The 72,089-nt window shown below is 41.9% G+C and overlaps 2 protein-coding genes across 3 annotated transcripts; both read left to right on the top strand.

Moving 5' to 3' along the window:
* The first annotated feature begins 16,883 nt into the window (after nucleotides 1–16,883).
* LOC308098915 (uncharacterized protein) lies at nucleotides 16,884–69,245 on the top strand. Of its 2 annotated transcripts, none has more exons than XM_080447386.1 (6): nucleotides 16,884–16,968; nucleotides 17,131–17,466; nucleotides 17,615–17,797; nucleotides 20,171–20,254; nucleotides 20,512–20,555; nucleotides 68,773–69,245. In XM_080447386.1, the coding sequence occupies exons 1-6, from the start codon at nucleotides 16,935–16,937 to the stop codon at nucleotides 69,118–69,120; spliced, it is 1,029 nt and encodes a 342-aa protein (XP_080303512.1). In that variant the 5' UTR covers nucleotides 16,884–16,934; the 3' UTR covers nucleotides 69,121–69,245. The 2 variants fall into 2 exon arrangements, with proteins under 2 accessions (XP_080303512.1, XP_080303511.1); XM_080447385.1 differs by lacking the exon at nucleotides 68,773–69,245 and adding an exon at nucleotides 21,931–22,442.
* Nucleotides 49,447–53,401, top strand: LOC308099012 (uncharacterized protein). Its single transcript, XM_080447518.1, has 8 exons — nucleotides 49,447–49,641; nucleotides 50,007–50,180; nucleotides 50,534–50,620; nucleotides 50,928–50,971; nucleotides 51,499–51,589; nucleotides 51,756–51,799; nucleotides 52,535–52,641; nucleotides 52,765–53,401. The coding sequence occupies exons 1-7, from the start codon at nucleotides 49,602–49,604 to the stop codon at nucleotides 52,637–52,639; spliced, it is 585 nt and encodes a 194-aa protein (XP_080303644.1). The 5' UTR covers nucleotides 49,447–49,601; the 3' UTR covers nucleotides 52,640–52,641; nucleotides 52,765–53,401.
* Nucleotides 69,246–72,089: the final 2,844 nt, after the last annotated feature.

Below are 72,089 nucleotides of genomic sequence, written 5' to 3'. Positions count from 1 at the left end.
AGAAATTTTCAATCGGCGATCGTCCATTTTGCAGTAGTCGCAGTTTCTATTAAACAGCGTTCAGCGCGGAGAAAAACAACAGCGAGATAATGGCGGATTAGCAGAAGCTTTAGAGCGGCGGCGGATGGGAACGAAAATCTTCGATTGACATTCATTTCCGTTTCCGGTGTGCTACAATGAAATGCGGCCTACAATGAAATGTGTCACTGCGAGAGAGGCCTACAATGAAATGTGTCACTGCGAGAGAGGCCTACAATGAAATGTGTCACTGCGAGAGAGGCCTACAATGAAATGTGTCACTGCGAGGGAGGCCTACAATGAAATGTGTCACTGCGAGGGAGGCCTACAATGAAATGTGTCACTGCGAGAGAGGCCTACAATGAAATGTGTCACTGCGAGAGAGGCCTAGAATGAAATGTGTCACTGCGAGGGAGGCCTACAATGAAATGTGTCACTGCGAGAGACGCTTACAATGAAATGTGTCACTGCGAGAGAGGCCTACAATGAAATGTGTCACTGCGAGGGAGGCCTACAATGAAATGTGTCACTGCGAGAGACGCTTACAATGAAATGTGTCACTGCGAGAGAGGCCTACAATGAAATGTGTCACTGCGAGGGAGGCCTACAATGAAATGTGTCACTGCGGAAAAAAAAGAAAAAAAAAAGACCACTTCGCATAGAACTACGCGACGGGCACGCTGCGCAATTATTTAGGTTCGCGTAGAACTACGCGATTGGCACGCAATGTGTTAATACAAAAAATAATAAATAATAATTAAACAGTGGTTAAACTTATTTTGATTCTATATTAACTCTTTCACTGCCAAGAGTATTTTCATAAAGTACTCCCCTAGTGCCAGGAATTTGCGTTTTTTTTTATTTTGTAATTTTTCATTCAAATAAATTATCTGATTACACTTTTAAACCCATACGACAGTTCTACCAGTAGAGAGCAGCAAATCGACACATTGATCACCTCGTTGACTCGCTCGCCCCCTACCAAACAGGCCTACGTCATATCCGGTCATTAACCGGATGTAACATTTTCGACAATCACTGATCGGGCTAAATTACGATGTGATACACGACTACGATGACTGATCGTCACCCAGACCAAAGAGAATAGAAGTAGACCTCTCCGTTCGTTTTTTATACCGTGTGAAAAACCGTGACTTTCCCTATTCTGGCCAAAAATGACCGCGGTAAAAAAATGAGAACCGGAAACGGAATCTGCGTCATGAAACCGGAACCCAATGAGTCTGAAGGAGTCAGGAAGCGAAAGTGATCATGAAAAATAAACAGAATAGCACGACTACAGTCAAAAGTAAAAACTCGGGATTTCTCGTTCTGGCACTGAGGGTATTCAGGAAAAACTCGGGATAACTCGGGCGTGGCACTGAGAGAGTTAAGTCATTTAGCTGGAACCCCCTCAAGGACCCCTTGGAGGTCCCCGGACCCTGAGTTGAAAACCACTGGCCTATAGAGCAACAACCAGCAGTCTCCTACTGTTGACTGCAATAGATTATCAACTTGCAACCCGGCATCTCTATTTCAGATTATTTTTATAGGCAAAAAAATTCCAACAATAGTGAAAATAGCAGCTCTATAAGCTTAAAGGGATATTTCACTTTCAAACATGCTTGGGGTCATTTTAACGTCTACTCAGGCTTTGTGAGCACCCCGAACAGTTCTTAAGTTGCTTGGTTCAGTATTTAGATATTTGATTTACATTTTATCAGACACATTTTATCAGACAATGTTTTGGGGGGAAATGAAAAAAAAAACAAAAAAAAACAAGGACTGTGTTTTCAATGACTCTATCATGGCTAAAATGGAGTTTGAAGTTACAATGGGTTTGTATAGGAAGGGTAAATAAAATGAATATCAAATCAAATCTAAATACTGAACCAAGCAACTTAGAAACTGTCTGGGGGGTGCACACAAAAGTCTGAGTAGACGTTAAAATGACCCCAAACATGTTTGAAAAGTGAAATATCCCTTTAATGCAAACACGCGGTGAGCTAGATCAGCTTTTTCACTGTTCGTCGTATGAGGAAGTGCTGCATGCAGGGCTTAGGTGGTTAAGGGTCTTGTTCCAGATCACCTCGAGGAGTTATTGAAGGAGGAGAAGGTTTTCTCAATCCCTTTTTTCCCACCAACTTTCATCTGATCCCGGCCCTTTGTGGGGATTTGGAGCCGACGACCTTGAGATCAAACCCACTTCTCGATATGGGGCCTTCCTCTCTATGTATGCTACCCTCAGGGACTAACAAATCCTTTGTAGTAATCCCTTAATACTGCAGACACTAGTGCGCTGCAATGATTCACTGCCTGATATCTCACTGTAGTCTGGGCAGATTTCTGTTTTGTCATATTAATTCTTTGAACTGTTTTTACTTTATTATTTTTCATATTTGCTGCATGCCAAAAATCTTTCTTTTGGAGTGATACATTTGCTACATTTGTTTCAACTCAATGCAATCAATTGATTGCAGAAGATTAAGCCGACCTGACCTGAGATGGAATAAAAGGGAACGCTGGAAATGCATCGTCTTATTGGCTGTTGGAGCGAGACGTTTGAAGGTGGAAGCACTCCAAGGATCCTGGGTTGACAGACAGGGGCCCTCAGAGGTGCCACAGTGTAATGGATCTTATCATTCTTTCTCTTCATGTGTAAAACAGTGGTTCTCAAAGTGGAGTCTGGGGATCCCTAAGGGTCCTTGAGGGGGTTCCAAGGGGTCCCCAGCTAAATTAATTAATAGAGCATTAAAGTGTAACAGCTTTAACCTTACAGGTCACAATGCAACGAGCAAAAAAAACACAAATCTTCTACTGGTATCCAAGGCAAAAAAAAAATCAGATCTTGGTCCGTCTCTTATAGTAGGGGGCACTAAGTGAAAAATCGTTACGCGGCGGATAAAAGCATGAAATTTGATACAGATGTCCCTTGGGTTATCCTAAAACATCCTAGAAGGGGTGCCCAAAAAAATCTTAAACAGGAAGTGAGTTATGGACAAAATCCAAAATGGCCACCTAAACTGTTGACCGTTGACTCAAAAGACACCAAAATAATCTCAAAAAAGCATAAAATGTGGCACACATGTCCCTTGGGTCATCCTAAGACATCCTAGAAGGGGTGCCCGAAAAAATCGGAAACAGGAAGTGAGTTATTGACCAAATTGAAAATGGCCGCCTAGTGTTGTCGATTGACTCAAAAGTCAACTAAAGAATCTCCAAAAAGTATAAAATGTGTCACACATGTCCCTTGGGTCATCCTAAGACATCCTAGAAGGGGTGCCCAAAAAAGTCTTCAACAGGAAGTTAGTTATTGACTAAATTGAAAATGGCCGCCTACAGTGTTGGCGATTGACTCAAAAAGCCTATAGAATCTCCAAAAAGCATAACATTTGGCACATATGTCCCTTGGGTCATCCTAACACATCCTAGAAGGGGTGCCCAAAATAATCTGAAACAGGAAGTGAGTTATTGACTAAATTGAAAATGGCCGCCTACAGTGTTGAAAGATGATGCAAGATACCTAAAGAATCTCATAAAAGCATGAAATGTGGTACAAATGTCCCATGGGTGATCTGAACGCATCCTACAAGGGGTGTCCAAAAAGGTTTTAAACAGGAAGTGACCTTTTGTGTCAACTAAAGCCGTTGACACAAAAGAAAACGGGACGTCATAAAAGTGTATAATTTGGTACGTACATTGAGTGCTTCTTAATATATCCTAGAAGGGGTTATTTATTTGTTTGTTTGCTTGTTTATTAAACTTTTTAGGAAGGGACCATGTTGAAGAAATTCTAAATGGCTGTTTAAACAGTTGACCATGGCAGTCTGAATATTATGCAGACTCAATACGATAGGTTATGCAGCGCATAACCTGCCGTATTTTGTAGTCTACCTTCTGTTTCCATTTCTACATCACTTATTTATTTTACTTTCTGCATTATTTTTTATTGTACTCTTTGAATCTTCTTTATTTATCTAACTCTCTGCATATTCTTATTTATTTTACTCTGCATCTTATCTTACTCTGCATATTCTTATTTTACTCTCTGCATCTTATTTATTTTGCACTCTACATCTTCTTGCTTGTTTTACACTCTATCTTCTCATGTATTTTCTTCTTGATCATTACAGTTTTTTTGTGATTAGTGTTTAGTAACTACATGTATTCATGTGTGCCATTTCGCAATTACCAGCACATTGGCATAATGCTCTGCAAGGTAACCCAGCATCCCGGCATCTACACTTTCTCGAACAGAAGGGCTCAGCTTTGCTGCCACACTTGAGTTCTCTACAAACTTAAGCAGCCCCTGGCAAGAGTGTCTATAAAGGTGTCCACGAATCAGCGACTTTAATCCATCCATATTTGTCAGGAGATGGTAGAGATTGCATAGCTTTCAGGCATCTGGACCACATGCCAGATTGGCTGCTCGATTTGAATATTGTAGCAGTGCAGCCCGTGTGGGAGGAGTGCTTTCCATTGAGAGATTTTTTTGGGCACCCCTTCTGGGATGTCTTGGGATGACCCAAGGGACATGTATGCCAAATTGTATGCTTTTATGAGATTCTTTAGTTGTCTTTTGAGTCAATAGATAACACTGTAGGCGGCCATTTTCAATTTTGTCAATAACTCAGTTCCTGCTTAAGATTTTTTTGGGAACCCCTTCTAGGATGTCTTAGGATGACCAAAAGGACATGTGTGCCAAATTGTATGCTTTTATGAGATTCTTTAGTTGTCTTTTGAGTCAATCGACAACACTAGGCAGCCATTTTCAATTTAGTCAATAACTCACTTCCTGTTTCAGATTCCTTTGGGCACCCCTTCTAGGATGTCTTAGGATGATTCTTTTGGTGTCTTTTGAGTCAACGGTCAACAGTTTAGGTGGCCATTTTGAATTTTGTCCATAACTCACTTCCTGTTTAAGATTTTTTTGGGCACCCCTTCTAGGATGTTTTAGGATAACCCAAGGGACATCTGTATCAAATTTCATGCTTTTATCCGCCGCGTAACGATTTGGCCATTTTTGGTGGTTAGTACCCCCTACTATTAAACACATTTGGGGGTCCTTGACATGAAAAAGATTGGGAACCACTGTTGTAAAGAATGCAAAGCATTATAATGTGCTTTTTTTCTTTAATGCAGTGTTGCCAGATTTTGCAAGAGAAACAAGCGACCAGGTCTGTGAAAACAATCCCAAAAGAAGCGACCAGTTTTACAGCTATTTGAAAATCTACAAGCTCACACTCGTTGTGAGCTTGTAGAAAAAAAATCTTGTAAGAAATTAAAAGAATGTGAATGTTTTAAAACATTTTTAACAACATCAATCTTGTATGGGGATCCCTGGCACAAAATATTTTTCAGATGGGGGTCCGTGACATGAAAATGTTTGAGAACCATTGGTTTAAACAACATTAGGAAGCAAGCCCAAATAAGCAGCATTTTCTAAGCAAGCCCAAATAAGCAGCATTTTCTAAACAAGCCCAAATGTCGCTTATAATAAGCAGACTTGGCAACACTGACTGAATGGCATGAGCGTCTCCCCTGCTCAGCACCACGCAGCTGCTGCTGTTACATTGTCATAGTGACGGAGGTGTGATGTTCTTTTCGGCTGCGGCTGCGGTTTCCTGGACCCAACCGTGAGAAGAAAAGCAACATGCACCCCACCTCTCTTTCCTGTGAATTGTCAACTCTCTCTATATGTCTTCCCCTGATCGTGTGAGAAACGTTCCACATATTGTAATGTTGCTGTCGGGCAGAAACCTAGTATCTTCATTTAAGCTTTTTATGTATGAATGTATGCACTACTTCGTCATACAATAGTGTCATACAATAGTGTCATACAATAGTGTCATACAAAAGTGTCATACAAAAGTGTCATACAAAAGTGTCATACAGAAGTAGTGAAAATAGCCAATTTACAAGCTAGGTAATGGTACATACAAGGTTTCCACCCGACAGCGACAAAAAAAGGAAATGCAGAGGCCGCACTAAACTAGCAGTTTCCTGTCATGTAAGGCAGTGGTTCTCAACCTGAGGGTCGGGACCCCCAGGGGGGTCCCCACATGATTTTCGGGGGGTCCCCAGATGACAGTGAAATGACAATTTAAGGACTTTTAAGACCTTTTTAATACCTAAAAAAAGGAAAAAAAGAATCAACACACTATACTACAGTATAAAAACTGGTCAAACATTGGCCAAATTGACAAATAATATAAGAAAGAGGCAAAAACTAAATAAATTGCGGAGCTACAAGCTCACAACGGAAATGTATCTGTCTGTTCTAAACACGTTGCCATGATGTTTTTTGTGAAAGGCGTGTGCTTTACTTGAGCAGTGTGGTTTTAAACACCATTGTGTACTTAGACCCTGACAATGTGGACACTTTACTTAGAAAAGCAGAGAAAACACGTCCCAACTGTTGACCTTTCTTTTCTCCTCCCTTGATAATAAATGACACTGTAGTGTAAAATATGTTAAATGAAGGGCACTATAAGGACTATTTCAACTTCTAGTCCTTATCCTGTAAAGTAATATTGTGAAGCGAACGTACAATAAATCTTATTTGGCCTAGACACAGCTCATTAAATTACTGCATGCCTACATGATGTTACACCTTTCCTTTCAGATGGGGGTCAGTGACATGAAAATGTTTGAGAACCACTGGTTTAAACAACATTAGGAAGCAAGCCCAAATAAGCAACATTTTTGAAACAAGCCCAAACGTTGCTTATAATAAGCAGACTTGGCAACACTGCCTAAATGGCATGAGCGTCTCCCCTGCTCAGCACCACCCAGCTGCTGCTGTTACATTGTCATAGTGACGGAGGTGTGATGTTCTTTTCTGCTGCGGTTGCCTGGACCCAACAGAGAGAAGAAAAGCAACATGCACCCCACCGCTCTTTCCTGTGAATTGTCAACTCTCTCTTTATGTCTTCCCCTGATCGTGTGAGAAACGTTTCACATAATGTTGCTGTCGGGCAGAAACCTAGTATCTTCATTTAAGCTTTTTAGGTTTTTCATTAATGTATGCACTACTTCGTCATACAATAGTGTCATACAAAAGTGTCATACAACAGTGTCATACAATAGTGTCATACAAAAGTGTCATACAATAGTGTCATACAGAAGTTGTGAAAATAGCCAATCTACAAGCTAAGTAATGGTACATACAAGGTTTCCACCCGACAGCGACAAAAAAAGGAAATGCAGAGGCCGCACTAAACTAGCAGTTTCCTGTCATGTAAGGCAGTGTTTGTCAATCTGTGGGTTGGGACCCCCAGGGGGGTCCCCAAATGATATTGGGGGGTCCACAGATGACAGTGAAATAACAATTTAAGGACTTTTAAGACCTTTTTAATACCTAAAAAAAAGAAAAAAAAGAATCAACACACTATACTACAGTATAAAAACTGGTAAAAATGGCCAAATTGACAAATAATATAAGAAAGAGGCAAAAAATGTTTTAATTGCTGATCTACAAGCTCACAACGGAAATGTATCTGTCTGTTCTAAACATGTTGCCATGATGTTTTTTTGTGAAAAGCGTGTGCTTTACTTGAACAGTGTGGTTTTAGCACCTTTGTGTACTTATAGACCCTGACAATGTGTGCAGCTTAGTTTCCACATGCTCGCATCACTTTACTTAGAAAAGCAGAGGAAACACGTACCCAGCAACCAACTATTGACCTTTCTTTTCTCCTCCCTTGATAATAAATGATACTGTAGTGTAAAATATGTTAAATAAAGGGCACTTTAAGGACTTTGAAAGCTCTAATTCAACTTCTAGTCCGTATCCTGTAAAGTAATATTGTGAAGCATGAACGTACAATAAATCTTATTTGGCCTTGACATAGCTCATTAAATTACTGCATGCCTACATGTTGTTACACCTTCTAAGAGACACATCTCTCATAGCGGTCGGGTACGTGGCGTTTTCTCTGTAAGCATGTGTTTTGGTCCCGTTTCTCCACGCACGCACTCATCATGGTGTGTGCTGAAAACTAATTCACAGTCAGTCATAATAATTCCGGTCTAATAACGACATGGCTCCCATGTGGATCTTGGACTTTGTGTGGTCAGTCTGTGATGTCAGTCATGATGTATTTGCTGAACGATTTCTCTGGCGACCAGGCTGGCCGGTACCAAGCAACGTAAAAGTGCCATGAGATGATGCTTTCTCACAAGGGCACATGCATGGGCGTCCCTTCAAAGGTCCTGGCTATATTAGAGATGATAATATTGTTGCTGTCAGGCAGAAACCTCTTATATCCATATTCTAACTTTTTTTTATTTTGTAAATGAACGCCCTACATGATCATACTACAGCGTCACACAAAAGCATCAAAAGTAGCAGATCTACAAGCTCCAAACCGCGACGCGTTTTGAACTGTTTAGCTATTTTTGAATTTGAATCCTGAAAAGTAGCAGTTTTTGGTTTCCAACCAATAGAGACGATATAGAAAACAACTCAAGGCTTACCAAAGATACAGTACAGTCGGATGCAAGAGACAAGTGAAGCCACTCAGGGGTAGAGCGGCCGGATGGGAGCAGCGAGGTTCCCAGTTCGATCCTGTGCTCCCCCGTAGTTAGTGTCGAAGTGTCCTTGTGCAAGACGCTGAACCCCTAATTGCTTCCGATGAGCAGGTTGGTGCCTTGCATGGTTTCCTCCGCCATCGGTGTATGAATGAATTGGTGAATGTAATGCACAATCTATGTAAAGCGCTTTGGATAAAAGTGCTATATAAATGCACCATTTACCAATTCATTTATTGTACCAATGGAAGGAGCTGATCGTTTCGGAACCTCCACTCTTATTTTCACAGTGTCACATTAGCCTTTTTTTTTCTTTTTTTTTTGCAATTTACTCGCTATGCCAATTAATTTCAGAAACACAAAGATGCAAATGTGTTTTAACCCATAAAGACCGGGAACGCATCTGTGTCATTTTTACATTTCTTTGGCTATTCAAAAATAGCAGATATACAAGCTCATAGTGCGGCACTCGGTGCCGCGCTATGAGCTTGTAGATCTGCTATTTTTTTAAATCTAAAACTCCAATCATTCATTCAACTCAAATATTTGCTTCTGGGGGTCCCTGGCACAACATATTTTGAGATGGGGGTCCGCAGCCAAATGCATATCATTTTGGGGGTCCTTAAAGTTTGAGAACCACTGATATTATAGCGACATATTTTTTTTTATTAAACTATTAGGATTTAAAAGACATTAGAATCCCCCAGAAGCAAAGATTTGAGTTTTTCAAAAAATAGCAGATCTACCAGCTCGAGCTTGTAGATCTGCTATTTTTGAATAGCCCAAAGAAATCTAAAAATGACAGAGATTCGTTCCCGGTGCAGTGTTGCCAGATTTAGCAAGAGAAACAAGCGACCAGGTCTGTGAAAACAATCCCAAAAGAAGCGACCCGTTTTACAGCTATTTGAAAATAGCCAATCTACAAGCTCACACTTGTTGTGAGCTTGTAGATCTGCTATTTTCAAAAAATAATCTTGTAAGAAATTTAAAAAAAAATTGAATGTTTTGAAACATTTTTAACAACACCAATCTTGTATGGGGATCCCTGGCACAAAATATTTTTCAGATGGGGGTCTGTGACATGAAAATGTTTGAGAACCACTGGTTTAAACACATTAGGAAGCAAGCCCAAATAAGCAACATTTTCGAAACAAGCCCAAACGTCGCTTATAATAAGCAGACTTGGCAACACTGCCTGAATGGCATGAGAGTCTCCCCTGCTCAGCGCCACGCAGCTGCTGTTACATTGTCATAGTGACGGAGGTGTGATGTTCTTTTCGGCTGCGGTTGCCTGGACCCAACCGTGAGAAGAAAAGCAACATGCACCCTCTCTTTCCTGTGAATTGTCAACTCTTTCTTTTGTCTTCCCCCTCGTGTGAGAAATGTTTCACATTCTGTCGGGCAGAAACCTAGTATCTTCATTTAAGCTTTTTATGTTTTTCGTAATTGTATTCACTACTTCGTCATACAATAGTGTCATACAAAAGTGTCATACAATAGTGTCATACAAAAGTGTCATACAATAGTGTCATACAAAAGTGTCATACAATAGTGTCATACAATAGTGTCATACAGAAGTAGTGAAAATAGTCAATCTACAAGCTAAGTAATGGTACATACAAGGTTAAGGTTTCCACCGGACAGCGACAAAAAAAGGAAATGCAGAGGCCGCACTAAACTAGCAGTTTCCTGTCATGTAAGGCAGTGGTTCTCAACCTGTGGGTCAGGGGGGTCCCCAGATGACAGTGTGACAATTTAGGACTTTTAAGACCTTTTTAATACCTAAAAAAAAAAGAAAAAAGAATCAACACACTATATTACAGTATAAAAACTGGTCAAACCTTGGCCAAATTGACAAATAATATAAGAAAGAGGCAACATTTTTTTAAATTGCGGATCTACAAGCTCACAACGGAAATGTATCTGTCTGTTCTAAACACGTTGCCATGAGGTTTTTTTGTGAAAGGCGTGTGCTTTACTTGAACAGTGTAGTTTTAACACCTTTGTACGTAGACCCTGACAATGTGGACAGCTTAGTTTCCACATGCTCGCATCACTTTACTTATAAAAGCAGAGAAAACACGTACCCAGCGACCAACTGTTCTTTTCTCCTCCCTTGATAATAAATGATACTGTAGTGTAAAATATGTTGAATAAAGGGCACTTTAAGGACTTTGAAAGCTCTAATTCAACTTCTAGTCCGTATCCTGTAAAGTAATATTGTGAAGCATGAACTTACAATAAATCTTATTTGGCCTTGACACAGCTCATTAAAATACTGCATGACAACATGATGTTACACCTTCTAAGAGACACATCTCTCATAGCGGTCGGGTACGTGGTGTTTTCTCTGTAAGCATGTGTTTTGGTCCCGTGTCTCCATGCACGCACTCATCATGGTGTGTGCTGAAAACTAATTCACAGTCAGTCCATAATAATTCCGGTCTAATAACGACATGGCTCCCATGTGGATCTTGGACTTTGTGTGGTCAGTCTGTGATGTCAGTCATGATGTATTTGCTGAAGTGCAAACAATTTCTCTGGCGAGAAATGTCCGGTACCAAGCAATGGTAAAGTGCCATGATATGATGCTTTCTCACAGGTGCACATGCATGGGTGTCCCTTCAAAGGTCCTATATTAGAGATGATAATAGAGTTGCTGTCAGACAAAAACCTCTTATCTCCATATTCTAACTTTTTGTGTGTTTTTTTTAAAATGAATGCCTTACTTGATCATACTACAGCGTCACACAAAAGCATCAAAAGTAGCAGATCTACAAGCTCTCACGTTGTGTTTTGAACTTGTAGATCTGCTATTTTTGCTATGTTTGAATTGAATCATGAAAAGTAGCAGTTTTGGACATATGAGGTTTCCACCAGACAGGGACGATATAGAAAACAACTCAAGGCTTACCAAAGATACAGTCGGATGCAAGAGAGGCTAGAGTGGCCGGTAGAGCGGCCGTATGGGAACAGCGAGGTTCCCAGTTCGATCCCGATCTCCCCCAGAGTCAGTGTTGAAGTGTCCTTGAGCAAGACGCTGAACCCCTAATTGCTCCCGATGAGTAGGTTGGTGCCTTGCATGGTTTCCTCTGCCATCGGTGTATGAATATATGTGTGAATGGGTGAATGTAATGTACAATCTATGTAAAGCACTTTGTATAAAAGATATACAAATGCACCATTTACCATTTATTTTACCAAACGAAGGAGCTGATCGTTTCGGAACCTCCACTCCTATTTTCACAGTGTCATTAGCCATTTGTTTTTATTTAATTTTTTGCAATGCCAATTCATTTCTCTCCACATGTTCCTGTGTTGCCACTGCGCTTGCACAGTTGCAGATGAGTCACCCTTCAAAGAGGTGACCCACACACGCTTGAACAGATCATAAACATTATCAATAGACTTTTTAGAAACACAAAGATGCAAATGTGTTTTAACCCATTAAGACCGGGAACGAATCTGTGTCATTTTTACATTTCTTTGGCTATTAAAAAATAGCGGATATACAAGCTCATAGCGCGGCACTCGGCTTGTAAATCTGCAAAAAAAAAAATATCGTGAAAATGTGTGCAAATCTTTGAATAAAATATATTTTAAAGTGAACATTTTTAACTCAAATCTTTGCTTCTGGGGGTCATAGTTTGAGATGGGGGTCCGCAGCCAAATACGTATAATTTTGGGGGTCCTTGACATGAAAAGGATTGAGAACCACTGATATTATAGCAACATAATCTTTTTCAAAAAACTGTAGGGATTTAGCAGGCATTTGTAGAATCCCCAGAAGCAAAGATTTGAGTTTTTCAAAAAATAGCAGATCTACCAACTCGAGCTTGTAGATCTGCTATTTTTGAATAGCCCAAAGAAATCTAAAAATGACAGAGATGCGTTCCCGGTCTTAATGGGTAAATGTTTGAAGATGAATTGAGCCGTGCTCGCAAAGAAGCATCAACATCTTTTGACACATGCACTTGACACCTCCATGGAGCTACATCCGTCGAGCATCTGACACTTTCAGTTCGTCAAGGCCTTTCTTTAGAGCAGTGGTGGAAAAAAGTACCAATACCACAATGTAGAAATACTCTGTTACAAGTAAAAGTCCGGTATTAAAAATGTACTTGAGTAAAAGTACAAAAGTATTTGCATTAAAATATACTTAAGTACTGAAAGTAAAAGTACTCATTTTGTAGAAGGTCCCATTTCACAAGTTTCCAAATGTATACAAATCCTTTGAAAATAGCAGATCTACACGCTCACAACTTGAGCATGTAGATCGGCTATTTTCAAATAGCCTAAGTATGCGTGTTTTGCATGTTTTGTGATAATAATCCAAATCTACTAAATAACTATTAACTAAAGTTTTCAAATAATTGTAGTGGAGTAAAAGTACAATATTTGCCGCTGAGATGTAGTGGAGTAGAAGTAAAAGTATTGAAAATTGGAAACACTCCAGTAAAGTAAAAATACCTCAAAAGTGTACTTAAAGGGGAAGACCACCCATTTTCAATATTTAACTATGTCATTAATATAGCATAAAGGAGTTGTGTGGAAATAAGAAAAAAGTTCCCCCCTTTCTGTGTTGCGTTGAACTGGAGGATTGATTTTGGGTTTAACATTGCAAATTACACCGTGATGACTCATCATGGTGTAATTTGCAATGTTAAACCCAAAATCAATTTGGGTTTAACATTTAAAATTTTTAACATTTAAAAATTTTCTTATTTCCACACAACTCCTTTATGCTATATTAATGACATAGTTAAATATTGAAAATGGGTGGTCTTCCCCTTTAAGTACAGTACTTGAGTAAATGTCCTTAGTTACTTTACACCACTGCTTTCTATGAAAGGCAGAAAGTGAAGCTAATCACATGTGGGATGTGTGTTTATGTGTGAATGTAATGTGGTAAAGGTCAGAGTAAGAAGGTGGAGAATAATAAAGAGACATTGTCCGGCTGCTTATTGTAATGACATCTAGACCTTTATTCAAAGCATGAAGTCATTTGCAAGTCATCTGCAGCTCGTTGTCATCATGAGAAATGTCTACAATTAACTGTTTGCTTTCTGGTGAGTGACCTCTGCTTGTTTTCATGTGTCTCTCTGCCTGTGTGGTTGTCTCTGTCTCTGAGTGTCTGTATGATGCTCTCAATGGGCCTCATTCACTAAGCTGTTCCTACATTGTGTGTAAATGTTGTGTAAAGTGGTGTGTTTACTCTCATGATCAGATCAGATTGTGCTTAGAAAGGACGTGTATAGCCTTGATGTGTGTGTATCGCAGGTGTATGGCATGAGGAATCTCAGCACTTCGTATTTGACAAACGTGTTCACAAGTAGAACATTTGCATTGTTCAACGCTCCATTTAATACCATAAAAGGCAACGGGAAATATCCAACTTCAATCTGACATCACCCAACGTGAAACCAACTTCACCGTGCTGACACCTGATTCGGATGCTATCAATGCATTGAATGGGACATTATCACCTTTTATTAGACCATTGAATAGGCGAAATAGGCGACATACTAGACTGAGAGAACGAGCCCAATCGATGGTCTTTAAGGGCGGATCCAAACTCAGCCGCACGGATTCGTGCGGGGCTTCCTATTGCTTCACCAATCTATGTCCCCGCCTCCCCTCCCCCCCCCCCCGGCCTGTGCACGGAGCACGCTGACGTCACCAAATTTAGAGCGACGCCCCTCTGCACTGTGATTGGTTAGGAGATAACAAGGTCCTAAGACCATCGTTCCTGCATGGCTCCCCCAGGCTTTTTTTCTTTTGTAACAAAAAAAAAAAGCATGGGTTTCCGAGGCTAGCGACATACTGACCTACCCGCGATTTATCAGACCATTCATTGGGTGTTATCAAGACATACTGACCTACCAACGGAGATGACTTAAATAGTTCAGTTTCGGTTTTGGTTTTGGTTTCGGACCATGACGGAGGCGCGCAGTCTCAGGCGAACTGTCACCCCGTGAAGGACCACCGAGGGAGCTAAAGCGACCGAGTAGCCGTCCTGAACGGTGTGACGTTTGCCTGTGCCTACTCAGCGCCGTTCGAGTTATGGACCGATAGGCACAGAATCGTAAATATTGTCGTGGGGACTGCTCCGCCTCCAAGTAGGTCAGTAGCTCCTGATTACGCCCAATGAATGGTCTGACAAATGGACAAAAGGTCATTATATCGCCTACTCGTCGCCTACTCGCCTATTCAATGGTCTGATAAAACGTGATAATCTCCCATTCAATGCATTGATAGCATTCGAAGCCGGTGGTGCTGAAGAAGTTCAACTTTGTTCCCGCCCAACACTCCCTGCTGACAGGTGCCGCCCCAGCCCGTAGGAAAAATGCATATTATGTAAGTCATAATATTTTACTCACCAAAATTACTGTTTGTATCCCCTTACCCAGACTGATCTCAAAGCAGCACTATGTAAAAAATAATGATGAAAAAAAAATGTTTTTGTCCAATCTGTTTGGTAGAGTATGTAAATACAATATAACTTAATTGGGGTGGTTGTAATTTGTCTCCCTGCTCCTCTATTGAGACCATGGATCATATCAAAGGTCATCTCTCACCTAGGATACAGGATCTGACACAGATTTTTACCTGATTGTCAAGATAACATGTGTCCCCTGAGCAAACAGGCAGGCTAGTAGATCAGTGGTAAAAATGTCAGCACTTAATTGCACAGGAAACCTGGGTTCAAATCTGGGGTGGAAGAGGAAAGTTACAAACTTACCAACAATCAGACGTGTAGGTTGAGAAATTCCTTTTATTGGAGGTATGTACTGTAGATCTGTTAGTGTCCACAAGGATTATTAAGCACGGATGTCTTTAGTTTCAATAATATAGGGACAGAGGATTTGTGAGTGCAAGTTCAACCCTCAACACATCATTTGAAATGGTCTGATTATTACTTCACTGACAACTGTTCACAATCCAGCCATGAACTTGTATCAACTGCATTTTCCTGGGGATTAGCAAATCTCTCTTGGTACTTTGACAAAGTTGACTCCTGACTCATGAAACACGCGTACTCTAAGTTGGCCAACGTCTTGTCCAATTTTGTTAGTTACAAATACACACACATACGTTTTTACACAGTGCTAGTATGATAACCTTCCTGAAATGGTTGTTACAAATGTATCTATGACAACCTCCCTCAAATGACAGGAAACTGTGCTGCTTACTCATTTCCCTTTTTTTTTTTTTGTGCTTCTTATTTGAAACTGACATTTCTCACACTGTATGCGTGTGTGCACGGACATGAACAGGCATTGTTTGAAATGACCAAACCTGCCTATCGATGATGTCACTGTTAGGCAGGTTTCTGCTATCCACAGCCCTCCTCTGAGACACAGACATGGTACCATAATATAATGAGCATTAGTGAGGACCATTTATTTGAAGATAGGTTGAAAATAAAGTGCTCCTTTAAAGAAGAAACAATGTTATGGCTGATGATTCTTCTTAGGACAGATTGTAAAGACACCTAGACCTTTATTCAAAGCATGGGTACACAGGCCTATTTGGCATATTACTATTCGGTGGGGCCCTTGAATTGTCCACTCCCCCACCCTACAATAGCATGCTTTGTAAAAGAAAATAAACATCAATTGATTTGATAAGTACTCATTCAATTAATGTACTGAAGCCGATGACTTTATTAAAAGAATGACAACAGAAGTATGAGAATCGTTTCTTCAGGTGGAAGTTGTGGTTAGGTTGAGTTCCTGTTTCAGACAGTGAGGTTTCTGTGCCCTGAGAGACCATAATACATGACTATGAGCCACAATGACACAAATATAACTGACTCAACGATGCTGCTGTAAGTCACGAGCACAAAAACTAACTTTATTAGGAAATTGTGGCATTTGATGACAGAAATATCAGAAACAGGATATTTCAACTGATTCATCTCTAAGAAGAAATCGTACAGGGGACAGACAGAATTATGAAGTTAGTTTGGAGTTTAGTTGTAAAGTGTTGCACCGGGTTTTGAATGGGTTGGTTTAGTTAAGACAAAGTATAAAGGCGTTTATGATTGAATAGGGTGCTTTTTAGGCTGTATAATAGTACAACATACAAAAAAATGCAATTACGACTTTGTTAACATGTCACAAGTATGTTTATTTATTTGTTTTAAATGGAGAATTTGAGGAACAAAAATCCAACTATACATGGATACAGTCTATTATTAAAGTTTGTTGTGGGCTGCATGAACAATCCCAGGGTCGGTGCAGGGGCGATGGGGTTGGGTTTGGTTGACTGTAACATACAGTGTTCCTCCCATTGTAGAAGTGAAACCAATGCCAATGTATGAGGAAGTCCCTTTCCTCGGCAGACAGAATTTGATATCAAGTCATTTGCAGCTCGTTGTCATCATGAGAAATATCTACATTTACTGTTTGCTTTCTGGTGAGTGACCTCTGCTTGTGTCTTTGTCTCATCCTTTGTCTGTCCACTGTTGTGTAGAGCATCTAGAAACCTTCTGCATAAATACACTCCTCACATCATGTCAGTTAATAAGTTGTGTGTCATACTGATGAGTTGTTTCCTTGCTTACCTCTTGTACTGTAGTGTGGAGTATTGTGGAGCCAACACCTCTCAGCGCAACTGGCCAAGTTGGGGGTGACGTGTCTTTCACCTGCTCATGGGATAAATGGACCTGGTGGAATAAGGATTATACATTATACCTCTGTAAAAATGAATGCAAAAAAAACCAAGACACAATTGCCATGGCAGAATCTGGAAAAAGTACAAAAAGAGATAGAATAAGTATAAGAAACTATAAAGCAGAATTATTTGTATCCATCACTAAACTCCAGAAGTCTGACTCTGGAACATACGTATGTGGACTGGAGAGAGAATACGGGATGGATGAATACAGACGAGTTAATCTTAATGTTAAAGATGGTAAGTATATAACTACTGTGCCTCAATGATGAATGTGTACCATGTCTCATTCTCCATATGTTGAAAGGATTCATTATTGTGTCAAAATAATAGAAACATTTAAACATAAACTTGATCAAATATCTTCATTCATTCAACATGCTTCCAGCTCCTGTTACAACAGTTAAGACGACCACTCCTGTTACAACAGTTAAGAAGACCACAGTTATAACAGCAAAGATGACCACTCCCGTGTCTACATTTCAACATCCTGATGTTTCTACATTGATCTCCATCGTATCCACAACAGCCATGTTTCATGAATCCTCTTCCTCCTCATCTTCAGGGACTGGTATGCAGTCTGTTTACTCACATCCTTTGTGTGCAGTGCATCATTCAATATAGTGTGTATACAATTCACAATGCATAATAAGAAGGTTATTGTGTATACACAGTCTATTTAGGTCTGTAGTGTTTTCACGGCATGGCTAGCTAGCTATAAAATGGTGTGCGTGTGTGCATGCGTGCATGTTGAGAAGTGCTGAACCACACAAACAACCGAGTCTGAAATTTCAGATGAAACAGCAGTTTAAGGGTAGAATTAACAATGCTGGGTTGGTAAAGGGTTTCAAAGGAGGCAAAACAGAAGTTTGTCCCAAATTAGCAGCTTCAACGGTGTGCTTTCCAGTAGTAGGCTCTCCTATACATTGCCTATGAGAGACACAAAGACGAGAGTCATTAATGAACAATTACACATAAGTTATTCAATCTCAGAAAGTTGGAGTGAGTAGCTGACTTCCACCGTGGAGAGTGAGCACCTTTTGAGGAGACACTGTCAATTGTTACATAGCTTCAGTCATGTGATACAGATGTATCATACAGATTTTTCGGTAGCACTTGCTATGCATCCCATGTGTATAACGCATTATATACATACTTATAAGGCATTATAATCTGCTCATAACCCTGTATAATCAGATTTATAAGAGCTCATAAATACTCATAATGCTTTATAAGCATAACCATAACACATAATAAAGCTTATTATAATGACTTATAAGTTCAAGTATAAATGCATTGTATTATGCTTATAACACGTGATGATTACAGTTATAAATATTCATAACAACGTATAATGCAATCATAACATTTAATATGCAACCCAAAATGTATTTTCATAGTTATAATCCATTATAATCAATCCTTTATACTCACTGATATAATGCATTATAATGACAGTTATAATCCATTATAAGTTATAATAAGGCATTATAACAGTGATTAAAATGCGTTATAACAGTGAGTATAAGGCATTTTATATGTTATAATACAGCATTATTAAATGATCTCAAAGTAACAAATGGCCACTTATAATAACTTATGATCATAGTGTAATGCATTATAACAGTAATTATAATGCAGTATAACAGTGATTTAAAGGCGATAAAAATGTAATAATAATACCTTATAAAATGATCATAAAGTCACAAATGTTCACTTTATAATAACTTATAATCACTGTATAACGCCTTATAAGTGATAATAAGGCATTATAAATGTGATAATAAAGCCTTATAAAATGATCATAAAGTAACAAATGACCACGTATAATAACTTATGATCGTAGTATAATGCATTACAATAATGCATTATAATGGTTATGACACATTATAACGGTGATAATAAAGCATTATCAATTGATTATAATGAATTATAACTATAAGAATTAATTTGGGATGCATAGCAACTGTTACCAATTTGGCAGCAATTATGAAGTATTATTGATTGATTGATTGATTGATTGAATATTTTATTAGGCAAAAAAATGTAAAACAGCACAGTTACATTTAAAATACTTTGTCTAACAGGTCCGTTCATAAAAGTCCTTGCGGACTTGTTTCCAATGAGGGCCTTGGTATTCAATTCATAGGCATATATATATTATAACACTTGATACTTATAAGTCATTATAAAAGGCCTTATAATGTGTTATGGTTATGGTTATAAAGCATTATGAGTATTTATGAGCTCTTATAAATCTGATTATACAGGGTTATGAGCAGATTATAATGCCTTATAAGTATGTTCATGATGCGTTATACACATAGGATGCATAGCAAGTGCTACCGATTTTTCATACATGTATGCCATATTGATTGGCTGTTGTTGGCTTCCAAAAAGTTATTTCAGAAACTTTTTAGATTTATTCACCAAATTATGTACATACGATCTCGGGAGTTGTCTGACAAATCGCATCAAAACCTTCCTTGAGGGGGTCCCAGAAACATTTGTTAATAGAGCATTAAAATCAGTTGAAGGGGCATGCTGCTCATTTTCAACATTACACTTTGTCATGACTATACCTTAGAGCTGTTATGTGGGAATAAGAAAAAGGTCCCCCTTCTCTGTAGCCTAGAACCGGACACTGCCTTGTTATGTGGTTAGACCACGTTTTCAGAGCATGTTTATTTTAATGAACAATCAATCAATTGTGTTCCAGCTTGGATCAATGGATTTAAAAGAAACTTTCAACAAATATATTTATGTTATATTATCATTTTAATCTGAGTGTTTTCCCAATTATTTGGCGGCCCACTTGCAATAGCCTTGTGGCCAGTGGGCCCTGGCACACAGGTTGAGAATCACTGATGTACAGTATGTATTTATGTTGTGTCTGAAATTGTGTCTACCAGAGCTGATGTAACTCAATTATGCACATTTCTAGGTTGGCTTGTAGGTTTAGCTGTTGTGTTAGCAGTGACAGTGGTGGCAGCGCTGTTCTACTTAAAGAGAACCAGAAAACCACAAGGTGAGACACACACACACACACACACACACACACACACACACACACACACACACACACACACACACACACACACACACACACACACACACACACACACACACACACACACACACACACGCACGTAGCAGAGTAGCTCTGCCTGTAGCCCAGAAGCCTAATATCTTCCTTGGAGAGCAGGGATTACCTCTGTGACTCTCACACATAAACAAAACTACCAGTTCATACTATCAGATGAATGTGTTGCATATATTTTCCAGTGGTCATCCTCAGTACCATCAACCCCATTGAAGATGGTGGAGAGGTGAGTATTACGACCATTTTCATATAATTCTTCATTGTTCTATGTTCTGGTGTATGTGGATTGTTTATTTTGTCCGCCAGGCTGAAAGGCATGGCCGAGACTATGTTTTGCACCCTGTCCGTCCGTCCGTCCGTCCGTCCGTCCGTCCGTCCGTCCGTCCGTCCGTCCGTCCGTCCGTCCGTCCGTCCGTCCGTCCGTCCGTCCGTCCGTCCGTCCGTCAGTCCGTCCGTCCGTCCGTCCGTCCGTCCGTCCGTCCATGTGTCTCCGCCACTGTTGGCCCAGTCGCTGTGAAACTGTGCAAACTCCCTGGACTCCCTGGATGCCAAAGCCGAACCTCTGCCCCGAACTTTTCAGATTGGCCTGTTATAGCGCCACCAGGAGGCCGATTTTTGCAAAACAAATTTCTTGACATTACTCCGTACAGGTTTTGTCCGAACAACACGCAAATCGGTACACAGTATTTATATAGTCATGTGATCAATCAACGGAACTGTCCGATTTTCCATATTCCATCCTTATTGGCTTCCGAAGTTTGCAGGATTGGTTCGTTTTGAACATAATGCCTCAAATCGTGAACGTAGCATGCGATTTCCGTGAAATTCTTCAGGCGCATTCCCACTAGGCCGAGGAAGAAATGCCACCGGAACATTTTGAAATCAGCCTCATGGTGGCGCTATAACAGGCCAATTCACATTTTTACCTATAACTGCCCTGATCTGCCTGAAATTTTGCACACACACTCCCTAGAGGCCAATGAAACACCTTTGCCCTGCATTTTTCACATCTGCCTTTTAGAGCGCCACCAGGAGGCTGACTTTTGTAAAACACATTTTACTCCTTCTGCCTTGACAATAGACCAATTATTTGTTTACCAACATTGAGACTGGACGCACTGGTGATTGTTTCATGCAATCAATTCCCAACATATTGTTTCGGGGTGTGCTGGTTTCAGTTAATTCAAACTCCTCTTGTGTGTTGGCTAGTGAGGCGCATCCTAGAGACATGACAGAATGGGTTTCATTTGGTGCCGGCCTGAGCGCGCATACTGGTTCTTGTCAGTGTGACGTCGTCTGTTAAGGGGTCTATAGGCAGAGGAAGAAATGCCACCCTTTTCACATTGACCTGTTATAGCGCCACCAGCAGGTCTAATTTAGCAAAACACATTTTGGAACAAAATGTCTCAAATCATGAATGCAGTGTCCAATTGCTGTGAAAGGCCTAAGAAGAAATGGCCTATTATAGCTCCACCAGGAAGCGACAATAACCTACCTGACCTGAAGGAGACCTGCGCACCGAGGAGCACTTTTTCTAGTTTATTGCTTTCTTTCAACTTCATAAAAAACTTGATATACTCCCTCTCCATCCTATTTTCTAGACACGTACAAATGAAGAAACGAGAGGTGAAGACGAATCAGCAGAGAACCCCTCTCTCACCATGTCTCCTGTCTACGCAACTGTCAACAAGACCAACAAGGCCCGCCCAACCTCCATCTATGCTAATGTTAACGATTACACCCACCAGGATCCTACAGATTTGACTTACGATACTGTACACTTCTCTGAGGAAAGCAGAGTCACTTTCTGTGTTGATTTGCATCCAAACCAAGATACTAAAATGTCTCAAAGCTCTTCACTGGTGCCATCAGTCAATGTGATTCCTGATGATGATTTTTATTCAATGGCACAGCTGCCTAAAGATGTGAAGGAAAATTATGGACACTAAAATAAAAAATCTTCAGTATAGCCATTGCCACAGAACAATAGTATTGGCACCACTCACTCCCATTATTAATTGTATTGGGCTACAGCTGTCTTGCTTACATCACAGTGTACCAAGCTTTTTTTTTTCCATTTAGTTATTTTCTAGCCTTTATTGATAGACCCTAGTATAGAGAGACAGGAAACAGGGAAAGAGATTCGAGGAGTGACGCGTAACAAAGGTCAGCCAGGCTTCAAACCCGGGACATTTTTAGATGGCATTAATCTCACAACACTTTCCTGTATTCCCCCTTTAACCTGAACCAAGGAGAAGGGACTGTGGTGTTTATGTCATCAGAAATAAAAGTCCAAGGATACTATCATCCAAAATAAATATTATACAAATGTCATAAAAAATAAAAGTCATACCTTAGAAATACCGGTACTATAATTGTGTAGTACACTTGCATTATACTATCCGAACACAGTTTGTGACAACACAGATGCTTTCTTTAGCTTAGCTGGTTTAGGATCTTTAGCTGGTTTAGGAGACAAGGAGTGTGCTGTCATTTATTTTTAGTAATTGTTTACTCTCCTGTGATATTTAGATAGAGCAATGCAGTACATGTATTTTGTTTCGTAATGTTTATTTATTTTTGGTAAGTTTCCACTGCCAAAGTTAGTTTGAGCTTTGTTGTTTTGTGTTTTTTCCTGGGTTCATCCCAGAGTCTGGTTTGAAATAAACAACTCATCCTTTTCGACTTAAGGACTTGTGGACGGCTTTTCTTGGTGACTAAGAGGGAGGAGGCCAAAGAACAGACAGAACTCTCTGGACAATCTGAACTAAACTGTATCCATAACATTTGACATGACTATTTCAGTTCCCTTGCCCAGACTAACCTTACCTTACCTACAATGTGATAATTATAGAGGGGGTAAGTGTACAGGTATAGGACATTTATACGGTATCTACTGTGTGACAACCTCCCTGACATGACAGGAAATTGCTTGTTTGGCTGTGCTTACTAATTCCGTTCCCTTTTTTATTTATTTTTATCCCACGATTTTGTAACCCTATTTTTTACACCCAGTGCCAATTGTCTATGTAATCCTGGGCACTACCTTCCCTCTGCCAACCTAGGGAGGCCAGGGCCGAGCTCATGCCTCCTTCAATGCATGAGAGCCAACTGACCTTCTTGTTACCTGACAGGGGAGAGTTTCCCTGGTTGGACGTAGCGCGTGGAAGGTACACGTTATTCCTTTTTTTTTTAAATATTTTTTATTCGGGAATTCAATTTAGGTTTCACAGACATGATATATGCATGTACAGTTATATTTATATCCCCTTTTTTTTACATTTTTACCCGGCATTGTCTCTGTATATAAAACAAACAGCCACAAAAAAGAAAAAAGAGAAAATTATATATATATATATATATATATATATATATATATATATATATATATATATATATATATATATATATAATCATACAGGTACTCACAGACTTGAAATATAATAAGAAAAATTACTGGGGAGTGTGTACACTGTTGATAGAAATAAGTTAAATTTAACAAAAAGATTAAAACAAAAAAAAAAAAGAGAGAAAAAAAAAAAAAGAGGATAAAGGAGAGAGAAAGGGGGGAAGGGCGGGGGGAGGGGAAGATAGGTAGGGTGGGGGGGGACTCAGTCAGGGGGTAGAGTTTGTAGTGAGTTGAAATAAGTGATAAATGGATCCCATTTATGGGAAAACATAGCAGAATTGCCCTGTACGGAATATTTAATCTTTTCCAGCTTGATATAATACATTACATCCCTGAGCCATCTGGACGTGGATGGGGCTTTAGACGATTTCCATAGAAGTAAAATACAGCGTCTCGCCAATAAAGATGTGAAAGCTAGTACATCTGATTGTATGGAATTGGTCCGAGTAACACAACCACTTGTGACCCCAAATATGGCTAATAGGGGGTTCCTGTGTATTTCAAGACCCAAAACCTTGGACAAAGTATCGAAGTAATCAGTCCAAAATGTGTTAAGTTTGGAGCAGAAATAAAACATATGACTCAGGTTACATGGTGAGGAGTGACATCTTTCACATTGGTCTACTATGGATGGGAACATTTTTGATAGTCTAGTTTTGGAAAAGTGAACTCTGTGTAATACCTTAAACTGTATAAGTTCTAGCCTTGCGCACGGTATGCTTGATCCGATTTTGTGTATTGCTTTGTCCCACCATTGGTCTCCAAAATCAGTTAGGTGTACTCCCAGTTCCTCTTCCCAAGCTAACCGTGCCTTAACTATGGGGTGGTCGTCAAAGGTCATAAGTTTGTTGTATATTTTAGAAATGAGTGAATCCTGGTGGGGTTTGAATTCGAGAAAGTCATCCCAACACTGTTTAGGCGGTAGAGAAGGGTAGGAAGGAAAAAGAGCAGTGGTACTGTGTCTAACTTGAAAATAACGAAACAGATGTGATGTTGGTAGGTTATAATCTGAAGCTAGATCTGAGAAACTATAGAAGGATCCGTTTTTATAAAGGTCTCTAAAAAACGTAATGCCTTTGTTCTGCCAAAATGTATAAGATGTATCAACTAGTGATGGGGGGAACTGGTGGTTGCGCGTTAAGGGCATCAATGTGGAGGCTGACTTGAATTGAAAGTGGCGCCTGAATTGAAGCCAGATTTTAAGAGTGGATCGTACCACTGGGTTGGTTGTAAAGGTGGAGTGATTAAGTGGTAATGAGGAGGTGAGTAGGGCCCTAAGGGAGGATGATGGACATGACTGTGCTTCCAGCCTGCACCATGGTAACTCGGGTGAGTGAAGCCAATATGTTAATTTGTGAATGTGAGATGACCAGTAGTAGAAGAGGAGATTTGGTAACGCGAGACCTCCATTGAGTTTGAATTGTTGGAGTAGTGATTTTCTCACCCTGGGTGCTTTCCCATCCCACAATAAGTTACTAATAGTTTGGTCCATTGTTTTGAAAAAATGTTTAGGTAAGAACAGAGGGATGCATTGAAAAAGAAAAAGAAATTTGGGCAAAATGTTCATTTTTGCAACATTGATTTTAACACGTTATTCCAACCAGTTCCCTTCCCCTCCATCAGGCGCCCCGGCTGGCCAGGATTACTGCATGTTTTTGTGAGGGTACCTACCCTAGCAGACACGGGGAGAACATGCAAACTCCACACAGAAAGGCTCTTTCGCCAACCCCAGCTAGGGTATGGGCACTGATGACGCGAAGGAGAGAACACGCCCCCAGCGCCCACGTCCGTTCCCTTTTTAAATAATTCCTAATTGAAACTGGCATACGTGTGCATGCGTGTGTGCGTCTATGCACGCATGGCATGCGTGTGTTAATGTAAATGTGTGTGCGTTGCCTTCACATCGTGTCCATGGCTGTGCTTGTCTCTGTGGTATTCAGTACTGTGGTTACAGTAGGGGAGATTAGGGACAAATGTAACAGGGGACAAAAGTAACACACTCAATAATTCTAATTAGAAATAAGCTAGAGGGGTGAGACTTATTGTGAACATGCTCAGTAGGGTCCTCTCTCTGCCTATGGAAGGATAGAATGATCATTTCATCTCAGCAGAAGTTTTCAACAAAAAAATGATTTTGAGGTGTAAACGTACATTTTTGAGTGTACGTTATTTTCCTTCTGCTGTCTAAAGATAAGATGTCAGCTAATTTAAACTTAGATGAATTGTATCTCTATGGTATTGGTCACAAATTAACGTCAGCAGCCTATGCTAGTATACAGTACGTGTTTCTAGCTAGAATATGGGATTTTATCACGGGGGCAATTGTAACACAGTGACAACTAGAAGTAACAACAACTAGAAGTAACAACTAGAAGTTCGGGCCGCTGCGCGGCCCGAACATCTAGCGTGACACGTCGTACACTTCGCATCGCAGATCCACCTTACAGCCACCTCACAGTGTGAGCGAGAGTATTGTGTGAAAGTAGGGCAAAGTCGCTTATAATTTTGGGACATGGCAACACTGGTGATAAGTAAGGCAAATTCGCTTATAATCAGAGGACATGGCAACGCTGAGTGTCCTGTGCGCCCCTCTTTCTCTGTGTGTGTGTCTGTCCCCCTGTCTGTCGAACAAGGTTCGGTCCCACATAGAATTGCCTAGTTGGGTTCCACGTAGGGCCCAGGTAGGAGCCACCTAAAGCCCACATGGGCATCCCAGTTGGGACCCACCTCGGTCCCACATAGATTTACCTAGTTGGGGCCCACCTAGGGCCCAGATAGAACCCAGCTAAAGGCCACATGGGCAACCCAGTTGGGACCCACCTCGGTCCCACATGGAATTGCCTAGGTGGGGCCCACCTAAAGCCCAGGTAGAACCCACGTAGCCCACACGGGCAAGCCCAAGTGGGCCCATATAGTTCAGCCCACCTTGAAACCATATGGGACCCACGTCAGCCCCACATAAATTGCCAAATTGGGGCCCACCTAGGGCCCAGGTAGAACCCACTTAAAGCCCACATGGGCAAACCCAGTTAGGACCCACCTCAGTCCCAAATAGACTTGCCTAGTTGGGGCCCACCTAGGGCCCAGGTAGGACCCACGTATAGCCCACATGGGCAACCCAGTTAGGACCCACCTCGGTCCCACATAGAATTGCCTAGGTGGGAGCCACCTAAGGCCCAGATAGAACCCACTTATATCCCACATGGGCATCCCAGTTGGGACCCAAGTGGATCCCGCTGACATTGCCGACATGGGGCCCATATGGTTTAGGCCACCTTGAAACCATATGGGACGCAGTGGGCGTGCTGGCTGTGTAGGCTGGCGTGAAAGTGTATAATATTTAGAGAAATTGAAGGTTTCAAATAATAGTAGTAGTAGTTGTGAATTAGCAAACTGGACATTTAGTGATTTAGACTGAATGTTTCCTTTAGCCTCATTGTGCGCTAATGCATGCAACTGTTAAGGCAGGTTTTTTTGTTGTTGTTTCAAGTGTGCATCCTTTGTCCGTAAACAACATAGCCGACCCGTCTGTGCCTTGACTTCACCCGGCCCCCCGCCCCCTTGCCTGCAGTGTGTGTCTCTCACACACACTCTCTCTCACACACACACACACACACACACACACACACACACACACACACACACACACACACACACACACACACAGAAGTTGTAAAGAGTTCTAATGAATTAATAATATATTATAGCAGAGGTGTCGCACACAAACACACACGCTTGTTGTGGGCTAGTTGACATAGCGTCCACCTCGCAGTGCGAGTACGGCATGTTTGCCTCTCTCTCCGTGTGTGTGTGTGTGTGTGTGTGTGTGTGTGTCTGTGTTAGGGCTGTCAGAACGAATTTCACTATTGGAAAATAATTCGAATGTGAAAAAATGTATATGATAATTACTGTGATACTGTTGTGAACTTTCAGGTGACGTTTATGGGGGGAACATGATGAAAGCATTTGTTTTCGCATTGGTAAGTCAGGGAGAGAAATATTAGGCAACAACTTCTTACCGCACGTAAATTAGGGTGACCATATTCTGAATTCCCAAAAAGAGGACACCCAACGAATGCACGCGCGCGCAGCGTTCCATGCGATTTTTTTTGCGGTTTTCCCCCGGATTTGTAACTTTTTTTTCTTTTTTGGGTACCTTAATTCGGTTAATTCGGTTAATTCTGGGCCTCTTTGAAGTACTGAAAAATATCGCTTTATAAATAATATATTTATTTATTTAAAGTTGTACAATGCAGAATCACAAATAACGATTTTTAGCAACCTCTGCTGGTCACTACCGTCACTGCATACAATTTCCGTAGTCCTCGATTACCCAGAATTCCATTTGTTTTCACCGGAAGCCGGAAGTGTTTCAAAAAGCGATCTTTTAATTGTTTTATACTATCTACGGATCGTTTCTCTTAGCCAGTGGAGCATTAGTTACCATGAGCTGTGCTTTCTTTTTCTGTTCTTTTTCGATCTTCCAATCCTACATTCTCTTAAAATCAGCGTGAGGTTCCTTTTTGTTATTAGCGCGGTAGTTCCTGGCCAAACAGGAAACCGTTGCGGTAGTTCCTGGCCAACGTCATGACGTCGGCCAGGACGTCGGCCACGACGTCATGACGTTGGCCAGGAACGTCATTTTTCCGGGAAAGTCCCCCCCGTCCACGTTCAATAGAATATATATAAATAAAAGGCTTCCGGGGGTGAAATTCATGGAGTGGGTGTTGTGAAACTTTTGCCACTCACAAAAGATATACAATTTAACTTTAGTTTTGTTGAAAACGTTACCTAGTATGCCTTTAAAGCATGTCTCCTCTGTTTGTTTCAGATAACAAAATAATCACAGCTTAAATGAATAATTCAGCTTTTTAACAAAATAAAACAACATCTCTCTCTCAACAAGTCTTATCTTAGAACAAGTGAGGTACCCCATTATTCAAAATAACCTCTCATGTTTATAATGTAATTTTTTTTTAAATGCCTCAAAACCTGTTAATTATAAACAAAAGAAAATAGAGAAGTAGCCTGTTCTTCAATGTTATAGCTCATTCTTCAAAATAATGTCTCCTATGGCTAATGTAAAAAATATGAATAATGCCTCAACATTTAAACAAAAAGAAAAGAGAGGTAGATAACAAAATAATCACTCTCACACAAATATTCTCTATAATATTTCATGTTAAGTTCTGTACAAGTAAGACGCGCGAACGCGGTAAGCGAACGCAAAAAAAGAAAAAAAAGAATGAAAAAAAATATTTAAAAAAAAGTAACCAATAAAAAAAAAAATTAAAAAAAAATCTGCGTTAAAAGGAGCATCTTAGAAAAATACAAATTCCCCCAAAAAAAACTTGGAATGTTTTTGAACAATTCAACAAAGTGTTTGAAGTGCCTGTTTCACCCACTTCCGGGGGGCGGAGCCAAAATCCGAGCCCGAAGTATTTGTTCGTAGACCCCCACTTAGGGGGGGTAGAAAAAGTTTGGGAGCGATTCGGGCACTTTTCATTTAACATGGGGTTTCAATGGGGAGTTTTTAGGAGCCTTCTCCGGGGCGTGGCTTCCGGGGGAAGGGGCGGGCTTAAACGCAACCTTGACAGGTGTGTTCAGTTTTCAAAGACCTTTCATTTGATGTATGGTACGTCTAAATTGGACATTTACTTATCTCAGAGGAGCTGCACACAGGCAGTGCACACAGAGACACAGAGACACAGAGAGAGAGAGACACAGAGAGAGAGAGACACAACCCAAGCAGGGTTACATAGTAAGCTCCACTTGGTCGGAGGCGCCTCCTCCCGCGTTCGCAATGAACATTCAGCTTTTTAACAAAATAAAATAACCTCTCTCTCAAGTCTTAGACTTATCTTTACAAGTAAGGTACCCCATTATTATACATTATTATAGTCGGTCAATTTGGCAGAAGAAGTCTCGCCTTGCACAGCTTTCTTGTGCTTTGAAGTGGCAATATGGGCTTGCAGGTCTGACGAACCTTTATTTGCCACGGAGACATATGTTCCTGCTTTGCAAACAGTACACTCTGCTTCACATTTGTCACGACCCAGACGAAAACACGGGTACTTTTTGCGCATTTCATCTGTGAAGTTGCATTTGCGTTTCGGCATTTTCTCCGCCTCTGTCTGTGTAACTTTTCTCAGTCGGGGAGCAATGAATGACAGGCAGCGCTGAGCGCGATGTATGCTGTTCAGTGTGTCTGTGTGAGTGTGTGTGACTGTGTGTGTGTGTGTGTGTGTTTGGTCACGTGTGCCTCCAGCCTATCAGCAGCTTGTGTTGCCAAGTCTCGTGAGAGAAATAAGAAAACATTCCTCCAAAACAAGCCAGAAAAAGCAAATTTTTGTTTTTGAAGTTGCGGTAAATATTCGGACATGGCAACACTAACAATGTGAACAACTCGTTCGCAATTTACAAAACCGGGGTTACGGAAGTACCATAGTTAGCGCTTTCATTGTAAAAAAAATAAAAAAATCCCAAAACACCGGACATTTGAAGGATTTTATAAACCCCCCCCGGACAGGCCGGACAGCACCCCAAAAGAGTCCGGGTAAAAGAGGACGTATGGTCACCCTACGTAAATAATGTCTGCATGTGTTCCTGCCTACAAGTGCCTGTTGTTGTTTGCGCAGAGAACACAGCTGACCAGCTGACCTGCATCAGCCAAGCTTGTGGTCTTCCAGATCTGTGGGGGCGGAGCTACACTACGCTCCTGCATGTTGATGAAGGAACGACACACAACTCAGCGAATCGAGTGCACAGACAGGGACGAGAAGCAGAGCTGATTTTCAGCTTTCGCTGTTGTGATACTTACTGTGATACTGTTGTGAACTCTCAAGTGACGTTTATGGGGGAAACATGATGAAAGCATTCATTTTCGCATTGGTAGGTCAGGAAATAAAAATTTAAATTTAAATTTAAATTTAAATTAAATTAAAATATATACATATATATATATATATATATATATATATATATATATATATATATATATATATATATATATATTAGAACTACATTCGAATGGCAATTTTAGCATTCCAGCGAAAGCTGAAAATCAGCTCTGCTTCTCCTCCCTGTCTGTGCACTCAATTCGCACAGCTGTGTGTTGTTCCTTCAGCAACATGCAGGAGCGTAGTGTAGCTCCGCCCACACAGATCTGCAAGACCACAAGCTTGGCTGATGCAACGCTGTGTGGGCTTGTAGGTCAGCTGTGTTCTCTGCGCACACAAAAACAGGCACTTGTAGGCAGGGGCGGATTAAGGCCACATCCACACGGATACGATTTTAGGTGAAACCGCATAATTTTTAATCGTTTGCACATTTTGGCCACACGGAGCCGGCGTTTTAGGTCTGCAATACGCTTATTTTTGAAAACGGGTCCCAGAGTGAATTAATCTGAAAACGCCACCCTTGCGTCTCCGTGTGTACAACCAAATACGGCAATACGCATCTTTCCTGAACCGATGACGCTATAGCTCCACCTCTCGCTTAAACCCGCCCCCCCCCCCGTCCCCCCACCCCCGTCCCCCCGTTCCCCCACCCCCCGAAGACGCCACCCTTGCGTCTCCGTGTGTACAACCAAATACGCTTCTTTCCTGAAACGATGACGCTATAGCTCCACCTCTCGCTTAACCCGCATGCGCCGAGCACCCCCCCCCCCCCCTGCATGCGTGCCCCCCGAACCCCCCCCCCGACCCTGCATGCGCCGCCGCCCGCCCCCCCCCCCAACAACAAACACCCCGACCCCGTCAGCGTTGCGTTTGTACTACTTAACGCAATAGGGCTTTTACAGCCACAAGTGGACATGGAGTAAATGTATTTAGTTACTTTCCGCTTAGTTACTTTTTAATGTACAGTATATTCACGTGCATACAAATGAGCCATGCGGTCTTATAAGAATGAAAACAAACGCCTTTCTGTTGACCATGGATCACATGACGGTCGTCTGTTACGACGATCATGGATGAACTTCAACCTGGTGTTTGCACTTTCTCCATTTATAACCCGTTCATCTACATAAACGTTCATATTTCTAATATAAAGTGCTGACCCCATGGCCACGGATGTTACACTTATGTATGGGCCCGCATAAGTACACCTATCTTCCGTATTGTTCAATAAAAATCATTTTAATCCGATTGGTGGCCATTGACTTCGAATTTTCTCCATTGACTTTCATTTACGCGACCCTACCGGTTGGGAGGAGTATTGCACTCTAAAACATTATAACTCTATGAGAAAATGGCTGCCGATCGGATTAAAATGCTTTTTATTGAACAATACGGAAGATACGGGTACTTATACCCACACAAAGTGAATTTTAACATCCATGGCCATGAGTTAAGCACTTTATATTTGAAATCTGAACGTTTATGTAGATGTACGGGTTAACTTGTAAATAGAGAAAGTACAAACACCAGGTTGAATTCAGCCAGGACGCTAGTGGCTAAGCTAGCAGTTTGAATGGGACGTTTACGGCCGTATTAGCTAAATCTGGCATTTAAAAAAAAAGAATTGTTATCGAATATCTTAAATACAATGAAACAAACACATTTAGGCTCTCTACCTGTGCTCAAACAAGCATGACAGCACACAATAAAAATATAAACATGTTGTGTTGATTGATGAGACCGAGTCTGGATGAGAATCAGCGTTGCCATGTCGGCTTATTATAAGCGACTTTGGGCAGAACTTTTTCTGGCTTTTTCTGTAAAGTTGCTTGTAAAATTGGTAGTTGCGGGTTGCGTTTTTTGTGTGGCTTATTTATAAAGTGTTCTTGCTTATTTAGGCTTGCTTCCAATTTTTTATTTTTTTTTTAAACCAGTGGTTTTCAAATATTTTCATGAAAATGTTCTGTGCCAGAGCATTAGTGTTGTTAGAATGTTTTAAAAAAAAAATCAAGTATTCTTCATTTTATTGCAAGAGTTTTTTTTAAATAGCCTATGTACAAGCTCACGTGAGCTTGTAGATCGGCTATTTTCATTCAAGTAGCTTGTTTTCATAGACCTGGTTGCTTATTTTTCTCGCAAAATCTGGCAACACAGGTTCCGTTCCGTTCACTTACTAGCTCAATGATTAATGAATGAACAGTATAATAATAATAATAATAATAATAATAATAATAATAATAATAATTCGCTAATAATATTAATAATAATATATAAATAATCAGTACTCAAGATGACTATATTTTATTTTCGGTTCAGGTGAACCAGTCTATGAAATGAATGATTGTGACTCTGACAGGGCACACTGTCATTACATGATCTGGGGCACAGATGTAATGACATTTTTTCCAGGTAGCGTGCCTTTGCATCCGCGTTCAGCTTCTCTCTGTATGGTATGTCTCTGTCACGCATTGTGTGTGTATGTGTTGTAGACTTTACACAGACTGTGCGTTCAGGAGACGTTGTGAGTAGCTGTCAATGTTAGTAAAGTAAAAGTAAAAGCAAGTAAAAGTAGCAATACCACAATATAAAAATACTCTGTTACAAGTAAAAGGCCTGTGCTCAAAATGTTACTTGAGTTCAATCAAAGTAAAAGTACAAAAGTATTGGCATCAAAATATACTTAAAGTACTGAAAATAGCTGATCTACAAGCTCACAATGCGTCGCGATGCGCGTCGTGAGCTTGTAGATCGGCTATTTTTAAATAGTCTATGTAAAATAGGGCAAATAAATAAATATAAATGTTTTATAATGTCATGATTATATCTGCAAAGTCACTAGTATTAACTAAAGTGTTCAAATAATTGTAGTGGAGTAAAAGTACAATATTTTCCTCTGAGATGTAGTGGAGTAGAAGTAGAAGTAAAAGTATTGGAATTTGGAAATACTCGAGTAAAGTGAAAAATACCTCAATTGTACTTAAGTACAGTACTTGAGTAAATGTACTTAGTAACTTTCCTCCACAGCACCACCCACAGGCCAGGCATATATACTACAGCGTTTTCAGTTTGTGGTTTCGTGTGGACACACACATTTATTGAGACGATTCCGTGTGTACGGTAAACTTTTTGAAAACGACTATGTGACATTTTTTAAAACGTCTCCGTGTGGATACGGCCTAAGCCTCCGTGGTGCCCGGTGCTTGGACCCGGTTTGTGCCCCCGGGAGCGTTTTGTCAACGGGGGGGGGGTGCCCAAGGTTGGTGCCCTGTGCTTCAGCACCTCAAGCCCGTTGGATAAGCCACCACTGCTTGTAGGCAGGAGCACATGCAGACATTATTTACGTGCGGTAAGAACTTGTTGCCTAATATTTCTCTCCTCTCTCTCTCTCTCTCTCCCCCTCCCTCCCTCCCTCCTCTCTCTCTCTCTCTCTCTCTAAACCATATGGACCCCATGTCGGCAATGTCAGCGGGATCCACTTGAGTCCCAACTGGGATGCCCTTGTGGGATATACGTGTGTTCTACCTGGGCCTTATAGGTGGGCCCCACCTAGGCAATTCTATGTGGGGCCGAGGTGGGTCCTAACTGGGATATAAGTAGGTTCTACCTGGCCCTTAGGTCGGCCCCAACTAGCCACGTTTATGTGGGACCGAGTCGGGTCCTAACTGGGTTTGCCCATGCGGGCTTTAAGTGGGTTCTACCTGGGCCCTAGGTGTACCCCAACCAACCAGAGTGCAGTGGCCATCGCTCCAAATGTTGTGACGTCAGGGCTCTCAATACTGCACATTGGGGGAGGAGGAGTGGCGCAGGGCGGGCGCACAGATCGGTGAACCAATGGGAGCCCACGGATGTTTTCTCTGGAGATTTAGAATCCGCCCCTCTATGCCAGATATCAGACACGCGAGGGTCTTTACTGAACGAGCCATGGCCCCACTGGCCCTCATGACGCTACGCCGCTGATATGCGCTGCCAAGTGGGCGCTACCTGGGTGCGGGCGCTACCTAGGTGCGGGCGCTACCTGGGCGCGGGCACTACGTGGGAGCGGGCGCTAGAGGTGAGGCCTGCGTAGTGGGCCGAACTTCTAGTAACAGTAATTAACAGATCTAAAGATACATACACTACTATCAGTCAGTGAGGACCATTATTTGTTTTGCCAGCAGTCATTTTATTATAGTAGGCCACTGTATTCAATTGAAAGTGAAACTGAACTTTCTAAGGTTTCACAATCTTCCTAAGTATAAATATTCTGTGAATCTTAGAGTTGACAGACAGGCCCGGATTTATAGGAGTGGAGGCCTGTGGGCTAGAGTAATTGTTGAGGCCCCCCTGGCACGCATGCACATTCGTTTTTTTTGCGGGTTGTTTTTCTTTTTATTTCGGGTTTAATTTGGTTAATTCGGTACAAAAAAATGTACTCCATGAAGTGGAGTAGTGAATGGATGCATATTTATAGCAGAAAGAGCTTTACATTTAACCCTCTAGAACCTGAACTATGAAGGAAAGGTCAGAAAATTCCAAAATTTGGAAAAGGGACACTTTATTGGGTCTTAAAACATTTTTGATTTTGTTTTATTTTTTTTAACATTCCTTTGTATCATTTATTTGTTGTATCATATTTGATACAAGGGGTATTAAAAGGGGTATTTCAAGTCGGTTTTACTGCCTCCCCCTGGCCAGCCGGGGCGCCTGATGGAGGGGAAAGGAACTGGTTGGAATAACGTGTTCCTTCCACGCGCTACGTCCAACCAGGGAAACTCTACCCTGTCAGGTGATAAGAAGGTCAGTTAGCTCTCATGCATTGAAGGAGGCATTGAAAGGTTGGCAGAGGGAGTGTAGTGCCCAGGATTACATAGAGCTTGGCACTGGGTGTAAAAAATAGGGTTACAAAATCGTGGGATAAAATTTTGAAACAATAAAAAAAAATCAAGTCGGTTTTAACATTACAAAAAAAAAAAAAACATTTCTTTTAGACCTGTAGTATCAAATATGATACAAATCGTAAAGGACTATAGACCTGTAGTATCAAATATGATACAAACACTTTTGACATCATAAAAAACAAACTCAAATGCTAAATTTTGAGAGCTCATAAGTGCATTCAAGTTATCCAACACTTATTTCAAAATATTAGTAAAGATGTACTAGGAAAACGTACCCGAACTGCTTAAAAAATAATTGTTTGTTAGTAGTGCATCAACCTCTCCTGTTTAGTTGATGGCAGCCATTTTGGGTCAGACCACCTGAGGCTCTGTAACTACCTGCAGTGCAAATGGTATGGTCCAGGGGGAAGTGGGGATGTGTCACATATGATACAACAGGTTCTTGGTCCAAGTATTCATTACACTGATTTATTAAAAAATCAGTGCAATGTGTGTATCATGATACATTTGGCGTTATAGGGTTAACTATAGCCATACTCATTCAATTCTGAACCGATTCTTAAAATGAAAGATTCTCTATTAGCTGTGAAGGGTCTACTCTTCTTTCATGTGTATCAGTCATGATTGTTTCGCCACCATCAAACAATATCAAGCAAAAAGGAAACATCGGCCGACGGCCGGTCTTTCTTCCCTCCATCGCGCCTCTCCATTCAGAAATGGAATAGAAGAAGAACCGTCGTCCTAAAACACCCTCGCCCCGGGTCTAATCCGGCGGCCGCGGTCCGCGAAAAAAATGTCTGCAGTATGTGGATAGCAGAGCAGAGGCTCTCAATGTTTTAACCATAAAACAACTAAATATACAATAACTAAACACAAATCTCACTTGAATTGGATTGCAATACTTTACAATTTGATCATAAAAATAATCAAATAATAATCAATAAAATATATATATATATATATATATATATTAATATATATTTTTTTTCCTTTTCACCAAAAATGTGGAGGCCTCTGGGCTGCAGCCCACCCTAGCCCAACGGTAAGTCAGGCCCAGAGACATGAAGTGAAGCTAACCACAAATGAGAGTGTATGAACGTGACCATGTTTGTATGTTTGCAGTAGAGGAAGAGGGTGGAGTTTAATGATGTAAAGACCTTTTTTCAAAGGAGGAAGGCACACATCGTCTCCTTCCAGAATTAAACAAGTCACCTGCAGCTCGTTGTCATCATGAGAAATGTCTACATTTACTGTTTGCTTTCTGGTGAGTGACCTCTGCTTGTTTTCATGTGTCTCTCTGCCTGTGTGGTTGTCTCTGACTCTGAGTGTCTGTTTGATGCTCTCAATGTCTCTGTTTCATCCTTTGTCTGTCCACTGTTGTGTAGAGCATGTTAAAACCTTCTGCAAAAATACACTCCTCACATCATGTTGTCAGTTAATAAGTTGTGTGTCATACTGATGAGCTGTTATCTTGCTTACCTCTTGTACTGTAGCGTGGAGTATTGTGGAGACAACACCTCTCAGCGCAACTGGCCAAGTTGGGGGTGACGTGTCTTTCACCTGCTCATGGGATAAATGGGCCTGGTGGAATGCGGATTATACATTGTACCTCTGTAAAAATGAATGCAAAATAAACCAAGACATAATTGCCAAAGCAGAAAAAGGAAAAACTGCAACAAAAGATAGAATAAGTATAAGAAATTATCAGGCAGAATTATTTGTATCCATCACTAAACTCAAGAAGTCTGACTCTGGAACATATGTATGTGGACTGGAGAGAGAATACCGGATGGATGAATACAGACAAGTTAATCTTAATGTTAAAGATGGTAAGTATATAACTACTGTGCCTCAATGATGAATTTGTACCATGTCTCATTCTCCATATGTTGAAAGGATTCATTATTGTGTCAAAATAACGACGATAATAATAAACATTTAAACGTAAACTTGATCAAATATTTTCATTCATTCAAGAACATACTTACGGATGAATGCATACATGTGCACTTTATTGTTAAAGATGGTAAGTCTGTAACAACTGTGCCTCAATGATGAACTGTACATCATGATTACACTTTATGTTAAAATATTGCCTTTGTTCTATATTCTATTCTCAATATTTTGCTTTTTTTTTTTGTAAAACTAGTAACATAATTGCTTAAACTTAAAAATAATAATATATATACTCCTCTTTAATTCTCAAACATGCTTCCAGGTCCTGTTACAACAGCTAAGATGACCACTCCATCTACATCAGCTAAGATGACCACTCAATCTTATACGCTTCATTCTGATGTTTCTACAACCATCTCTGTCGTATCAACAACAACCATGCTTCATGAATCATCGTCTTCAGGGGCTGGTATGTAGTCTGTTTACTTAAATCCTATGCGTGCAGTGTGTCCTGCTATAGCAATACAGCAGATAGTCAGAGATAGTCAGTTTATTGTCTTACGGGTACTTTGACAATGGGTACAAGGGGTACATAACCGAGTGGAGCATGCATTCCCAATTTGCATCATTCCCAAGAAGATTGGTCTAGTATGTTTGTGTGTGTGTGTGTGTGTGTGTGTGTGTGTGTGTGTGTGTGTGTGTGTGTGTGTGTGTGTGTGTGTGTGTGTGTGTGTGTGTGTGTGTGTGTGTGTGTGTGTGCGTGTGTGTGTGGCATTTTTCAGTCAAATTACATTAAACTTCTGAAGTTCTTTCAACAGCCCTAGTGTCCACCAGAGGTTGATGATGTAACTCAATTATGTACATTTCTAGGTTTGCTTGTTGGTTTAACTGTTGCACTAGCAGTGACAGTGGTGGCAGCAGTGACAGTGGTGGCAGCGCTGATGTTCTACATAAAGAGAACCAGAAAACCACAAGGTGAGTCACGCACGCATGCACGCATGCACGCACGCACGCACGCACGCACGCACGCACGCACGCACGCACGCACGCACGCACGCACGCACGCACAGTCGCACAGTCGCACACACACACACACACACACACACACACACACACACACACACACACACACACACACACACACACACACACACACACACACACACACACCCTGGTGTCCCTATTTTGTGGTCATTGTGGGTGAAGAAAGAGTTAAGAGTTAAGCATGTGTTGCATTTATTCCAGTGGTCATCCTCAGTGCCAGGAAGCCCAATGAAGATGATGGAGAGGTGAGTATATGAGAAGCAAATATACACACATACTATAGTTTGTTAGTCAGTGTGGTTCATTGTGTCAAACTTCAGTATCTCAGTCTCTCATCAGTGACTGTCCTCTGGTCTGCTTGGTGAGCCTCTGTGCTTGCATCCATCTATGCACCTCCACTCCAAATTATGGGTGTGTTCAAATGTTATTGACCAATGAAACCTTCTGCTTCTCCTCCCCTATATCTGTCAGACCACAGGTCCAGACTCCATCTATCAGAGCCTCCAACCAGCCACTATGGATCAGAATCAAGTCTATGGTGTCATAACACAAACACAAGGTGAATCTCTCTCTCTCTCTCTCTCTCTCTCTCTCTCTCTCTCTCTCTCTCTCTCTCTCTCTCTCTCTCTCGCACACGCACGCGCGCACACACACACACGCGCGCGCGCGCGCACATGCATGAATGAATGTAGTGTTGCTTATATTTTCCAGTGGTCATCCTCAGTGCCAGGAACCCCACTGGTGATGATAGAGAGGTGAGTATTATCATTGGTCTTTGTTCTGGTGTAACTTGTGTGTTGCAGGGTTATTATAGTTACTAAAACTAAGACTAAAACTAAAATTAGAAAAATATTATGATATATATTTTTCTAAAATATATGAAATATTAAATTTTATTTAAAAAATATGTCATTACTGAACCTAAAATAAATACTAAAATGTAAAAAATGCTATAATATAATAATAATATAAAATAATATAACAATGTAAAAGTAAAACAAAATTGAACTAACAAAAATTCAACAGAGTTGCATGTAAAATCATTTATGTTTATTTATTTGTTCCATCATATCTGATGTCAGGCATTATTTAGCCCTACCTTTTTTCAGTTTATATAAATCAAGACATTCCTATTAATACCTGAAATACTAAAACAAAGACTAAAACTAAATAAAACCTAAACTAAAACTAGTCAATTCCTAAATATAAAACGACTAAAATGTATATTTATAACGACTAAAAACTGAAACTAAACTGAAATCAACCACCAAACTGAAAAATGTTACAACTAAAAGTAATGAATATTTCAAAACTATAATGCTGTTCAGCTGTTTTGTTGTTTTCTCTCTAGCTAAATTGTTTTGATGTAGTTTTCTCTGAATTGTGTTTATGCTTGTTGCTTCTTCTTGGTCAAATCTCACTCTCAGCCTCTTGGAACTCTTAACTGTTCCCAGGACACAACCAAGGAGGCTTCTCACTGCTGACAGTTAGGATGAGTTAAATGCATATCCAGAGACACATTCTGGATATTTGCTAATGTACTTGACCAATGAAACTTTCTCTTCTCCTCCCCTTTCAGATCACTGGTCCAGACTCCATCTATGAAAGCCTCCAACCGGCCACTATGGATCAGAATCAAGTCTATGGAGTCATAACACCATCTACAGAACCACATCACCCATGAGAGTATGATTATTATAATCACTTAATCACTACATAATTGATGGTTTGTTGTGTTGGTTGTGTGATGCCCCCCCCTCCCCCTGCTCATCCTGATGCATCCTATTGGTTTTGCTCTCCTCCCCTTTCAGGAAGTGGAAGCAGAGTGGAGGTCATTAGTGGGAGGAGTTTCACCTGGGGTGGCTGGTCTGGAGAAACTATCCGTCCGTCCGTGTGTCCTGTCCTGTCCGGGTGTTAGCAGCTAATCTCCGGCACCGTTGGCCCGGTCGCTGCGAAACTGTGCACACCCACTCCCTGGATGCCAATTCAGAACCTCTGCCCCACATTTTTCACATGGGCCCATTACTCCTACAGCTTTTATCGAAACGTCATGCAAATCAGTACACAGTATCTCTATAGTCCTGTGATCAACCCGGATCTGTCCGATTTCCCATATTACATCCTCATTGGCTTCCAAATTTGCAGGATTGGTCCGTTTTGAACAAACTGCCTCAAATCATGAACACAGCTTGCCATTTCCATAAAATTGCACACGTACATTCCCACTAGGCCGAGGAAGAAATGCCACTTGAAAATGTTCAAATCAGCCTCATAGTGGCGCTATAACAGGCCAATTTGCATTTTTAACTATAACTGCACCGATCTGCGGCCAAGGAAAAACATCTGCACTGCATTTTTCACATCTGCTTTTTACAGCGCCACCAGGAGGCCGACTTATGTAAAATACATTTTTGGATATTTTTCCTTCAGATTCTGTCCAAAAATCGGTACACAGTATCTCTATAGTCATGTCATCAAGACAGATGTCCGATATTCCATATTCCATCCTTTGCAGGATAGGTCCGTTTTGAACAAAATGCCTCAAATCATGAACGTAGTGTGCGATTTCCGTGAAATTTCGCAGGCACATTCCCACTAGGCCGAGGAACAAATGCCACCCTTTTCACATTGGTCTGTTATAGCGCCACCAGCAGGTCTAATTTCACAAAATATGTTTTTGGAACAAAATGCCTCAAATCATGAATGCAGTGTCCGATTGCCGTGAAAGGCCTAAGAACAAATGGCACCCTTTTCACATTGGCCTATTATAGCGCCACCAGGAGGCCACAATAACCTACCTGACCTGGCGGAGACTTGTGCTCCGAGGAGCACTTTTTCTATTTTTATGTACTGATTTTTTAGTATTTTCTTTAGTAATTATTTGTGACCAAACAAAGTTGAGTCTTCTTGCTGGGTCTTTTTTTTCACAGGAGGAGAAAAACCTGATTATCTTTTTGTCTAAAATGTTTTAAAGCCACAGTAGCAATCTGGTAATACCAGGCTAAATTTCCCTTGAATGTCAGACGTTAAATCGGCATGTAAATGTGATATTAATATATTATTGTGCAACTGAAATCGGAAAAATGACTGGGTCTGCCAGGACTTAGCCGAATGTGGCTAATACTAAGCTAATACTATTGCACTTACCCTGTTTGCAGCCAATCTGGGTAATGTCTGTGCTCCATTACTTAGTGTTGTTAATCGCGTTATTATTCCTGCAATTTCCGTGTCATTTACATCCCAAAGAAACAAATCGTGTTATAATGACTTGATTTTTATAATAACATAATCTTTTTTGTGGGTTTTGGAAAGGGGATCAGTTCCGGTAAATATCGTCTTTGTTGGTGTAAAAAGCTGAGCTCCATCAAGCTCCAATCTGTGATTGGCTGGGCCGATGATGTAGGTCATATTTTATTTTAATACGTTTGATTAATAAACAGTTTTCTTTTGACAGACAATGTTTTGTGTGTTCTCCCTCTATAGATTTACATTAGCAGGTTTGTCTTCACTGTTACTGCTTTTGGATATAACTTAATCTCTTTCACAACAGTATGCTATCTAATCCCAAATATATGGTGACCAGATCCCAACAAATAAAATGTGGTACACGTTACCAATGCTGAGAGGTAGTCTAAAGAATGTCTTAATATCACTTACAAAATAAACATGTATATTCTGCCACCTAGCTGGCATCATCTATTTGCCATCTGGTTGATACCACACACATGACTATGCAGGTTACGGCTTTGGCCTTTAGCATCTGAAGAACTTAACAAATTATATTTTATTTGGATGCAACTTTCCTGTGAAGAAATGTAATATATTTAGATCAAATAACTTTTATTAAATCAGTCATCATGCCACAAATGGCAATATAAATTCCATAAATGCATTTAAAACATGTAGCATTTGCTGAATTATGGATATTTAACAGGCATTCCATGACCTCTAGGGGGTCCTCAGTCACTGCAGAGGGGCCGCCAAATTAATCGTTTTTATAGGATAGTTGTTTTATTTTAAATATGTCTGAAAATACACATAACATGAATAAAACATATTTGATATATTATTTACACAACATTGATCATGGTGCTGTCAAACAAACTTATGAATATTAATAACACAAACATGAATCTTTTGTTGGATACAACCACTGCTCACTGTATTTCAGTCAGACAACTCTTGGATTAGATTTAGAATATATTTTTATTGAGCATAGGGGGAGAACGGGGTAAGATGAACCACTTTTTACTTAAGTTGACCTCTAGGCAAGGAAAAACGAGATGGAAGTAAAATCTAAACATCTACTAAAACTTCAAGATGTCTTCTATCAATTGAAATAATGAGTGTGCATCTATGACAAATGGTTGTAAAAATATGGGTTCTCAAAAAAAAGTGGTCATGTGGTTCAACTTGCCCCAGGTAAGGGGTAAGTTGATCCTAGTCAAGGGGTAAATTTACCCATATGATATTTTGCATTTTCAAGTTTAAACTTGAACAAATAATGTATTCACGTATCAACAATAATTTAATAACACATTTCCCTTTTGCAAATAGTCTTATTTATTTTCTTAATGGTATTTAAACAATATAAAACCAATTAAATAATGTTTGTTATTCAGAACCTTTTAATATTTGCAATTGTTAATACAATATTGAAAACTTCTCTTAAATGAGTGTATTCATCCAAATGAAAGATCATACAGCATAATTTGAGAAGCAAAGACATAATTACAAATATGAATGGTGATTAATATTAGGATAATTGGCTCAATTTACCCCAAGGCATTTGGTTCATCTTGCCCCATGGCCACCATTTTGACCTAACCTGGCTAGCTTAATGCTTCAGGCTAATCTTTAGCTAAATGATTCACATGGTTTTATACATTGGAATATCACCAACATGCATGATATATAAGTTTCAACCTGGGTACATTTGCTTTAAAATGAAAATCATTATACCAGAAAAGTAAAAAATTAACTTTGACCAGCAAAAAACACTTTTTTTGTGTAGAAATATGCTTAACACTTTGCCCATGTGTCTCTCAACTTCACAGCCAGGTGGAAATGATGGGTGTGTCCTGATTTTAAGGTCACATGACAACTCATGTGTATAGTTTTAAAGATACAGGGGGTGGTTCAACTTACCCAGAGGTTCATCTTACCCCGTTCTCTCCTACTTGAGCATAGATATATGAAGCATAGTTTGGCGTCAGGGCTCTGAATCTATTCATTCTCTGTAAGCATGAACATTTTAATAAATGTAACATGCCAAATACAATTTACAGGGATTGAATTAAGACCCCCATGGGAATCTAGAAACAGAGCCTACAGGTGGATGTCGGGGAGGCGGTGGGATTAAGAATCTTCATGGGCAGCAGCATACAGCCAGCTGGTAGCCTAAGCGACAGACAGCAGATGATACGGCAGGAGACAGCGATGACAGCAGAGGAGCAACAGCAGCAGCACGACAGCGCAGCCAGAGAGAGAAGCCAGAATGAACAGGGGCCTGTTCCTCAAAAGGTGAATTAGAGCTAAAGCCTGGCTTTACCACCTATCCTGGCTTAATTTAGCCAGGATTAGAGCTGAGTCGGTTCCTCAAAAGGTGAATTATCTTGAAGATTAGTTTAGCCAGTTCACCCTGGCTAAGTTTAGCCTTATCCGATTCCTCAAAAGAGAATTGAAGCAAGCCTAGCTTAGTTACCATGGCAATTTAGCTGTGAAGTTAGCCTGGTCAGGAGCAGGCTAACAGCCAAGCTTTATTAATCCAGTGCCTTGTTCTTCAAGTTTTGTGAAATAGCTCTTAGTCCAATGACTCCAATCATAAACCAATGAGTTTTTCTACACTTATTCAATTCTTATGCGAAAATCAAAGATCTACAAGCCCGAAATGTTTTTGTCTTATGGCGGCCGGGGGTCCCCGGCCCCCCATGGACCCCCGCCCCCGTGGACCCCCGCCCCGTGGACCCCCGGACCCCCGTGTACCCCCGGCCCCCTGTGTACCTCCGAACCCCCGTGGACCCCCGGACCCCCATGGACCTCCGGACCCCCATGGACCCCCGGACCCCCATGGACCTCCGGACCCCCGTGGACCCCCGCCCCTGTGGACCCCCGTATACCCCAGACCTCTGTTGGGGGTCAACGGGGGTCCGGGAGTACACGGGGGGCCCGGCCCCCCGTGTACTCCCGGACCCCCGTTGACCCCCGTGGACCGTGGACCCCCGGCCGCCAAAAGGCAAGCTTTTCCCTTGTAGATCTTCGATTTTAGAAATTTGAAATTAGAAAATTATTCTAAGTGTTTCCATTCCAACATTCACTTAAACTCCTTATGTTTAAACCTAACTGAATTATATATTTATGGATTTGTATATAAATTAATTGCATATTTTTGGACAACTTGTGCATTTTTGTCGGCAATACTTTGCCACGCTTTCTCCCTGGATCTATATTTATTGCGGCCGTGTTTCCTTTCTTGCTTATTATAAATTTTACTTCCTTGTAAGATTCCATGAGCTGCTGCAGTGCTGCTGTTCAGCCACAGAGAAGAACGCCACTCTGGTTTTGGGCTCCATGATTGGTCAAGTTCAAGGATTCTGCTATCGACTTTCATGGTCTTTTATAGAAATAAGTGAAGCCTGGCTTCATTATCCTGGCTCGACACAGCCTGGCTTGACAAGGCCTAGCTCGACAAAGTCGCTCCTTTTCAGCCTGGCTTGGCGTTCCAGGAACCGAATAAACCAGGCTATACGGACCCGACTTTGTCAAGCCTGGATTTGACTTAAATCCAGGCTTATTTAATTCACCTTTCGAGGAACAAGCCCCTGGTAGGCAGAGATCAGATCAGGAGAAGAGTGCATGTCACTGGTCACCTGATCTGCCTTGAGCTGCCTGCCTGAACTAGCTCTGCGAGCTGCGCATCATTGATGAGAGATGGCACCCTGGGCCCTGATTGGGCAAAAGTCGTTGCATTGCTGTTGATGGTGCAAGAGCCATAACCTGATAAAAAGCCATGTAAACGGAACCTAGCATGTTAACGGGGCTTTCTGGCCGTGACATTCAGGATGTCCTGAATTCTAAACCAGACTTCGTACCCACAGGATGTCTCAGAAATGCATCTGTTTCCTTCTGCGAACAGCAGCAGTACAGACCTTTGCCTTCAGGGAAGCAAAGGGGTAGCAGCCTATTTAGTAGCACTTTAATGTGTTCTGATGTTCATCAGTCAATACGTTTAAAATATCTTATTCTAAGAGTAACAGTGTCACTAATGGAAAAAAATAAAAGTGTGCATTAACACAGAATGTTTTCATTACAAAAGTTTCATTACAAAATGTATAACATTGCATGAACGTTAATGGAAATTACATTCTTTAGTTCTCCTGCCAATCGATGTTAATGTACAGCATTATGTAACCATTTTAACTGATCACTATTACGGTCATTTTTAAAGTGCATTAATCATATTGAAGGTACAAACACTTATATAGTACACACCAGTCATAGGTTTGATAAAGTTGTTGCATCTCAACAGAAGGAGGAAATGTCATTTCCAATAAGGCCACTCTTCAAAACCATAACCGGTTGTTGTGGTTTTGTGATGACGGAAGCTCAACACAAAGACAGGCTTGCCTGCAGTGTGTGTCTCTCACACACACACTCTCTCTCACACACAGACAGACACACACACACACACACACACACACACACACACACACACACACACACACACACACACACACACACACACACACACACACACACACACACACACACACACACACACACACACTCACACACACACACAGTACACACACACACACACACACACACACACACACACACACGCACACACACACACACAGGACGTCAGAACGAATTTCACTATTGGAAAATAATTCGAATGTGAAAAAAAATTATATGATAATTACTGTGATACTGTTGTGAACTTTCAGGTGACGTTTATGGGGGAAACATGATGAAAGCATTTGTTTTCGCATTGGTAGGTCAGGGAGAGAAATATTAAGCAACAACTTCTTACCGCACGTAAATAATGTCTGCATGTGTTCCTGCCTACAAGTGCCTGTTGTTTGCGCAGAGAACACAGCTGACCTACAAGCCCACACAGCGTTGCATCAGCCAAGCTTGTGGTCTTCCAGATCTGTGGGGGCGGAGCTACACTACGCTCCTGCATGTTGATGAAGGAACGACACACAGCTCAGCGAATCGAGTGCACAGACAGGGACGAGAAGCAGAGCTGATTTTCAGCTTTAGCTGTTGTGATACTTACTGTGATACTGTTGTGAACTCTCAAGTGACATTTATGGGGGAAACATGATGAAAGCATTTGTTTTCGCATTGGTAGGTCAGGAAAAAAAAATAATATATATATATATATATATATATATATATATATATATATATATATATATATATATATATATATATATATATATTTTAGAACTACATTCGAATGGCAATTTTAGCATTCCAGCGAAAGCTGAAAATCACCTCTGCTTCTCCTCCCTGTCTGTGCACTCAATTCGCACAGCTGTGTGTTGTTCCTTCAGCAACATGCAGGAGTGTAGTGTTATCTCCGCCCACACAGATCTGCAAGACCACAAGCTTGGCTGATGCAATGCTGTGTGGGCTTGTAGGTCAGCTGTGTTCTCTGCGCACACAAAAACAGGCACTTGTAGGCAGGAGCACATGCAGACATTATTTACGTGCGGTAAGAAGTTGTTACCTAATATTTCTCTCCTCTCTCTCTCTCCACCTCCCTCCCTCCCTCCTCTCTCTCTCTCTCTCTCTAAACCATATGGACCCCATGTCGGCAATGTCAGTGGGATCCACTTGAGTCCCAACTGGGATGCCCTTGTGGGATATACGTGTGTTCTACCTGGGCCTTAGGTGGGCCCCACCTAGGCAATTCTGTGTTGGGCCGAGGTGGGTCCTAACTGGGATGCCCATGTGGGCTATAAGTAGGTTCTACCTGGCCCTTAGGTGGGCCCCAACTAGCCACGTTTATGTGGGACCGAGGCGGGTCCTAACTGTGTTTGCCCATGCGGGCTTTAAGTGGGTTCTACCTGGGCCCCTACCCCAACCAACCAGAGTGCAGTGGCCATCGCTCCAAATGTTGTGACGTCAGGGCTCTCAATACTGCACATTGGGGGAGGAGGAGTGGCGCAGGGCGGGCGCACAGATCGGTGAACCAATGGGAGCCCACGGATGTTTTCTCTGGAGATTTAGAATCCGCCCCTCTATGCCAGATATCAGACACGCTAGAGGGTCTTTACTGAACGAGCCATGGCCCCACTGGCCCTCATGACTCTACGCCACTGATATGCGCTGCCAAGTGGGCGCTACCTGGGCGCGGGCGCTACGTGGGAGCGGGCGCTACAGGTGAGGCCTGCGTAGTGGGCCGAACTTCTAGTAACAGTAATTAACAGATCTAAAGATACATACACTACTATCAGTCAGTGAGGACCATTATTTGTTTTGCCAGCAGTCATTTTATTATAGTAGGCCACTGTATTCAATTGAAAGTGAAACTGAACTTTCTAAGGTTTCACAATCTTCCTAAGTATAAAGATTCTGTGAATCTTGAGTTGACAGACAGGCCCGGATTTATAGGAGTGGAGGCCCGTGGGCTAGAGTAATTGTTGAGGCCCCCCTGGCACGCATGCACATTCGTTTTTTTTGCGGGTTGTTTTTCTTTTTATTTCGGGTTTAATTCGGTTAATTCGGTACAAAAAAATGTACTCCATGTAGTGGAGTAGTGTATGGATGCATATTTATAGCAGAAAGAGCTTTACATTTAACTATAGCCATACTCATTCAATTCTGAACCGATTAAAATTAAAAATTCTCTATTAGCTGTGAAGGGTCTACTCTTCTTTCATGTGTATCAGTCATGATTGTTTCGCCACCATCAAACAATATCAAGCAAAAAGGAAACATCGGCCGACGGCCGGTCTTTCTTCCCTCCATCGCGCCTCTCCATTCAGAAATGGAATAGAAGAAGAACCGCCGTCCTAAAACACCCTCGCCCCGGGTCTAATCCGGCGGCCGCGGTCCGCGGAAAAAATGGGGCAGTGTGTTTTAGGACGAGTGTTCCGTTTTCCACCCGGAATGGTGGAATCATAGGCACTGTCTGCAGTATGTGGATAGCAGAGCAGATGCTCTCAATGTTTTAACCATAAAACAACTAAATATACAATAACTAAACACAAATCTCACTTGAATTGGATTGCAATACTTTACAATTTGATCATAAAAAAAAACTGTTTGATCATAAAAATAATCAAATAATAATCAATAAAAAAAATATATATTAATATTATATTTTTTCCTTTTCACCAAAAATGTGGAGGCCCCTGGGCTGCAGCCCACCCTAGCCCAACGGTAAGTCAGGCCCAGAGACATGAAGTGAAGCTAACCACAAATGAGAGTGTATGTGTGAACATGACCATGTTTGTATGTTTGCAGTAGAGGGTAGAGGAAGAGGGTGGAGTTTAATGATGTAAAGACCCTTTTTCAAAGGAGGAAGGAACACATCGTCTCCTTCCAGAATTAAACAAGTCACCTGCAGCTCGTTGTCATCATGAGAAATGTCTACATTTACTGTTTGCTTTCTGGTGAGTGACCTCTGCTTGTTTTCATGTGTCTCTCTGCCTGTGTGGTTGTCTCTGTCTCTGAGTGTCTGTATGATGCTCTCAATGTCTCTGTCTCATCCTTTGTCTGTCCACTGTTGTGTAGAGCATGTTAAAACCTTCTGCAAAAATACACTCCTCACATCATGTTGTCAATTAATAAGTTGTGTGTCATACTGATGAGCTGTTTTCTTGCTTACCTCTTGTACTGTAGTGTGGAGTATTGTGGAGACAACACCTCTCAGCGCAACTGGCCAAGTTGGGGGTGACGTGTCTTTCACCTGCTCATGGGATAAATGGTGGAATACGGATTATACATTATACCTCTGTAAAAATGAATGCAAAAAAAAACAAGACACAATTGCCAAGGCAAAACCTGGAGAAGCTACAACAAGAGATAGAATAAGTATAAGAAACTATAAAGCAGAATTATTTGTATCCATCACTAAACTCAAGAAGTCTGACTCTGGAACATACGTATGTGGACTGGAAGGACACTGGATGGATGAATACAGACAAGTTAATCTTAATGTTAAAGATGGTAAGTATATAACTACTGTGCCTCAATGATGAATATGTACCATGTCTCATTCTCCATGTTGAAAGGATTCATTATTGTGTCAAAATAATGATAATAATAAACATTTAAACGTAAACTTGATCAAATTATTCATTCATTCAAGAACATACTTACGGATGAATGCATACATGTGCACTTTAATGTTAAAGATGGTAAGTCTGTAACAACTGTGCCTCAATGATGAACTGTACATCATGATGTTAACATATTGCCTTTGTTCTGTATTCTATTCTCAATATTGTGCATTTGTATGTGTAAAACTAATAACAGAAACGCTTAAACATAGATAACATATATTCCTCTTTAATTCCTAATCATGCTTCCAGCTCCCTTTACGTCAGCTAAGATGACCACTCCCTCTATATCAGCTAAGATGACCACTGCCTCTACATCAGCTAAGATGACCACTACCTCTTATACGCTTCATTCTGATGTTTCTACAACCATCTCTGTCGTATCAACAACAACCATGCTTCATGAATCATCGTCTTCAGGGGCTGGTATGTAGTTTGTTTACTTAAATCCTTTGAGTGCAGTGTGTCCTGCTATATCAATACAGCAGATAGTCAGAGATAGTCAGTTTATTGTCTTACGGGTACTTTGACAATGGGTACAAGGGGTACATAACCGAGTGGAGCCTGCATTCCCAATTTGCATCATTCCCAAGAAGATTGGTCTAGTATGTTTGTGTGTGTGTGTGTGTGTGTGTGTGTGTGTGTGTGTGTGTGTGTGTGTGTGTGTGTGTGTGTGTGTGGCATTTTTCAGTCAAATTACATTAAACTGCTGAAGTTCTTTCAACAGCCCTAGTGTCCACCAGAGGTTGATGATGTAACTCAATTATGTACATTTCTAGGTTTGCTTGTTGGTTTAACTGTTGCACTAGCAGTGACAGTGGTGGCAGCGCTGATGTTCTACATAAAGAGAACCAGAAAACCACAAGGTGAGTCACGCTGCACGCACGCACGCACGCACGCACGCACGCACGCACGCACGCACGCACGCACGCACACACACACACACAGACACACACACACACACACACACACACACACACACACACACTCACACACACACACACACACACACACCTTGGTGTCCCCATTTTGTGGTCATTATAGGTGGAAAAGAAGAGTCAACATATTCCAAAGTAGCAAAAATAGTATAGATCTACAAGCTCGTAATGTATAGGAACACCCTGTGAGATTGGATAGAGAGAGAATTAAGCATGTTTTGTATATACTTTCCAGTGGTCATCCTCAGTGCCAGGAAGCCCACTGAAGATGATGGAGAGGTGAGTATTATGACAATTTTCTCATAATTCTTCACTGTTCTTTGCATAAATAACAGAATGATGCCAGGGCTCACGTCATGTCCTTCAGGGACTTTTAGTTTTAGGACGGGACAGACAAACTCGTTTTGAAAATGGTTGACATGGTAAATCTCAAGGTGACATTCTGATTAAATGAAGGTTCAATCAAACTCTGACTGGTCCTACACCAGTCTGTTTCTGGTGGATGTCCTCGTTACACTTGAGAATTATACTGCTAAGAATGAAACTGGGACAAATAATATTCAGGAGGAAAGAGCACACCTGAAGACAACGCCTGGAAACCAATTTTGAGAAGCAAATACACACACAGACTATAGTTTGTTAGTCAGTGTGGTTCACTGTGTCAAACTTCAGTATCGGTCTCTCATCAGTGACTGTCCTCTGGTCTCCTGGTGAGCCTCTGTGCTTGCATCCCCACTCCAAATTATGGGTGTGTGCAAATGTTCTTGACCAATGAAACCTTCTCCTTCTCCTCCCCTATGTGTCAGACCACAGGTCCAGACTTCATCTATCAGAGCCTCCAACCAGCCACTATGGATCAGAATCAAGTCTATGGTGTCATAACACAAACACAACAAGGTGAATCTCTCTCTCTCTCTCTCTCTCTCTCTCTCTCTCTCTCTCTCTCTCTCTCTCTCTCTCTCTCTCTCTCTCTCTCTCTCTCTCTCTCTCTCTCTCACTCACTGTGACAACAAAATGACACTTATTATCAGTTTGATGACCATGTGTTGCATATATTTTCCAGTGGTCATCCTCAGTGCCAGGAACCCCACTGATGATAATAGAGAGGTGAGTATTATCATTGGTCTTTGTTCTGGTGTAACTTGTGTGTTGCAGGGTTAAAATAGTTACTAAAACTAAGTACTACAATGAGAAAATTATATATTAACTGCCAGAGTTAAAACATCGTCTACCATCTACCTTTTCTGTGACCTCCTTCCTCACGGAGATCGGCTCATTACACACACTGGGGTCCAATAGAATCGGGAAAACAAATTGTCCGGACGCGATCCTTCATTCCAGAGCTATGGCTGTTTGAATGTGGCTTGTTTTTGAAAAAACACTTTTATAAATCCTTTAACATGAAAGGTGCCCAGCTTTTTTTTGTTGTGATCACGTGATTTCTGGGTGTACTCTTCTTCGGTGGTGCTTGGATCATAAGCCTAAACTAAAGCTAGTCAATTCCTAAATATAAAACAACTAATATGTAGTTGTAAAACTAAAGTAGACTGAAATCAACCACCAAACTGAAAAACATAATATAACTAAAAAATAATAAATATTTCAAAACTATAATGCTGGTCAGCTGTTGTGTTGTTTTCACTAGTTTTGATGTAGTTCTGTCTGAATTGTTTTAATGCTTGATGCTTCTTTTTAGTCAAATCTCACTCTCTGGGAACTCCTGTTCCCTGGACACTGGCTTCTCACTGCTGACAGTTAGGATGGGTTAAATGCAGAGGACACATTCTGGATGTTTGCAAATGTTCTTGACCAATGAAACCTTTTCTTCTCCTCCTCTGTCAGATCACAGGCCAGGACTCCATCTATCAGAGCCTCCAACCGGCCACTATGGATCAGAATCAAGTCTATGGTGTCATAACACCATCTACAGAACCACGTCACCCATGAGAGTATGATTATTAAAATCACTTATAATCACTACATTATTGATTGATTGATATGTTGGTTGTGTGATGCCCCTCCCCCTGCTCATACTGATGCATCCTATTGGTTGTGCTCTCCTCCCCTTTCAGGAAGTGGCAGCAGCGTGGAGGTCATTAGTGGGAGGAGTTTCCCCTGGGGTGGCTGGTCTGGAGAAACTATTTAGCTGTTCACTCCCACATTGTGCTCCTGGTTTCTGTTTTTTTCATTTATCAACTGGTTCTTATTTTCAATTCTATTATATCACTGATATGTACAGATTTTCTAGCATTTTCTTTAGTAATTATTTGTGACCAAACAAAGTTGAGTCTTCTCGCTGGGTCTTTTTTTTCACTAGAGGAGAAAAACCTGATTATTTTTTTGTCTAAAATATTTTAAAGCCACAGTAGCAATCTGGTAATACCAGGCTAAATTTCCCTTAAATGTCAGAGCTTAAATCGGCATGTAAATGTGATATGAATGTATTATTGTGCAACTGAAATCGGAAAGATGACTGGGTCTGCTAGGACTTAGCCGAATGTGGCTAATACTAAGCTAATACTATAGCACTTACCCTGTTTGCAGCCAATCTGGGTAATGCCTGTGCTCCATTACTTAGTGTTGTGAATCACATTATTATTCCTGCAATTTCCGTGTCATGTACATCCCAAAGAAACTATTATTAACCACGTTATTGTGTTATAATGACTTGATTTTTATAATAATGTTGTCTTTTCTGTGGGTTTTGGAAAGGGGATCAGTTACGTTAAATTGTGTCTTTGTTGGTGAAAAAGTTGAGCTCATCGAGCTCCAATCTGTGATTGGCTAGGGCCGATGATGTAGGTCCTATTTTATTTTAATAAGTTTGATTAATAAACAGTTTTCTTTTGACAGACAATGTTTTGTGTGTTCTCCCTCTTATAGATTCACATTAGCAGGTTTGTCTTCACTGTCACTGCTTTTGGATTTAACACCTCTTTCACAACAGTATGCTATCTAATCCCAAGTATGGTGACCAGATCCCAACAAATAAAATGTGGGACACGTTACCAATGCTGAGAGGTAGTCTAAATAATGTCTTAATATCACTTACAAAATAAACATGTATATTCTGCCACTTAGCTGGAATCATCTATTTGCCATCTGGTTGATTCAGTAGCCACACACATGACTATGCCAGTTACAGCTTAGGCCTTTAGCATGTGAAGAACTTAACAAATGATATTTTATTTGAATGCAACTTTCCAGTGAAGAAATGTAATATAATATTTAAATCAAATAACTTTTATTAAATCAGTCATCATGCCACAAATGGCAATATAAATGCATTTAAATATGTAGATTATGCTAAATTATGGATATTTAACGGGCATTCAAGACCCCCAGGGGGTCCTCCGTCACTGCAGAGGGGCCGCCAAATTATTTGTTTTTATAGGATAGTTGTTTTATTTTAAATATGTCTGAAAATACACATAACATGAATATAACCTATTATATATTCATAGTATATTATATTTACACAACATTGATTATGGTGCTGTCAAACAAACCTTATGAATATTAATAACCCAACAATGATTCCGTTGTTGGACAGAACCACTGCTCGTTGTATTGATGAGATGGCACCCTGGGCCCTGCATGGGCAAGAGGTGTTGCATTGCTATTGTTGGTGCAAAACAGTGTTAATTTTGTCGACTAAGACTAAGACTAAAACACTAAAAGACTAAGGTTTTGATATTTAGTCAACTAAGACTAAGACTAAGGCTAAACAATTTCAGAAGACTAAAATGGGACTAAGACTATAAATGGTGTGTTATTCAAAGGACTAAGACTAAGACTAAATCAAAATTTGCTGTCAATATTAACACTGGTGCAAAAGCCATAACCTGTTAAAAAGCCTGTCAACGGAACCCAGCATGTTAACTGGGTTTTCTGGTTGTGACGTTCAGGATGTCCTGAATTCTAAACCAGACTTCGTACCCACAGGATGTCTCAGAAATGCATCTGTTTCCTACTGCGCACAGCAGCAGTAGGCCTTTGCCTTCAGAGAAGCAAAGGGGTAGTGGCTATACCAGCCTATTTAGTAGCACTTTAATGTTTTCTGAAGTTCATCAGTCAAGTTTAAAATATAACCCTAACCCTAACCCTTATTCTAAGAGTAACAGTGTCACTAATGGAAAAACTAAGAAAAGTGTGCATTAACACACACACACATTTACAAATATGTATAAAAAATGTAACTGATTACTATTACGGTCATTTTTAAAGTGCATTAATCATAGTGAAGGTGCAAACACTTATAGTACACACCAGTCATAGGTTTGATAAAGTTGTTGCATCTCAACAGAAGGAGGAAATGTCATTTCCAACAAGGCCACTCTTCAAAACCATAACCGGTTGTTGTGGTTTTGTGACGACGGAAGCTCAACACAAAGACAGGCTACCAGCCTATTTAGCAGCACTTTAATGTTATCTTAAGTTCATCATTGTGTGCTCCAAACACAGGATCCAGTCATTAACAGATCCAAAGATACATACACTACTATCAGTCAGTGAGGAACATTATTTTTTATGAATTTTGTGCCAGTGGTCCTTTTGTAAAAGTAGGCCTCACTCCATGCAAATGAAAGTGAAACTTCCTAGAGTGTGATTCTAAACTCTCTGTGAATCTTAGAGTTATGTTATGACAGAGAAATGAAGTGAAGCTAACCACAGTATGTGTGTGTGTGTGTGTGTGTGTGTGTGTGTGTGTGTGTGTGTGTGTGTGTGTGTGTGTGTGTGTGTGTGTGTGTGTGTGTGTGCGCGCGTGTGTGTGTGTGCGTGTGCGTGTGTGTGTGCGTGCGTGCGTGTGCGTGTGTGTGTGTGTGTGTGTGTGAACGTGACAATGTTTGCATATTGGCATTGAAGTTCAGAGGAAGAGGGTGGAGTTTAATGATGTAAAGATATTTAGACCTTTCTGCAAAGCACTCTCCTTCCAGAATTGAACAGGTCACCTGCAGCTCGTTGTCATCATGAGAAATGTCTACATTTACTGTTTGCTTTCTGGTGAGTGACCTCTGCTTGTTTTCATGTGTCTCTCTGCCTGTGTGGTTGTCACTGTCTCTGAGTGTCTGTATGATGCTCTAAATGTCTCTGTCTCATCCTTTGTCTGTCCACTGTTGTGTAGAGCATCTAGAAACCTTCTGCAAAAATACACTCCTCATATCATGTTGTCAATTAATACGTTGTGTGTCATAATGAGCTGTTTCCTTGCTTATCTCTTGTACTGTAGTGTGGTGTATTGTGGAGACAACACCTCTCAGCATAACTGGTCATGTTGGGGGTGAAGTGTCTTTCACCTGCTCAGACTGGGATGTCTGGACCTCCACTGAGAGTAATACAAAATACCTCTGTAAAGATCCATGCCAGAAAGAAGACATCATTGCCCAGGCAGAATCTGGAAAAACTGCAAGAAGTGAAAGAATAACGTTGAATAACTCAGGAAAAGCCTTTATCGTGTCAATCACTGAACTCAAGAAGACAGACTCTGGAACATACAAATGTGGACTGTTGAGAACACTTGTGAACGATGAATTTATAGAAGTGCACCTTAATGTTGAAGATGGTAAGTATGTAACTACTGTGCTTCAATGATGAACTGTACATCATGTTTACATTGTGAGATAAACTATTGACTGCGTTCTGAATGTTATTCTCCATAATCCTGAAAGGACTACATTATTGTTATAAAACAAATATTCTAGAAATCATTAAACATAAATACATGACTTGATCAAATGTATTCCTCTTGTTCTCAAACATGTTTCCAGCTCCTGTTACAACACTTAAGATGACGACTCCCATTACAACAGTTATGATGACCACTACCACGTCTACGTTTCAACATCCTGATGTTTCTACAATGATCTCCATCGTATCCACAACAACACTGATTCATGAATCCTCTTCCTCTTCCTCGTCGTTAGGGACTGGTATGCCTTATTGTCCTTTTCCCCCTTTTTTCTTATTATTACCTCCACCAGGCTGAACGCAGGGTGGAGTTTATGTTGTGTATATTGTGTTGTGTGTCTGTCTGCAGCTATTTTATCAAACTACTACACCAATCAGCAGGCATGTGTTCAGATAGGACCCAAGGGGGGCTTGAGATCCTGCCCTTGTGCCCTCAGATATAAATGTGTCCTTTAAATATAGATGGCGTTCATGATGAAGATTATACTTTAAATTCTACCGCAGGTCCTATATGAGCATCTGCCTATTCCTCCCATTATTCTGAAACCCCAATAGTCCTAAAAATGTTAGGTTAGAGTGAAATGAAGGTTAGGCTTAGTAATAAAGTGCACCATTGGACCAATGGTGCATCGGAATAAAGAGCCAGTGTCCAAGTGTTGCACTGTTTCAAGTGTCACCTGCTATAGGGTCAGGCTGACAAGATTGTGTAGTAAAGAGGAAACTGTCATGTGGTTGATGATGGGTGAAGATTATGATGTATTTGGGGCGCTCCGGTCGAGCAGTGCTAAAGTGCCTGCCCACTACCGCGGAGGTTGTAGGTTCGAATCCATAGTGGTGCATCCGGCTTTGTCGAGGGTCTACACGAGCGTTGTCAAACTGGTGATCCGTGAGCTATTTGCGGTCCGCAGAGCGGTCCAATGTGGCCCGTGACGTGATTAAAATAAACGCCATTTAATACTACCTCTAATGAAAAACGAAAAAAATAATACAAAATAAAAATGGCGGCGACTGGACCTGACTGTGAAGGTATAGTGGCCAAACTTGATCTTTGACAACAATAGCCAAGCCACTGGATATGGTCATCAGCACCGTGGCCTCTCTCACTGAATGAAAGGAAGGGATTTTATCGCGACCAGCGTTGCCATGTGTGCTTATTATAAGCTATCTGTTTTTCTGTAAAGTTGCTTGTAAATATTGGTTGTTGCGGGCTGCTTTTTATTTGATGAGAGCTTGTAGATCGTCTATTTTTGAATACTCCTTAAGCACTTAAAACATGTTCAAATGTTTAAAGTGCTCATGTGGCCTATAATAGTCATGTCTTTTGGGCTTGTTTTCATAGACCTGATTGCTTATTTCCCTCGTAAAATCTGCCAACACTGGTTGCCACTGGTTGCCAGCACATGCACAGCTGTCTCCTATGATACTGATTGAGCGAGAGAAATTGTTCTTTAATTGTTGTTATTATGTCTCTCCTCTCGTAATGTAATTACTTATGGGATATCAGTGCCCCCTGGCGATGCAACAGAGCAAAACACATGGACTCCCGCAACAATCTCATTGGATAGGGTCATGTTACGCGAAACCGGCAGTCCGGAAGGGGTATAAAACCCCTCGCGTAACAGGGTACGTCCTCTTTCTTCACTCTGCACGAGCGAATGTGCAGAGCTATAGCACAACAGCACAGATCCCAACAAATCCCAAAACGAGGGCACGGAGTGCACCTCTACGGGCGTTTCGGGCTTAAAACGTTTTGTTAATTTAACGCTCCCGCATTACCTTGTTATTATTATTATTTTCTTTATTTTCTATCCTCTTAAGTTTTCCCCGTGTCGAGCTAGCTTAGGCTTCTAGCTGGTTAGGCCGCAAAGCTAGGACGCTAAGCTAGGCTAGGTGGCTACCTAGCCTCTTCTCGCCACGTGTCGGAAGAACAGGATAGGATGGAGGCTCCGAAGGTCTGCGGCCTAAGGGGCTGCAGTCTCGACCGCGGCGGCCTTTCCCTCGCCAGGAGGCCTGCAACACCGCCGGTGGTTCCGCTGGTGGCCCAGAACCTAGGTGCCATGGGCCCACCGTTTCAAGCCGCTCCAAGGGCCAGCGGTGCTACTCGAGACCGGCGCGGGGTGGCCTCCGGGGCGCTAACCTCATCGCCGGTCACCGCCAGTGGCGCTCCTGCTTCCCCCTCCGTCTCCCTTCCAACCTGGGGCGACTCACCGACGCCCGAAGGTAGCATCATCTTCTCCGATGTCGAGGACACTACAGGTGACATGGATGAAGGTGGGGAGGAGGAGGAAGAAGGGGAACTCACCTCGTACCAAGAGGTCCAGGAGGTGACAATGTCGAGCCCAGGGCCTGTCGTCCCTCCTGCTCCGGTTCCAGGTTTCCAAGGTCTGGCAGCCCTTCCCCCCAGACAGGTGGAATCAAAACTGCTTCCCGAGGCCAGCGGCGTCAGGAAGGCCTTGCAGTTTTCATGGGCAGGAAGAGAGGAGCCATCCAAACTGGGGTTTGCGACTAAGCTCGTCTCCGCTGCAGACCTGGGGGTCGTCGGCCTTCCCCCGATGGACCGGACTCTGGCCAGGAGTCTCGGGGAAGGCAAGCCTGGCTCCGTGAAGATTGTCGATGAGACACCCGTCTTCACGGACCAGAACAGGAGGACCAACACAGGGTCGCTGAACGTCCTCTACAAGGCCTCGGGCCGTGTTCGCCCTCGTCGTCGTCGCGTCGCGGACATGGAAAGGGCGAAATGGCTCGAACTCGCCACCGAGTGCGACAAGAACGTCGCCGTGAAGCTGCTCCATATCCCCCTCAAGGCGGATAATCTGTTTCACACGGCGGCAGCGACTGGCCTCCTGACCCCGGCCCCACCTGCTGAAAATCAGCCTCAAAAGAGGACCCCCGCTCGCCGACGGGGAACATCTCGCTCATCTTCGACCAGAACCAGCTCCCGGGAGGGACGGCCTGGTTCACTCGGAGTGGGCGATGTCAGACGGATGAAAAGCGGACGAGGAGAGGCGGATGTTTACATGTCAGAGGGTGTTACACCGGACGTGCTCCCCTTGGGGAACGAGAGCTACGTTCCGGGTAGCACCCTCGCCGCAGCGGTTCCGCTGTGACGACACTCAGAGCGACGGCGCCTCCACTTCTCTCGGGAACGAGCACGCGCTCTGCGGTGACGATGACGTCAACACCCCGCGCCTCTCCACGGACCCAGCTGTCGCTAACGGTCCCCATGAAAACGGATGCGAGCTCCACGGAGCAGGTGACGTCAGCAGCCCCCACCTTCCTGTCGAATCCCATCGCTCGGTGTTTGGATCAATGGAAAGCTTGCAAATCGAATCCCTGGGTGCTGCGCACTGTTCAGAAGGGCTACAGGTTGCAGTTTACCAGCAAACCTCCGATGTCAGACAAAGTACTGTTTTCTCGAGCGACGGGCCTTGCGGCCGTGACGCTGAGGGAGGAGATTTTGTCTCTTTTGAGCAAAGGTGCGATCAGAGAATTATCTCCGGATCAGAACCGGCTGGGGTTCTATTCGGAATACTTCTGGTGAAAAAGAAGGGGGGGGGGGGTGTGAGACCCATTCTGAATCTGAAAGGCCTCAACCGATTTCTGAGGGTCTTCAATCTTCGAATGCTAACAACCAAGACGCTGTTACGCACGATACGACAGGGGGATTGGTGGACGAGTATAGATATCAAGGATGCTTATTTCCACGTCCCAATCTACCCTCCGCACCGGAAATTCCTGCGCTTTGGCTACGAAGGGAAAGTGTACGAGTACACGGTTCTTCCTTTTGGCATGTCACTGAGCACCAGGTTTTTTGTGAAATGCACCGATGCGGCAATAGCTCCACTGAGGCAGCAGGGTCTCCGCCTGTCGACTTACATCGACGACTGGCTGCTGGCAGCGGGCTCGAGGGAAGAGGTGGCGCGGCACACGGTGATGGCCATTGCACACCTGACGTCCCTGGGGTTCACGATCAACGCTCAGAAGAGCGTTATGATCCCAGCCCAACAGGCCACCTTCATAGGAATCTCGCTGGACTCGACCACAATGGTGGTGCGTCTGTCTCAGGACAGAATAGCCGGGTTTCTGTCATGCGTAAAGTCTCTTCGCCTAGGGCATCGAGTCACGTACAGAACCTGCATGCAGGCAGCGGGTCTCATGGCTTCGGCCGTGCCCCTGGTCCGGTTGGGCAGATTCCACATGAGACCTTTTCAGAGGTTGATGCGGTCCCTGAGGGTCCCGCACACCCAAGGTTATCGGAAGATGGTAGTGTCACCACATTGCGTGGAAACACTCCGACCATGGTCACAGGCGAGCTTTCTGTCCGAAGGGGTCAGAATAGGCGCTGTGTCGACTTGGAAGGTCGTTACTACGGACGCCAGCCTGTCAGGCTGGGGTGCGGTCCACGACGGCTACTCAGACAGGGGGAGGTGAGACTCCGTTCTGAAGGAGGCCCACATTAATTTCCTGGAGTTACTAGCGGTCTTCCTCGCTCTCAGACACTTCGAGAGCCACATCCTGGGGTGTCATGTCCTGGTCAGAACGGACAATACCACAACGATGTGCTATGTCGACAAACAAGGAGGCTTGGGTTCCCTTGTGTTGGACAATCTGGCTCGCAACCTCACGCTGTGGTGCAACTCGCGCCTGGCGTAGGTTCAAGCAGTTCATGTACCGGGCCTCCTCAACCACGGGGCGGACCTGTTGTCCAGAGGGGGGCTCCGGTATGGGGAATGGTCACCTCCTCCCACGGGTGGCGGACATGATCTGGGCCCGGTTCGGCCGGGCCCAGATCGATTTGTTTGCATCCAGAGAGAACACGAAGTGCTCTCGGTTCTTCTCGGCAGGGAGCAAGGACATCTCCATGGGGGATGCCTCGGCACACGAGTGGCCGAACGTACTACTGTATGCTTTCCCGCCCCTGGAACTGATCCCTCTGACGTTGGAGAGAGTCAGGCTCCAGGGTCTGACGGTACTGTTAGTAGCCCCGGCATGGGGCATGTGGAGGTCAGAAATATCTCCCCTCCTTTACGGCAAGCTGTGGCCCCTCCCTCTGTTCAAAAACCTACTGAGACAAGGAAGGAACGAGGTGTTCCACGAGAACCCACAGGAACTAGATCTGTGGGTCTGGCCCGTGAAAGGGCGAGCTTGAACTCGCAGGGGTTGCCTCCTGATGTGGTAGCGACCATTTAGGGGGCTAGAGCGGTCTCCACAAGACTACAGTATGACATCAGGTGGGACGCCTTTGTGTCTTGGTGCGCAGGACGGTCGCCATCAGTGGTGGCTTTCCAGGCGCCTGTGGGCAGCATCCTGGTTTTCCTACAAGAAGGTTGAATCAGGACTTAGCCTTTTCTACCATCAAGGTGTAACTAGCGGCCATTTCCGCTTGTCACGAGGGGTTCGATGGCAAGACGGTGGGCCATCACCAGCTAGTGCGCCGTTTTATGAACGGTGCTAGGCGGGCCAAGCCGGTCAACAGGCCTCTGTTCCCAAAATGGGACCTTGCGGTGGTTCTGGATGCACTCTGCCGTCCTCCTTTTGATCCGTTTGAGTCTGCGGATCAGAGGATCGTGAGTCTCAAGGCGGTCCTCCTGGTGGCCTTGTGTACAGCCAAACGACTTGGTGACATACAGGCACTTTCGGTGGATCTAGATTGCATGTGGTTTTCAGACGACGGCAAGAGGGTTTTGCTAAAACCCAACATGGCGTTTGTGTCTAAGACTGGAGTGGTGGATAGGGCCCCGGTTGAGCTGGGGGCCTTCCACCCTCCACCGTTCACGTCAGTGAATGACAAGAGGTTGCATTGTCTCTGTCCAGTAAGGGCGTTAAAGCGTTACTGTCAGATGGCGGCTGCCAGCCGTGGGTCGTCTCAGCTGTTCGTCTCCTTTTGCCGGTCCGGCCAGAGGAAGGCGGTGGCTAAACCGACCTTGGCCAAATGGATCGTGGAAACAATCCGGTTGGCCTATGAGAGTAGTGGCTCTGTAGTCCCAGAGGGACTAAGGGCTCATTCTACTCGGAGTGTGGCTGCATCGTGGGCCCTGTACAGGGGGGTGTCGATGCAGGAAATATGCTCAGCGGCAAACTGGTCGTCTCCTTCGACCTTTGCGGCCTTTTACAGCCTGGATGTGGCGGCATCTGAGATGGCGCACACAATCTTGGGTTTGGCTGCTGGTTCAAGCCAGGAGAGGAGGGGGCAAGTCTAAGGGCATGCCTCTCTTCCTGCTTGTTCTTCTTATATGCCTCCCCTGGACCAGCTAGGCTAAGGTCCAGGGGAGAGGAGGCCCTGTTATCATTTCAGTTTGAATGGGACTTGGTTGTCCATTAGCTGGAATGAGGTGGACGGTAGGTCGGTCAGGGCCTTACCTTCGGGTACCTTTTCTGCATCCTGGCATGAGGGTCTTGCCTAGGGGGCGGGACTGTGTGCCAGGGGCATGCAGATGGGTAGGGTCAAGGTTTGGATCAAGGGGAGTTTATGTGTCCCATAAGTAATTACATTACGAGAGGAGAGACATAATGACTAGAGGTTACGTAGGTAACCCCCGTTTTATTATCTCCGTAGTAATGTAATTACCTAATACCCCTTTCTGTGCGCATTCAGCGTGCAGAGAGAAGATATTAGAGGACGTACCCTGTTACGCGAGGGGTTTTATACCCCTTCCGGACTACCGGTTTCGCGTAACATGACCCTATCCAATTAAATTGTTGCGGGAGTCCATGTGTTTTGCTCTGTTGCATCGCCAGGGGGCGCTGATATCCCATAAGTAATTACATTACTACGGAGATAATAAAACTGGGGTTACCTACGTAACCTCTAGTTTTCAAATAATTGTATTGGAGTAAAAGAACAATATTTGCCTCTGAGTGGAGCAGAAGTAAAAGTACTGGAATTGGACATACTCTAGTAAAGTAAAAAAAAATACCTCAAATCTTTACTTACAGATATACTGTACTAATCTTTAAGTACAGTATTTGAGTAAATGTAATTAGTTACTTTACACCTCTGTTGTGTAAAATGTTTGAAAATAGGCTGTTGTAAAAAAAAAAAAAATAGCATTGTGAAAATTGTGAGCTTGTAGATCAGCTATTTTCAAATAGCCTACGTATAAAATAGGGCTAAAGTGGTTAATGTATGTTTTATAATATAATTTATATCTGCAAAGTAACTCGAGGGCTAAAGTGGTTAATGTATGTTTTATAATATAATTTATATCTGCAAAGTAACTCGAGGCCTAACTAAAGTTTTCAAATAATTGTAGTGGAGTAAAAGAACAATATTTGCCTCTGAGATGTAGTGGAGTAGAAGTAAAAGTACTGGAAATTGGATATACTCTAGTAATGTATCTAGTAAAAAATATCTCAAATCTTTACTTAAGTACAGTACTTGAGTAAATGGAATTAGTTACTTTACACCACTGTTGTTCTTTAAATCTAATTATTTAGCTGGAAAAATTCTGGCACTGTAGTGAAAACATGGCTTAAGACATGGTAACCATTACCTAACCACACACATTACCAGGTATTTGCTTCAAATTGAATTATTCTACTTAAAATGGTTTATTGGGGGCTCCTTACAATTTGCATTGTTTGTTTTTAATGTCAATGATTAAAGTAGCTATTATTTTTAATACATTTTTTAAAAAGTGATATACGTAGTTAGTAGCAGTGTCTGATACAACAGATTGAAAAACAATGCTGTATAACTGAATGCGAGTGAGCGCGCATGCGTCACCATTTGACCAGTGTCACCATTTGGCCAATGTGGCCCGGACCCCAAAATGAGTTTGACACCCCTGGTTTACACAAACACAATTGGCCCGTGTTCGGGGGAGGGGAGCTGGGCAGGGGGGGTGATAATTGTCACTGCACGTACCCCTACGGGCTGGGGGCGGCACCTGTCAACAGGAAGTTTTGGAAGGCTCTACGTGCTGCTGGTGGGGGCTCCACACACAAAAGTGTTATAAAGCACAAAAAAAAATAAGAAGCATTGACAGCATTACTTAGTCTCAGTCTTGACTCTGGCTCATGGTATGTTCAACTTCAAATGCTTACACCATGGTAATAAAGAATGCAGTTAAATAGTTAAATGAAAAAACTAAATAAGCATAAAATATAACAGTATTATAGCAGTATAAAGCCCAAGAATTGTACTGAGATACGCAAGTAAACAAATACAAGTAGTAAAATATACAGTATTCATAAGACTATTGTGCAAAATATTATCAACTAGAAAAAGTGCTCCTTGGAGCACAGGTCTCCGCCAGGTCAGGTAGGTTATTGTGGTCTCCTGGTGGCGCTATAATAGGCCAATGTGAAAAGGGTGCCATTTCTTCTTAGGCCTTTCACGGCAAGCAGGCACTGCATTCATGATTTGAGGCATTTTGTTCCAAAAATGTGTTTTGCTAAATTAGACCTGCTGGTGGCGCTATAACAGGCCAATGTGAAAAGGGGGGTATTTATTCCTCGGCCTAGTGTGAATGTGAGTGCAAAGTTTCACGGAAATTGCACGCTGCGTTCAGATCCGTCAGGATCACATGACTATAGAGATACTGTGTATCGATTTGCGTGATTTTTGGACATGAAGGAGTAATTATCAACAAATATGTTTCACAAAAGTCGGCCTCCTGGTGGCGCTATAAAAAGCAGATGTGAAAAATGCAGGGCAGATATTTTTCCTGGGCCTTTAGGGAGCTATCACTGTATTGTTACATACAAATATGGACTCTCTTCATTTCCAGTCCACTAAAATCCAAAAGGCAGTGATTTATTATCTAAATTGGAAATGTGGGTGTGTCACCTCAGGGTGGGCCCCTGAACATAGAATCCTAATCAAGAAAGAAAATCCTATGCTTACCTATATTTTGAAGAAAATAACGTACAATATCTAACTAAAGAAAAACGATAAATAAAGAAAATGAACAAACTAGTAACAAAGGCCACACACCACTACAGTACCAAGGCTGTACACTTAACCATGTTAACCCAAAACTAAATTACTGACAAACACTGCAACATAGAACTGATGTGGTTGTAGGCTGGTCAGGAGGAAAACAGCTGTCAAACTGGAGACAGCTAGCTTTATAGAGACACACAGCGTACTACAAATTCACGCCCACAATTGGGACAGTGCACCCACTCGAGGTCCGGGAGAACGATGTACTGCAGCTGTCAATGCATCTCTATGAGAGGCATCGTAAAATACCGTAATTTCACTGGTTGACTACTGAGGCTGTAGCGATTATGGTTGGTTCTAATAAAGTGTCCCATGTATTTGATTTGTCTTTTTATTGTGACATATATACCATCTCAATATACAACTCACAATACTATAATATACTCCATCAGTGTGACAAAAGTGCTAGCATCTGAAAGCTGAAGTTTAAGTGGTCGCATGGCATATACGTTACGGACACATCCCTTGAGGTTTTCAATACCCAGATACGTTTGTGTCTCTCATGTATCGTTTTTATAGGCTATTTATTTTGGACAATTATCCAAACACCATCTTGCAAGACTAATTGTATATTATTACTAACCTGGAGAATTCACTATAGTTGAAAATTTCGGGATATGTCAATCTTCCATTTAGTTGGGTTATTTCCCCAACTACATTCAGGCAAGTTAATAAAACAATGGTAAACCTACACGTTTAAATTTTTCATGTACCGTCGGAGCTCTGCGGTAGGTAGAAAATGAATATAAGCCTATGAGATGTTCAAAATATAGACATGAACAAAGTCAGTCGGGATTGGGATGAGAATTCCCCTCTTCTGTCTGCCGTCTCCCCTCTGCTGTGTTAACATTATGGGTAACCCATTCAAGTGGCAAATTAAATGTGAAACACATCAACTATTGACATAACAATAAGAAATGTTGATAAAGACACTCTATACATTTGGAAACATATATTCTCATATCCTCACATAGGGATTGCATTATCAGCTGCAGTACATCGTTCTCCCGGACCTCGAGTAGGTGCGCTGTCTCAATTGTGGGTGTGAATTTGTAGGCGGCTGTGTGTCTCTGTAGCCCACAGCCAGGTCAATCACCAGCAGGGTCCACTCAGAGTGTAGAAGAGAGAGTAACGTCAAGCTTTGATCTCGCCGCACAGCGGGCTGCTATGGGCTATAGTTCCAAACATTGGAACTATCTCGTTGAGATAGACAGGGCACTTCCGCATTCCATTCTTACAATGGGAGTCAACGCTAGTGTCATAACTCTCTTTACGGCTCTGGGTCCACCTAGTTGCCAACCACTCACATTCAGACACCACTCAGTCACCACTCACATCACTACTCAATCACTCACTCACTCACACGGGCACACACACACACACACACACACACACACACACACACACACACACACACACACACACACACACACCAATGAGGGGAGGGACATGCACAGTGTAGACCATAAACAAGGAACTACACATATGACCCTGGGGTCTTCACAGTATGAAATATGAATGTATATCAAGTGTGAATATGAACACTGTGGTGTTCATATTCTTACTGAACCACAAAGTGATGCAAAGCGTCAGTAAGGAGGCTGTTTGTTGGTTTGTCATACAGTAGTATGTATGTAAGTATGCATGTCGTGCGGTCTAATCATTTTTCCATCACTTCTAGGTTTGCTGGTCAGCTTGGCTGTGGTGTTAGCAGTGACAGTGGTGGCAGTGTTGATATTCTACATAAAAAGTGACAAAAAACCACAGGGTGAGTAGGTGGCACACACACACACACACACACACACATGCACGCACGCACCCACACACGCACGCACCCGCGCACGCACACATATTAATATAGCCCTTCCTGCCCAGACTACTACTTTCTCCATATTTTCTAGTAGGCCTAACCGTCCTCAGTGCCGGGAAACTCACTGAAGATGCTGGTGAGGTGAGTGTTATGTTTGAGTTTTATTATGATTGTTCTGGTGTAACATGTGTGTTGTTCTGTTGCTTTCACTGTACATTGCTTTTTTTATACGTTGTTTTTGTCTTAAATGTGTTAGTTCTTGATGCTGTTCTGTCTTGGTTTGATTGATTGATTGAATACTTTATTAGCTGTCATCTGCTCTTCAGACCAGGAGGGTATTCGATCAATCATGACACAGTGTTCACGAAAATGTATTTTAGAATATATTTTTTCATTATTGTTTTTTACCAGCTATAGCTAGGTAGGCTTTGACTCATTTGGTTTGGTTTAGAGTAGGAGTTATTGGCGTGACTGCACAGATGAAACAGAAGTGGAGAACTGACATGACATCCACTTTATGTGCTACTCATTTTCAGAGCTTCCGAAGTACAGATAATCCGACACTGACACCCTCCCCCTCCCCCATGTACACACGGTTAGGCGAAAACATATTGTGGGAGCCAACACGTATGTCTTGAGACTAATGTCAAGGTGACTTCCTGATTAAATGAAGGTTAAAGGGGTATTTCACTTTAAAACACACTGGGGTCATTTTAACTTAATCTACAACTGGCTTCTGTGTGCAACCCAGACCCAGTTTTCAAGTTGCTTGATTCAATATTTAGATACGCCCTACCCCCCCCCCCCTCTCTTTTTCATATTCCATCCTGATTGGCTAAGAATGGCTTCCAAAGTTTGAAGGAGTGCTCCGGTTTGAACAAAATGCCTCAAATCATGAACACAGCGTTTTTACCTATAACTGCACCGATCTTTGTAAAACTTTGTATGTGCACTCCCTAGAGGCCAGGGATCAACCTTTGCCCTGCACTTTTTCACATCTGCCTTTTATAGCGCCACCAGGAGGCCGACTTATGTAAAACACATTTTTGGATATTACTCCTTCAGATTTTATCCAAATTTCACGCAAACCGGTACACATGATCTCTATAGTCATGTGATCAAAACGGATCGTTTGATTTGTCATATTCCATCCTGATTAGCTAAGATTAACATCTAAAGTTTGCAGGAGTGGCTCGTTTTGAACAAAATGCTGCAAGTCATGAACGCAGCAGCGTCCAATTGCAATGAAACTTTGCACACACTTTTGCACTACGTTGAGGAACAAATGCCCTTCCAACATTGCCCTATTATAGTGCCACCAGGAGGCCGATTTTGCAAAACATAATTTTTTATATTACTCCCACAAATGTTGGCCAAACATCACACAAATCGGTACATAGTATGTCTTTAGTCAAGTCATCAAGACAGATCCGTCCGAACTTTCACATTCCAGCCTGACTGTCGAATTCCGAACATTGCTGGCCCACCCTAACCTACCTGACCTGGCGGAGACCTGTGCTCTGAGGAGCACTTTTTCTAGTTGTTCTTTGTTCTGGTGTACGTGGATTGTTTATTTATTGTCTTTCTTTCAACTTCTTAAAAAACGTAATACTCCCTCTCCCTCCTATTTTCTAGACACGTACAAATGAAGAAACGAGAGGTGAAGACCAATCAACAGAGAACCCCTCTCTCGTCATGTCTCCTGTCTACGCGACCGTCAACAAGGCCAACAAGGCTCGCCCAACCTCCATCTATGCTAATGTTAACGATTACACACACCAGGATCCTACAGATTTGACTCACGCTACTGTACTCTTCTCTGAGGAAAGCAGAGTCACTTTCTGTGTTGATTTGCACCCAAACCAAGATTCAAAAATGTCTCAAAGTTCTTCACTGGTGCCATCAGTCAATGTGATCCCTGATGATGATTTTTATTCAATGGCGCAGCTGCCTAAAGATGTGAAGGAAAATTATGGACCCTAAAATTCTGTAAAAGCCATTGCCACAGAACAATAGTATTGGCACCACTAAACACACCCATTATTAATTGTATTGGGCTACAGCTGCGCTTACATCACATTGTACCAAGCTTTTTTTCATTTAGTTATTTTCTCGCCTTTATTGATAGACCCTAGTATAGAGAGACAGGAAACAGGGAAAGAGATTTGAGGAGTGATGCATAACAAAGGGTTTCAAACCGCCAGGCTTCAAACCCTGGGGCCTGTTCCTCAAAAGGTGAATTAAAAAAGCCTGGCCTTAAGCCAAATCAAGGCTTGACAAAGTCGGGTCCGAAAAGCCTCGTTTATTCCGTTCCTCAGACGCCAAGCCAGGCTGAAAAGGAGCAACTTTGTCGAGCTAGACCTTGTCAAGCCAGGCTGTGTCCAGCCAGGATAATGAAGCCAGGCTGAATGGGCGGCGATTCGCCGGCGACGTATTTCTATAAAAGACCATGAACTCGAGCGCAGATTCCTTGAACTTGACCAATCACGGAGTCCAAAACCAGAGCAGCGTTCTTCTCTGTGGCTGAATAGCAGCACTGCAGCAGCTCATGAAATCATACAAGGAAGTAAAATGTATTTAAGCAAGAAAGGAAACGCGACCGCAATAAATAGATCCAGTGTGTGTGTGTGTGTGTGTGTGTGTGTGTGTGTGTGTGTGTGTGTGTGTGTTTGAGACGGACGGGCAACGGGACGAACGGGACGAACGGGAACGGGACGGGTGTACTGCGACGGGGGACAGGACGGGACGGGACGGGACGGGACGGGACGGGACGGGACGGGACGGGGGGTTGACTGCGACAGGGGGCCGTGACGGGATGAGCGGGGGGACGGGACGGGACGGGACGAGACACGTAATAAATAACCCCACATTTGCAAGACCACTTTGGTAGAGGTTTGGGTTGTGTAGTTACCTTGCCATCATGATGTAACTCCAAAGGTGGACAAGAAATAAAAAATAATTTCTCCATTGACTAGAAATTGATAATTTAAAATATGCTCCTCATTGACTTACAAAGAGGCTCCTTTAAACCCGTAACTAATAATTTATATATATATATATATATATATATATATATATATATATATATATATATATATATATATATATATATATATGTGTGTGTGTGTGTATGTATGTGTCAGACATTTTTTATAATATTAAAAAAAAAGAAGTAATATATTATCAAACATCTAACAAGATGAACTATAGTGTTAACTATAACAGAGTGACAATTACTTATCACGAAACAATTATGATTATGATTCATGGTCACACACTATTTCAGTAATATAATTAATTTGATTATATCTTATTGTATTTATTTCATTTTATTTGAATGCAGGGTCATTAAAATGAGTCCATATACAAACACATGTTTTGAATTAACTGTGGAAAATCTTGAAGAACAAGGCACTGGATTAAGTAAGCTTGGCTGTTAGCCTGCTCCTGACCAGGCTAACTTCACAGCTAAATTGCCATGGTAACTAAGCTAGGCTTGCTTCAATTCTCTTTTGAGGAATCGGATAAGGCTAAACTTAGCCAGGGTGAACTGGCTAAACTAATCTTCAAGATAATTCACCTTTTGAGGAACCGACTCAGCTCTAATCCTGGCTAAATTAAGCCAGGATAGGTGGAAAAGCCAGGCTTTAGCTCTAATTCACCTTTTGAGGAACAGGCCCCTGGACTTGTTGTCAGGCATCAGTGTGGTACACACCTTAACCACTCAGTGGTCCTGCATTCCCCCTTTAACCTGAACCACGGAGAGGGGACTGTGGTGTTTATGTCATCAGAAATACTATCATCTAAGATAAATATTATACAATTATGTCATCAATAAATAAATAAATAATATAATATGTCATCAAAAATAGAAGTCATACCATACTATGCCATCAAAATACCAGTACTATAATCGTGTATTACACTAGTATTACAGTATACTCTCCAAACACAGTCTCTGAACACAGTTTTTGACAACACAGATGTTTTTATACAGTATGTGACATGCTTTGTCAATCTTTAGCTGGTTTAGGAGACAAGGAGCGTGCTATCATTTTTTTTTGGTAATTGTTTACTCTCCTGTGATATTTAGGTAGAACAATGCAGTACATGTATTTAGTTTTGTTATGTTCATTTATTTTTAGGTAAGTTTCCACAGCCAAAGTTAGCTTGAGCTTTGTTGTTGTTTTTGCCTGGGACTGCCCCAGAGACTGGTTTGAAATAAACAACTCCTTTTCGACCTGAGAACTTGTGGACAGCATGTATTGGTGACTGAGAGGGAGGAGGCCAAAGGACAGACTGAACTCTCTGAACTAAACTGTAGACCCTTGCCCAGACTGACCTCACGTTACCTACAATGTGATAATTAGAGGGGGCAAGTGTAAAATTATAGGACATTTCTACATTATCTACTGTGTGACAAACTCCCTAACATGACAGAAAATTGCTTGTTTTCCTGCTTACTAATTACGTACATTTTTTAAATTATTCCTAATTAATAATAATAATGAACTTTATTTGTAAAGCACCTTTCATGACATGAAATAAAGCTCAAAGTGCTTTCTAGAGCAAGAATACAATTACAGAAAAAGTACAAATAAAACATAAAAGCATAAAACAACATTTACCCTGCCATTGTGTTAGGGTCATTTTTGACCCATTTTCAAGTTTAAATAGGTAAAAAGTACCCTTTACATTTATTTATTGGAACAAGGCTTCATGATATCCTCAGAGACAGCTATTTTAACGCTACAAAACTAATTACCACCATTTTTGTTCATTCTTAAAACAAAAAGTGACACTTGTGGTGTTAGCGGGTCAAATTTAACCCGGCAGAGAAGTGTGGCTCAATTCCCCTCAAATTGTCAATATTCAATGTTTACATGTTTGAAAGTGAGAGAGACTTGTCCTCAATTATTCAAAGCCTCTGTATTCAAATGAAAGTGAAACTG

This window comes from Gymnoscopelus braueri, assembly GCF_963280865.1.
Source record: "Gymnoscopelus braueri genome assembly, chromosome: 2".
In the NCBI taxonomy this organism is placed as follows: domain Eukaryota; kingdom Metazoa; phylum Chordata; class Actinopteri; order Myctophiformes; family Myctophidae; genus Gymnoscopelus; species Gymnoscopelus braueri.
Note: the sequence above shows the minus strand (reverse complement) of the source record. Positions and strands in the feature narration are given on the sequence as shown.

Excerpts from the sequence above, each read along its gene's own strand:
- LOC308098915 (XM_080447386.1), top strand. The coding sequence starts at position 16,935 with ATGAGAAATATCTACATTTACTGTTTGCTTTCTG. Across the intron at positions 16,969-17,130 it reads CATTTACTGTTTGCTTTCTG|TGTGGAGTATTGTGGAGCCA; the intron begins GTGAGTGACCTC and ends CTTGTACTGTAG. Across the intron at positions 20,255-20,511 it reads GAGAACCAGAAAACCACAAG|TGGTCATCCTCAGTACCATC; the intron begins GTGAGACACACA and ends TATATTTTCCAG.
- LOC308099012 (XM_080447518.1), top strand. The coding sequence starts at position 49,602 with ATGGATGAATACAGACAAGTTAATCTTAATGTTAAAGATG. Across the intron at positions 50,621-50,927 it reads GAGAACCAGAAAACCACAAG|TGGTCATCCTCAGTGCCAGG; the intron begins GTGAGTCACGCT and ends TATACTTTCCAG. Across the intron at positions 51,800-52,534 it reads CCACTGATGATAATAGAGAG|ATCACAGGCCAGGACTCCAT; the intron begins GTGAGTATTATC and ends CTCCTCTGTCAG.